Source organism: Cupressus sempervirens, chromosome 5 (genome assembly GCF_028749045.1).
Source record: "Cupressus sempervirens isolate cs-2001-9-10 chromosome 5, ASM2874904v1, whole genome shotgun sequence".
NCBI classification, from domain to species: Eukaryota; Viridiplantae; Streptophyta; class Pinopsida; order Cupressales; family Cupressaceae; genus Cupressus; species Cupressus sempervirens.
Window position 1 is genome coordinate 692,859,171 of NC_143122.1, and position 72,089 is coordinate 692,931,259.

At 34.5% G+C, this 72,089-nt stretch overlaps 1 protein-coding gene across 1 annotated transcript; it reads right to left on the reverse strand.

Annotated features, from left to right (window-relative positions):
• Positions 1 to 41,628: 41,628 nt before the first annotated feature.
• On the reverse strand, positions 41,629 to 43,116 carry LOC149557862 (xyloglucan endotransglucosylase protein 2-like). Its single transcript, XM_089832331.1, has 4 exons — positions 42,817 to 43,116; positions 42,619 to 42,719; positions 42,177 to 42,370; positions 41,629 to 42,058 (listed from the first exon to the last, which is right to left on the reverse strand). The coding sequence occupies exons 1-4, from the start codon at positions 42,992 to 42,994 to the stop codon at positions 41,710 to 41,712; spliced, it is 822 nt and encodes a 273-aa protein (XP_089688457.1). The 5' UTR covers positions 42,995 to 43,116; the 3' UTR covers positions 41,629 to 41,709.
• Between the last annotated feature and the right edge of the window lie 28,973 nt (positions 43,117 to 72,089).

Genomic DNA, 72,089 nt, shown 5'->3' on the forward strand with positions numbered 1-72,089 from the left:
AACTGGTATGCCTCTTCAACGCTAGTCATTCTTACCTAACTTAATTTGTCCTGGATGCTAGGTCACAACCCACTGATATAACGAGCAACCTTCTCCTTATTTGCTTCAGCATGCCTTGCTCTAATCAAGAGTCAATAAAATTCCTCTTTATATTCTTGGACTGATCTTCCTTCTTGCTTTAACCCATGCATCTTCTTAAACAAATCAAGCTCGTAGTCCATAGGAATGAACTGCTTCTTCAATTTGTCCACCATGCGATCCCATCTTGTGATCTTCTCCTTTCCTCTTCGATTTCTTTCCAATTGAACCTCTTGCCACCAGATTTTGGCATGGCCTTTCAGTTTGGCCTTTGCAAACTTAACCCTATCTAGGTCCCTGATATCCTCATACTCAAAGTATTCTTCCAGTTCATTGATCCAAACGATCAATTCATCTGGTTTCAGATTTCCTGAAAATACACCCACTTCAATTGTGGGTCTTTTCCCAAACTTAGTAATGGCCCTAAAAAGCCTTTCCTCTGCATGATTCAGAACTTCCCTGTCAAATTCCCCTTCTGGTCCCATTTCTTCTTCTTCATTGTCATCTTCACTGTCATCACCTACGGCAATAGTTGCTCCTCTATGGAGCTCCTCTTGCAATTCTTGTACCTGCCTTTGGAGGGCTCTAACCTCCTCAAGATTAATAGCTTTGGCCCTTCTGCCACACTCTCTTCATGGAGGCATCTTCTAACTCAAACCCACAACCACACAATCCTAGTGCAAACTGCCTCATAGTCGGCGCTCTGTCTACACACTCAGGAAAACCAGCTTTGATACCACTTGATGGGGAGACAACCCAAGAACAGAATGGACACAATAGAAAAAGGGAAATTGTATTAACTAAAAAATAAGGTAGTACATTTAGTACAGAGAAAATAAACTTCAAAACATGCCCTAAGGGCTTACAATAGCATAAATGTGGAGATAATTTCTCCTTTCAGTACCTCCTCTCAAACTCCACTCCGAACTGCCTTCTACAATGCTAGGAATCTCCTTAAATAGACCTCGAAGGCTTAAGGACTAGGAATACATTCTAGAAAGTGCTAGTAGGCATCCACTGACCAAATAGAAGGCTCTAGAAGCTGCGTTAGAAGTCGGCGCAAATCTAGAAGAATCTAGAAATGGTAACCGAACTTCTGAGAGGCATAACTTTTGAACCGTAGCTCCGATTGACGAACCATTTACATTTTTGGAAAGCTCTCAAAGTTCTCTATAGCCCTATGGACAAGCTTCACTCATTCCCCATTTTTTGGACCTTTTCAAGGTCATTTAATGCCCCTAACCTGACTTTGAAGCATTCTTAGGAGGTCTCCAAAACTCGAAAAACTATAATAACTTTCAAACCGTGGGGCCTTTTGACCTGATTCTTTTTCTAGAATGCTCTAAATCACAATTACATTCATCTGGCCAATTCACACCTTCTAGTTTACCAAAATGATGGCCCAATTACATACTCCTATTTTTTCAGGATTTACTAGCACATTGATAGTGGAATTGTGAGAGTTGGAACCTTTATTTGACCCAAATGGGTGTCCAAAAATGAAAACACATGAAACAAAAACTAAGTCTAAGTACATTTTTTTGGGTGACACAGGATTGCCCTTATACCTCTGGATGCTCCTGCATCATCTTTTTATTGTTTGATTATGCTTGACCATTTCCTTTTGCAAAATAATCTGAGGAATGAGAGAGAATGATCCCATATTGATAGCAAAGGCTGATATCTCTTGGGAGTAGAAGTTTGTAGCATTATCAATAAAAATATTGTTAGGAACACCAAACCTAACCAAAATATTTTTCTTGATGAAATTGCACACCACTTATGAAGTTGTTTGTCTGACTGGGATGGCCTCTACCCACTTGGTAAAATAATCAGTTGCCATTAAAATGTGAGTATGTCTGATAGTGGATGAAGGATGGATTGGATTGATGAAGTCTAAACCCCATTATTGAAAGGGTTCTTCGATCACTACTGGCTTCAAGGGTAGTGCTCCTAATTGGACTCTTCCCTTGAAATATTGGCAAGAGTCACACTTCTTGACCCTTTCTTCTCCATCTTTGAACATCTTGAGCCAGTAAAAACAATTTCTCATAACTTTTATAAGCTTTTATTGATGCTGAGTAATGATCTACACATGTTTCATTGTGAAACAATTGAAGCAACTCCATTCTTTGTTCAAAATCTACACATCTTAGGAAGGTACCATCTATTCCCTTCTTGTACAAAGTGTCACCCTAGATAACATAGTTCGTGGATTTCAATTTTGAGGTCCTCTTCTCCTTGGGTGACAAATGAACTAGGCATTCTCCATAAGTCAAAAAATAGGCAATACTAGAAAACCAATCATCAATATTACTAATGAATAAGACTAATGCAATTTCTTTTTCTACTTCTTCTTCAGTTAAGGAAGATCCTTCCATGATAGCTTTACACAAAACGTTTCCTCTAACAAGCTTTGTAGTCTTGATATTGAGATCATATTCTTGTACTTTAGCCATCTAGGAGGCCCTTTTGTTCACACCAATCTCATGTTGTGTTAGAATAGTCTTCATTGCCAAATTAGGAACAAACACCTTAGAGTGAGATTTCAAGATATAAAACCTGAATTGTTTCACTACTCTGACTAGAGCACATGCATTCTTCTTGATCAAAGAATATTTAAATTCATGTTTCTTAAGAGGGATACTAATGAATTCTATTGGGTCCTCTATATTTTCTTTGTCAAGTTGGGTAAGTATAGTAGATAAATTGTTCTTAGATGCATAACAATACAAATGAAAATCTTTTAAAAAGTCTAGATAAGAAAGGGTAGGGGCATTAGCAATTGCAGTCTTGATTTGTTCAAAAGAAGCCTTACCTTCTTTTGTCCATTTAAAATTTGAATTCCCTTTCATCATACTCATAACTAACTTTGTAATCTCAAAGAAGTCTAGTACAAACCTCCTTATGAAGTTTATCTACCCAAAGAAAGACCTAACCCCTAGTTTACTCATGGGAAGTGATAATTTTTGGATAGCTTTCACCCTTCCAGGGTCTATCTGAATACCTTCTTTGGAGACAATATGTCTGAGTAATTTTCCTTATGTCACTCCAAATATAGATTTTTACGATTCAGTAAGATGACATGGGTTTGACATCGATGCAAGATAGATTCCAAATGATGCACATGATCTCTTATATGTTTTGAAAACACTATAAGATCATCAAGGTACATGACAATGATCTTATTCTTGAGATTTGCAAATGAGTGATCCATTGCATGTTGAAAGGTAGCTCTAGCATTTATCAAACCAAAACACATATGATTGTAGGAAAATAAACCCCATGGAGTGGTAAAAGCTATTTTATATTGATCCTCCAGCACAACACTGATTTGATTATAATCAAAGAAACCATCTAGCATTGACATGAGCTCAGAACTAGATACCAACTATAAAATGTGATCCATGATAGGGAGCCCATAATTATCCTTAAGTGATGCTTGGTTCAAATTTTGGAAGTTGACACATATTCTTATCTCACCATTCTTTTTCCTAACTAGGACAATATTGGCTACCCATGTTGAATGGTGGATAGGATAGATAATCCTTGCTTTAAGCATTTTATCAACTTCATTGAATATGGCGTCAACTACCTTGGGATTGAATTGCCTTTGTTTTTGCTAGAAGGGGAGTTGAACCAGGTTTCAAAGGAATATGATGTTTAAATTTTCCATTCATGAATTCCTTCAAATCCTCATAGCCCCAAGCAGAACATCTTGGTAAGCTTTCAACAACTTCATGAATTCTTCTTTCTCTTATGATGATAAATATTTCCCTATTAGGACCATCTTTGGAAATCCTTCAAAACCAATATTTACTTTCTCATAACCCAAAGAATTAGAAGATTTAGTATCTTTGACTTTCTCTTTACTTTTATCTTCTTTATCAAAAAGACTCTCTAGGGTGACTAACCCTCTTGGAATAACATTACTTTGCAGTTGAATAATCTTAGGGTCATCTCCTAGTGTTCCATTATGATTATCTGATCCCTCAAAATTTAGGTCTAAAAATGGAGGTCTTCCCTCAAGAAATGTAATAATTTTCCCATCATCATCAAAAACTTGTTAGTGTCGATCATTATCAGGCACACTGGGCCTATGAATCATCTCTACTGTGTAAACATCTTTGTTGAACTCAGAGTGAGGAATAAGGAGAGAGGTAGAGACTGCAAGACAATCTACTTTGGAATTTTGTTCATGAGGAATGGAAAATAAAGAAAAAGAATTAAAATTCTCAATCTCATCCCACACTCTATTTCTATTTGCCTTCAGTTTTGCATTCTTTGTTTGATATTGTCTTCATACCTAGTTGACAACTAATTCTGCATCTCCCGATACCTTAAGTTGTTTGATTCCTTTTTTCTCTTGCATATTCGAGACCAAATAGAAGAGCTTCATATTCTGTGGTACATTAAATTAGTGGTTTCAAAAGCCAACTTATAAGATTTTGGGAATTTCTCTCCTTTCGGTGATATCAACACTATCCTAGCACCTGAACTAGAAGAAGAAGAACTTCCATCAAACTCCATTGACCATAATTCATTGGTTATATTAGGCATAAGAAGCTCAGTTACATCCTCTTTAGTAGATGTCATATATGTCCCATGTCTAGTATTAACATACAATATTTTAGCCCTTGGATCATCTAATTTCAAGACTGTATATTTAGCTTTAGGTTTAGGATTGATTTTAACCTTTTTATCTCCAATTGGGATAAGGGCATGAGACATGTCGATCTTGATTTCACCACGAAGATTTTGCAAAAAATTTTGCTCAATAGCATCCCATAACTAGCTAGAATATCAACAACCAATATATTCAATTTTAACTTCTTCTCAAGATGTGTTGCAAGTACTACTTGAGCATCTTTTAACTAGCCAACTAGGGGAACATGTTTTGCCTCCATAGAATACACCTTTCCCAATGGTTTTTTTAATGAGAGACCTAGGGCATAGGCCACCTTCGAAGGCATGACGTTATCAGATGCACTTGAATCAATGATGCAATTGCTTAACTTGCATCTAGCTATATGGAGGGAGACATAGAAGGGATCAGGTTTATCTAACAAAGAAGCTGCAATAAATGATTCTTTCTCAGTCATGAACCCTTGCAGATCTTCTTCCTCTACAAAACCTTTTACTCGTGGTTGATAGTGCCTTTACCAATGCATTGAATCAACCTTTCTAACTAATGTGGGTTGGCTTTTAGGTTGTCCAACTGAGAAATGTTTTCTTTGGTATTCTTACAATGATCAATAAATTCAAAAGAGTCTTCAACAATGGGAGAGGTTTTACCCTTATCTATCTCCTTTTCTTCTAAAGGCTCTTCTAGAATATGCTTACGAGATAGAGTTCGCTTAGCAGTCTCATTAGAAGCTTTCTCCTTTACTTCTTTACTCTACTTATCTTCTAACCTTTTTCTCCAATTTGGTGTAGCTACATTGCAAGAATGATTGTTAATATCTTCAACTTTCTCATCATCTGATTCATATTCTAGAAATTTTATGGAAGAGGTCCCAATAGTAGGTTCTGTTACATCTTCAAGAGCCACATATTCTTCTAGTTTCTCTACCGTCAAATGCATTTGCATGAATCTAGCCATCTCAGGACAACTTGCACCATCATGATCTATCATTAGGTGGAAATCACACATAGCAGTCTATTTACTAGATGATGCAAGATGGTTAGTGGTTAATTTTGGTGTTGGCTAGGGTAGCCATTTAGTTTGTCTATTTTTTTGATATGGCATATAATTCCTTCTTGGAATATCTTGATATAGAGGTGGAGGATTGTAGGGCAACTACTTTTTAATTTGTAACACATCATTAGCCAATTTTTGATATAAAGGGTTAGTTGTAGTGATAGGAGTTTGCTGACCTTTCCCCTTTTGTAGATCACAACTCCATTTTCCTAAACTAAGCAAGTCATCCTCCACCTCAATAGCCAAAGTTTACATGTCTGCTAGATTAGGAGGTCTCGCCCTTCATATTTGAAAGTTTACATCAAAAGGTTGATTGCTGATGAAGAAAGTCATTTGGTTTTCTTTAGTGGGTCTTTTATTGACAGGAATTTGATTTACCATCTGATTAAAATGAGCAATGAATTCTTGCATTGGCTCATGAATTTATCTCTTCATTTGACTCAACTGGGAAAGGAGAAAATGTTCATCTTTGATAGTTTTAAATCTCCTCTCCAATCTTGAATCAAGGTTTCCCATGAAGTCATTAATCCAACTAGCACCTGACCAAACCATTCAGCTATGGCTTCTGTGAGTGTTTCAACAAAAAGATGGCCTACTAATAGAATTAACCTTCTTCTTCTTCTTAGGAGTAATCAACTTGAAATCTAACTTCCAAAGGGCTTCAAAATCTGTCTAGTAGACCCTTTTGTCTATCCACTCAGGTATATAGTTTCTTAGCCAACTTATTAGTTTTTATTTATTTTCCCTTGAATATGACCAAGATTCTACCCATTTCTCCTTAGGATAACTACTATTCTTTCAGTGGCTACAACATTCTGACCAATAGGAGCTCTTCACAAGATCTCTCCAAATTATTCTTCTTCTTTAAGGACTTGATTTGATTGATGGTATTATTGTGCACTTCATCTACACTTCCAGGCTAGGGTGTTCAAGTCTGAAATAATATCCTCCAAGGTGTCTTGGAAGCCAAGATTTGGTTGGAGAATAGGAAAAATGTTATTAGATGGTAGCACCATTGTGCTTCATCATAGGTGACTATCAATCTTTCCTCATTCAGTCCCCCTAGTAGAGTCACCAAAAATATTTTGGTAAACAAATTTGTTACTAAAAAAATTGCCCAATAGAGTGTATATGGAAAACTGTTCACAAAAGTTGGATAAGCCCTTGGTTTGTAGCCTTCCTTTGCATTTAGAGGGGCAACTCCCTAGTATGATATAATTTTGAAATTTTCAAATAAAGAATCTAAAATTTTAAAGATCAAGAGAAAGCCATTTAGAATGAATGCACCACATGACCTCATAACTTTCTTGAGTTAGCATAGAATGATAACAAAGGTAATCAAGAACTATGCTTGAAAATGACCATTATTATCATGCTGATTCATGATTCATAAACATTTGCACAATACCATGAAAATTCTTACTAAAAAAGAATTAGTAGTTTATACTGCAACAATCTTGATTTTAGAACAAGAAACCAAAAGCGTATTTCATTTCATTTTCTTGCACCAAGAACATAATAAGATTTTCAATTTTAGAGACAAAAGTTGTACATACTTTCCAAAATTTGTCTCCTGATCAAAATTTTAGCATAGTGTTCCCTTATTCTAAAGTCCACAATTTCCCTTTACAAAGCCCAAAAGAGACCTTATATAGACATAGAGGTTAATAACTACCTCTTCATGGTTAATAACCACCTCCAAAATACGTAATTTTGGAGAGGTTAATTAACCTCAATAAAACTAACCTATACAAGGAAAACTTTCAAAAATAAAACTTTAGCTAGAATTTCTAAGGATGTATGCATATCCAATCACTAGTCTTGTAGCTATAAACTCTATCTATCTAGACATAATTGACTTATCTTGGAAATCCCTATAAGCATCAATGATAACCATCATTGAATAATAATTTAGAATGAAAACATTCTCCATCCTGAGTTTGGTTGTGAAGTATTTATCCTGGGTCTCTTCTGACTCTTGTTGATAGGCTGAAATGTTGCAATCTTCTAGAGTGACTATGACCAGACTGAGCTTCATCATAGTTTTAGCATCTGATACTCAATTCTCTATTTCTCAATGAATTTGGATATTAAAAGAATCAAGAAGAAATTGGCAATCAATATTTGAAGATCACTTACTACCACCCCACCTATGATAGTAGAGACTAATTCATCTATAACTTTTTTTTTTTGTTGCTCCTAGGAAGGTATTAGTTTTTCAAACTCAGTGATCACTTTGCTAATATTTATCATTTTCCAATTAATACTTTTACTCTAGATACATGTATGATTCTCACTTGGATTAGTAATAATTTTCTCAAGAACTTGGGTGCTTGTATCTAACTTGGCCATTTCTTGTAATTCATCAACTACTTTTTGCCAAGTGACTTTCTATTTCTTGCTGCTTTCTATCTCTTTAAAAATTTCTTGTATCTATTCGATGGCTTTTCCATATATTTCCTTCACTCTAGTTATGAGTTTTGAAGCATCTTTTATCATTCTATTTATCCAAGCTTCGATCATCATACGATGTGACTTTTGTTTGCTTACTCTTTCAACAACAACATGATCAAGAATACCATCATGGCTTGCTAAAACTAGAGAAGTAACTATTGCCTTCACATTAGAGGAATCACTAATCGAATTGATGTAAGACATCAGCATCTGAACTTGCTCCTTGAGTTGCTCCTTGGTTCTTTTCTCTTTCTTTGCTTGTTGTAACATTTGGGCAGCAATCACTTCAAAATTTTGAAAGTCTCTTTCTATTGTAGATGGACCAAGATCAACCTTAGCCATAATGAAATTTGACTTGGATGCTTCATCAACATTCTTTTCAATTATGGGCTTGCCTATTTCTATGCATAGATTGCCTAAAGTTTTATGGAGGTGGGATCATTTGAACAACTTTCTTCTTCTTCTTCAGACTAGTCTTCAACCATGAATGCATAGTATTTGAAACTTGCACATCACATGTTATATTTTTAGAAATTATCATTAAATCTTTTGAATTAGATAATTGATTATCCAACTTAGTGATGTCTATTGATGATATCTCAAGAGGAGAGAGGCTTGAATGAGGAATTACTACATCATGAGAGGATGTAATAGGAATGTGTAATTCAATAGTTTGAGGAGTTCTTTGATCCTTCTCTTTAAATTTATTTCCTTCCTGATTCACTCTAGTAAGTTTACCGTTCATTTTTGTCCTTCTTCTTTTGACTGTAAACCTAGCTGGCTGATTTAGATCTTCATCTCAATCTAGAGCACTCATATCTAGTTGTTTTATTTTCTCACCATAAGTTTCCTCTAATGCCATTTGAGATGATTCTCCTTGATTATCTCTCCTCTCTTTACTTTGAAATTCACCAGTCACTTTTTCTATTCTGATTTTACTGACCCAATCTCTTGTTCTTTTAAGGACATAGGTAGTTCTTTCTTTAAGGCTCTTTAACTCCTAAACTGACCAAACAATAGGAGGAAGATCTAGTAATTCAATTTTCTCATAGTAGAAGGGATCAACCAAGGAAACTTCATCATCATCTACATCTGTCACATAAATATCCACCTTGAAGTTTATTACTTGCCTTACTATAAACCCCATCGAATCTCTCTTCTTGACTTTGAAATCATTTTTACAATCCTCCCAAAAGTCCTCTAGAGCTAGAAAGTGACCGAGGGTAGGGTTTAGCTTTAACTCATTAACTACATAGCCTTTACTATCATAAGGGAAACACATAGTATAAGGATTCAAATTTATTATGGCAATGGATCTCTCTATATTCCTCGCATTTGATGCAGTATCATCATTATAATATCCAATGGCAATAGGAAAAGGTATTTCATATATCCTCTTGTTCTTGAAAAGTTTATTGATTTGACTAATTTGCATGCACATTTCAATCAAGACCAATTTATCATCAAAAAATTAGGTAGCATTAGGGGACACCCATCATAGGCAACTAACCTAATATAAGTGAACTTTGGGAATTGTATGAAAACAATTCCATATTTTTGTACATTCATCGCTGCTTCTGGTGAAATTCTAAGTCCCATGTTTCCCTGAATTTCTCTTATAGTAAGCATTATGAACACGTCAATCACTCTTTTAAAATGGTGCAAGCTATTGTCATACTATATCTAAGGAAGATGATTCTAAATAATAGTCATATCATCATATATACCTTATCGGTTAAGCCCTGGCCAACTTTTGGTACTTGTAATATCATAGAAAAGGTATGAAGTCATGTAAAAGCAATCATTTTCTTGAAGTACCATGAGTTGTCTATACAGTGAGTCACTGATAATTTCAACTCAATCAATGTGTTGCTTCCCTTCGCAGACCATGTTAATAAATAGGAAAATCCAACCTTTGAACTCATGTGAATCCCGAAGTCCAATTATCTTGCTTAATAGAGTTATCATGTTCGCTACATCTTCCTTTAACAATGATCTGTGGATGGATTTGGCTAGTTGAGATTTCCCCTTCCTTGGTTGCAAGAGCCATGACTTGGCAATACTGTTTAAACATTGAGTTTGATTCACCATATAGTACTCCTTAGCGGTTCTTAGATTGACATTGGCATATTGCACTCTAATAGGTAGTTGGAAGGCAATGGCAATAGAAACTGGATCCAAATAGACAATCACTTTATTATTTGATGAAATGACTTCATTGGTATTCAGATGATAGGCTTTCATGCATTTCAATACTAGATCAAGGCACTGTGCTGAAATGGGATGCCCTCCTGCTCGAGCTAGGCCGCTTTCCAATATATTTCCAGCTAAAGGGGTCCTCTCCTCATTCTCAAGAGATGACAAAAAATCTTGAAGGAAAACACTTCCTAAAATTGTATCACCAATGTCTAGAAGTGAACTTTTTAAAATGGGAGCATAATCTAGCCTTTGATATTTGTATTTCATGGTTCTATTATTGATCTTTTTCTCAATTACACCAAATGTCTTCTGCCTCTTTATTTCCAACTTCAAAGTGATAAACCAAACATTCTATCAAATAGATCTATCAACATTATTCTATAATATCTTGATTAATCCTTCACTATCATTTGATCAAACAATTTGATCACATTCTCTATGATTTCAAATGTTGCATATATGTAGCTTACCACTATGCATTTGACTGAGAATCACCATGTTTTGGAGCTCGTATTAGGCATTCACAAGGATATTGTTGATGATCATTTACTCACATCGGCAAATTGTAATGATTTGAATATTTTTGTGTGATTCTTCTAGTGTCACCTTGGTGTATCTGTTATCTTTATTGTTGAATGTTGTGATATTATAGCCTTGTGATTATTTTTTCATGTCCAACCTATCATTTCTCTAGGCTTTGAATAGTGTATGCAACACTCCATTCAATATGGTGGATTGTAAATTGCCAAGGAGGACTATTCGGTACAATGTGTTGAGAAGATAGACAGCTCACGTGTCTCTATTAGTGAAGCAATATCATCTACGGGCATAGAAATTTGTTAAACAGATTACATGCTATGTATATGGTCACCACCAAGTGTCACAAGTTAGGAGGAGAAGGCATAGCTATGCATAGAAATATGGGTACGGCTCACATGTATGGATGATGACATTTTTCATTCAAAACTTAAAACTTTTCTCACATAAGGCTTGGACTTATCTAGCTAAACTCAATTTGCAGGAAATGGCAAAGCTAAGCCATTAAATAAAACAACTTAAAGGCTTTGCCTTTGTTAATTATGTATACTACTATCTCTTGTGCAAATTAAGTGGATGAAGGCAATCCTAGCAGTGATGTGATAGAAATACTTACAAAGCATTTGGTTAAACACGTGTTGTGTTTTTGTGCATGAAGCTTGCACTTTCATTGAGTTGATGAAGATTCTTGATGAATCTATGTGCAAGGTTAATTGCAGGGCTGATGATGATTGTTTGTCAAGTGTTATTCCTAGAAGGAGTTGATATTCATTAGTTCATCATTTCCCTGATAGCCAATTAGGAGTGAATGAGTTATCAAGCATGGAGCTTCAAAAATGGTGCTAATTTATCACTGCCCAATAACATTAAAGGATTTTCCAGTTTCAAGTTCATGAATCACAACATTTAGGGAGCACACACCTTGTCTATGGTCACTGTCATGAAAAGGAAGCAAGTCGTGGCTGAGTTCTACTTGTTGCTTTTTGGGCAATTTGTAGACAATGCCAAACCAATGTTCCCAGACATATTCAAAACATTCCATCAACCTATCATAATGTGATTTCTTTTTAACTTTGGTAGAGACCTACAATTTTTAATGTTTCATGCTTTCATATCTTGGTATGTGTGAGAAGTGAGATGCTCAACTCTACACAAATAGCTTTTCATCTATAAATTCATGAGTTTCATTATGATTGATTATAAACCACACATATACCTAATCCTTCATCAAGAAATTCAAGAGGTTAATAACTGTCTAAAAAATGCTTATTTTGGACTCAAACATTAATCTCTCTTTAAGAGGTTAATGGTTAATGATTTGGTTCAAAATATGTGTTTTGACCCATGAACTTTAACCTTTTGAGAGATTAATGATGGGAGAGAGAATACGTAATTTTGGAGAGGTTAATTAACCACCTCCAAAATATGTAATTTGGAACTAAACCTTAACCTTTTGGGAGGTTAATGGTTAATGATAGAATTGAAAATGCGTATTTTTGGGTCTCTCCATTAACCTGCAATAACTTTGGACTCAGAAACTAGATTTTGAAAATTCAAAGTGCTAGGTGGAGCTAGGAATGAGCCAGAGATATTGAAGGGCAAAATTTCTCAAAATATTAGAGATGAAATAACCATTTCAATGGTTAAAACAAGGCATATTTCAAAAATAACCATAGGATTAACAAGATCAAAATTGAGATAGTTTTCATAATTGAATAACAAATCTCAAATATTTGTTTTAATTTAAAATATCCTTATGACTTATGGTTTGAGATAGATGAAAAACACTTTTATAAATCTGTAAAGTTAAATAGTTTAAATCTAGTTTTAGTAAATGTTAAAATATATTATTATTAAAAATGATAAAATTGATTGGTTGAAAGTCATGTGTTTAATCATTACTTAGCTTTTGGAAAACCCTAAAAACTAGTCTCCATTTTTTATTTTGAGTGCTTGTCCACGCTTTATTATCACCTAATAAAAATAAGAAATTCTCTGAAGAGGCTCAAATAGCTCTAGTAGAGGAAGGGTGTTCATATTCATTAGGCCTGGCAAAATTTGAAATGAGCACCTATGTAACTATTAACAACTAAAGTTAAATGATCGATGTACACAATCTTTTCCTAGATTATATGTTACAAAAGTTATCTATACAGCATCTCATTAAACCACATTGGTGTCTAGGCACTATTGATGTTTGGGTTGTCACCTGAATTTTTTTTCATTCTATTTATTCTTTTCAAAATTATTAATTCCTTTAATTGCATACATTATTTTAGATAAATGACAATATAGTCATTTATTTATTGATTGGAAAACTTATTAAACATTTTTCTCTGACCACTATAATCACCACAATTCTTAAATCAACTGAAATAACAAGAAGAAAAACACACCACTAAGGCAAAGCAGAGCATGGAAAGTGAAACAGTTTATTAATTTATATACAAAAACACTACTATTCCATAGCTCTAAACTATGCCACAAACAATTCATGGGTTTATTGTACACTCTAGGGGAGGGACTGGGTATCTTTGTTTATCATTGCAATAGTCATATATGATGTTGGAAAGAAAAAAGGTCATACCTTACCTTATCATAACTAATGTTATATCATGTACTTGATATTTTTGAGTACCTAATACTTCCATGTAGAAAATAAAATAAAAAACTTGATTGTCATTTTCATTATTTTCTTTTCTTTTTTAGGGACCCCATTTCATGTATCAAATCCAATATTGGGTATCAAATAATCCCCCACTTTCATTTGAAATTTTGATCAAAGGTAGGTTAAATTTTTGTTTTTGTTTTTATTGTTTTTATTGTTTTGCATTTAAAAATAGGGTTTTAGAAGAAATCTCATATTTGTTTCATTTTAATTATAAAATATGAACATAATGAGTAATTTTTGAATTCTTTTCAATGTAATAGCCATGGCTATCATGAAACAATGTTCCTCAAAACCCTCTGCTAAATGTTCCACAACCCCATTAAAATAATCAACCTTTACCAAATGATCCACTATCACCTAAAAACCCCCTTGAATTGAAGATTTGATACAAAATAATCTTACTAAACTAAGGGGTTTTCAAACCACATATAATAGTTTGCTTATGTTGGCTCCCATGTTATCCATGCTAAACACCATAGTGGATAATATTCAAACACTTACTGAACACCATGTTGGAAATGTTCAGGACTTTCTAGGTTACTGAGAGGGGAGGGGTGAATCAGTAACCTCAAAACCTTTTAACAAATTCAGAACTTAATTGCATTAATATTAATAAATATAATCTATTGTATCCATAAGAAAACATAAGACACCATGAACACAATATTTGTTGACCTAGAAACCTTCCAAATAAAAAGTAAAACTGGGGTGGGGTTGATACCCATAAAACTTCAACGTTGTAGCATAAAGTTGGCCGATTAAGTCTTACATTGATCACTTCTGATGATTTTCCCTGTTAGGAGCAATTAGGACTACTAGGTCCACCTTGTTAGAGGTTTTACAAACATACAATGAAGTATGCACTTGGTAAAGAGATTTAAGAAAAGATTGTTAAGTCTACCTTGTGAAAGAATTTGAAGCTGATTCACTGATTAGGATGAAATAGTAGATCTCTAACTTACAACTAAATTGTTGATTGAGATCCTTTGAAGTATTGATCACCTCTATGTGATAGATATAACTCAGTTGCTCCTAATATGGCCTTACAATACACTTTACTCTACTGCTAACTCACATTCGTGTGCTTACATTCCATTCACATTATCTCATATATGTCATCTAAGGAAATGATGTATTATATATATCAATCCAATTACAAGTCAACTATTACACAAGTTAACACCAATATTACAAGGTCGGCCCAAATGTAGATACTCATTTTTTGCAAACTAACTTGGTGAAGTTCTGATACACGACATCCACTGTCATTACTCAACATCATCATGCACTTGATAGAAGTAGAAGCTCAGTCCATACTAATCACTTCAATGTAGTTTCGAAATTGGTATTCACTAGTGACTCAGTAGATATTTTGTAACTCAGTATAAATTGCATTCCTTGTTTACCATGACTATACTTGATAGACACTATTCTCCATTCAACTTGGTTAACACTGGCTTCACTTGACTTAAGCTATTAACTCAGTAGAAACTGTAATGCTTGGCAACACTGCTTGGGTTGAATTGTAGTGTTTGGAAAACATTGTATACATAATCTAAATAAGTGTTGTCGCTAATAAAAAACTTGAATAAATGTCAATAATCTCCCCCTTTGGCATTAGTGACAAAAACACTTATCAGGGAAAACTTATGTACAACATAGTTTGATACTTAGCTTGGTATGGCATGCTGATTTTGAGATTTTTCAAAATTTGTCTTTGTAACTCTGTTATATATACTTTTTCTTTGTATAATTCTCCCCCATACAATGTACATATCATGTTAGGAATATTGACATACTAAGTGTATCTCCCAGTATGGTATTTTTCTCTCTTGATAGAAGGCAACAGGTCGACTTGCCGACTGATTTTTGAATGAACAATCCAATGTTCATTTTGGGATGAATCTGCAAATAAAGACCGTTTTGAAGTGTGTGTGTTAACATAGGCCGCATATTCACACATACATTTTTGGCGCCCACCGTGGGGTAGAGAAAATTAATTTTTCTGGGCTCTTTCTGCATTTTTTCTAATCATTTTTTTGTTCTCTATCCATGCTATTCCATACAGATTTGGGAATCTTCACGCGAGATTGTTTATTTTCACGCAAGGATCCAGAATCTTCGCGCAAAGATTCTTTCTATATCACGCGAGAAAGTTCCAAAGCATGGGAAACTTTGCACGACACCTATTTCTTCGTGCGAGCCATAATAGAATTTCGTACGAGTCATAAAATTTCTTCACGTGGACTATCAGGAATTTTGCATGAGACTCTGCTGACAGATGCTATTTTTTGCATTGATTTTTGTGTTTTCTAGTTTTTCTGCTAACTGCTCACTGTTTCTGGTTTTTCTGTATTTTTTGATTTTTGGAACAGTATAACAGCAATTTGCGAGACAATTGGAAAAGCATGATAAAGTTGCTAAAAATAGGTAAAACATCTACTAAGTGCATTGCGAGGATTACTAGGTAATTCTCTTTGACTGATAACTCTTCATTTGGACCTAAAATGAACATCTCTCGTGTCAAGCTTGTGTTTTTTTCCTTCCATGTTCTCATTTTACAACACATACGTAATTTGATACTAGGTTGTGATCTCTATGAGTTTTATCTAGCAAGCTTAGTTACTAGTGATAGATCTAATTAGCTATCTTGGGCTATTAGAATTGCTAATTTTTTGGCCCCTCGTTTCACCTTGTGGTTGCAAGATCACCACCACGTTAAAGGGGAGGGGTCTACAGGAAAGAAGCATTAAATGCCCCACTAGGCAACCCTTTTGTGCTTTCTAGAACTCACTAGTTTCTGAGTTGTGGACTCGTTTTGGCTTGTGCGAGCAGTTAAATGTTCCACATCTTTGGACTCACCTCGCATTAATTAAAGCGTTAAGTGTACCACCTTGTGCTCTTTGACTACTTTTAGATAGATTTGTTTTCAAGAATTAACATATGTACACACATAGTAATTAGGCCCCATGAACACTATTCGTGGATCTTGAGAGAGTGGGTTCCTAGTGAAACTCCTCTCTATGACGGATTCCTTGTAGGTGGGGAAGATACTTTGAGCATCTCATAGATAGATGAATCTTCAACTTGTTGATTGAGACATCCTTTCTTCAGAAAGGTTGATAGATCACTGGGAGTTGATATCATAGCTCTTTAAGAGATACTCTTAGTTTAGTGTGTCAGATTAATTTGTCTGCTTTGATTGGGCTAAAAGTGAAAAGGTGTCAAGACCTTGAATCTGGAAGCTAAGTCCCCTTGTGGTACACTATTGTGAGTCAGTCACCTTTAGAGAGGGTTAACCATAGCAGACAATCCCTCTACAGGGAAAATTGTGTTGACGGAACCTCGAGCGGTAATAGCTATTTTTGATGTGATAGTGACAACCGCTATATAAATGTCCTTGTGGAAGAAATCTCCATGGGTGTGGTTCATTGTGGGTTGTCAGATCTCCCCAGTAGCTCTTGAAGATTAAGTTCTTAGACTGTGTTGAAACCTCAGTGTGTCGAGATTGGAGGTCACCCCTGTGAGTCATAAAAGTTACAGAGTCAAAACATTACAAAAAACCTTAGAGAGGCCAACTTTTATTTTCTAGGGATGTATTCATGATTGCAAAACTTTTCAAAAACATACACAATTAGCTCTCTTAGGAATCAACACATACTAAGTCACTTGATTGTTCATGCGCAAGGTTTCTTTTGCCCTTGCTCATTGTTTTCAAACATGCTTGATATCACCTGCTTGCTATTCTACATGCTTGTTTATCTACTTGCTTACTAAAATGATCTAAAAAGTCCAGAAACCTTGTCAAAATCAGTAGTTGTAAAACTGGTCTACCTTCTCGCACGAAATCATTTGGGTCTCATGCAAAATCATTTGGTCCTCGCACGAAATCATTTTGTTCTCGCACGAAATTAAACCTCTATCATCAATCTTCGTGCGACCCTGTGAACTTCTTCACGTGAAATTAAAACACTATTATTGACTTTTGCGCGATTTAGGAAACTTCTTCACATAGCCTGTAAAGGGTTCTCACGCGAGAATTTGTGTCAACATTACCAATTTGGGTCTGTTTTAGCTGTCTACGGCCTACACGCTATCTTTTTCTGCATCCTTTTATCACTCTCTGTCTGCAAACAGTCCTAAAACAGTGACACTTCGCTTAGCTGAAGACTTGTGTCTTGTACTTTGACTATTCTTGTCTCATAAGTAATTTTTTTGGTCCTTGTCTTAATGCTTGTCATACTTTGTGTCGCATTGGTCATAATCTCTAGCTGTTCTAGCCTTTAAATTAGATCATGTGTGCCTTAGTGAACAACATTCTTACTATTATCTTGTCCTTTTTGAGACTCAATCTTAGTGTAGTCCTTGTCCAGGTTCTAGCTTTTTGTCCTTGTCTATGACTGTCACAACTAGAAGCAGCAACATGTTTTATCCCTATAACCTTAAATATGGTCATGCTAGGGGTCATAACCATGGCAGAGGTTGTTTACCTTTCATTATGCAATCTATATCTAGTTCGGCTAGTGAGGCATCTTCACGATCTCCCTCACCTGCCAGGTCATCTTGAGTTCAACAAACATTTTCCAAAAATTTGCAACAAATTAGGAATCTTTTTTACCAAGAGAATACTAAGATAGGTAGAGGTTCTACATTCCCAAACACAATGTATGATCCTTTCTCCAGAGACCCTTTTGAAACACAATATACGAAAACTAAACACATTCCTATAATGACTAATCGTGAACCTAAACATGGTAGTCATAGTCGATATCAAGAACCACCTAGGGATGACAAAGAGAAAGAGAAAGACTATGACACTGATGAGGAACAAGAAGAGGTGGAAATCCTCCCTAAACACATAGAAAAATGTCAAAGAGACAAAAACTTTCAGAAGGTCATGGGAATCCTAATCAATGAAGAGAAAGAAAAATACTTTCTCAAACTTGCCCAAGAGGGAGCAAAATTACCTTCTCATTTCAATGTAGAAACCATTGTCAAAACTGAAGAAGAAAATGAGACTCCAAAACTCCAAAAACATTTGAAAATTATGCAAGACCAATTGGCTCAGATGATGCATGAGAAAGAGAAACCCACAAAGACATACACATTGGATGCTCTTTGTTCATTTCCATTTGACAAAAGCATAAACATGCCGCCTTTCCCACGAGGCATAGAACTACCCAAATATGACAAGTACTTCAAGGTACTACTGATCCCCAAGATCACTTGTAGGAATTTGGTGCTCTGTCTATGGAGTTTATACATAATCAAATATACCTCATGCATTTATTCCCTAGAAGCCTAGGTGGTTAGGCTTTGGAGTGGTTCTCACATTTACTTCTTGGTATCAAGACGTTTGACGAAATTGCCAATTCATTTGTTCAGTAATATTCTCATAACATACAACACCCTATCAATATTTGAGATCTATTCAACCTTAAACAGAAGGTTGGTGAACCTTTCCTCACTTTCCTCCAATGGTGGAGACAACTATACACTAAGTATTCTTGCAAAATTCTGAAATTGGAGAAGCTTGACATTTTCACTGACAACCTCCTATCTGATTTCGGATAGAGAGTCCAACTTCAAGGTCCACATACCTTTGAAGACATGATTACAAAGGCTATCCGTATCAAGGAATTTATGGTTAAGAAAGGTGAACTCACTCTTTAGAGAGACACAAAAAAAGGTTCCACTTCCAATAGGGATAAAACCAAACATGTCAACAGGAACCGAGAAATTGTACATGATGGGTTTGTTGACAATGTCACACCCAAACCTGCTAAAATGGCATTTAATCTCATAGAGTACCTCAAAGCAGCCAAAAATGCTAAGAAGCCTCCCCCTAACAATAAGACGTCTGGGGACAAACCAAGAAACTCATGGACAACATAACCCAAGTGAGAGTATACATGTTTGGGAGAACCTTTGGCTGTGGTTTACAAAACATTGCTACAACACAAGCTTATCTCACCAATGGATAACCCTCGTCCCTATGATCCACAACCACATCCACCATGGTGGAATGAGACCTCATTTTGTGAGCATCACCAAAACAAGGGACACAAAACCAGCAACTGTATAAACTTGCGTCATAAAGTCCAGGACATGATTGATGCTAGTGATCTTTTGGTAGATGGACATAACAAAAACTCGGACCACAAGGCATTCAAAGAGCCTTTCCCAACTTATGAAAAAGGAGAGACTTCAAAACTAGAACCCTACAATAAGGTCAACTATACATATTCCAATGATGACGATGTTATTCACATGGTTGAACTTGTAGATTCTGAATACTACAACGTTATTACCATAAAGGGCAAGCAAGATAACGACAAACCCAAGACACCATTTGTCTTGAGAGGCCCTACTTCCAATAAGATGGATAATGCATCTTCGCAACACTGTGCTAATGTTGTTACTTGCTATCATGTGAAGTTGGTGCTCAAAGGCCCTGCACCTCCTACTTCAAATCTTGAACAACACAAAGGCAAAGCCCTTGCTGGTCCATTCGATAAAGGTGAAAAACACACAATGAACTTGACTACAACCAGTTATAGTGTTCTTGATTAGTTGAAATGAACTAATGCTTAGATTTCCATCTTTGAGTTGCTTAAAATCTCGTTTGCTCACAGGAAAATTTTGGACAAAACCCTCACTGAGGAAAAAATTCCTCAAGATCTTGATCTTGAGCGATTTCAATCCATGGTAGGTCACTTGACCTCACCTTATTTTATGACCTTCTCCGAGGAGGATGATAACTCACTGAATCATCCACACAATTAGCCTCTACACATTGAGGTTATGATCCACTAGACACTTGTTCGTCGCGTACTCATTGACAACGACATCGGCCTAAATATTGTCTCTGCTACTCTTCTTAGACAATTGGATTATTCTGAGGACTCTATTGATCCCCAAAAAAAGATCACTATTAAAGCATATGATGAAGTGGAATGAAAGTCACTAGTTCTTGTGGTTTTACCAATTCACGTCGGTCTTGTCGAAAGGGATGTCACCTATCAAGTGCTTGACATTCCCTTGGCCTACAACATTCTGTTGGGATGGCCATGGATACATGAGATGCGCGTTGTGCCATCCACATACCACCAGTGCATCAAATTCCCATTTCATGGCTTCGAAGTTACTATTCCTGCCACTACTAGCTACACCTTCAATATGTTCAAAGCTACTAAAACTTTTGTCCCTGCTAACCGTGAGTCTACTGATTGTCACAACAATAAGTTGAAACAAATTGAGCATTCATTCAAATTGAAAGAAACTAGTACGGGAGAGTACCACATTGAACTAGTGCTATCATTAATGTCTCTCCCAGAGTCCCCTCAACATTTTGGGAGACCCTCAGAGGCAAAGAAGCCATTCGTGCTGACACCTCAGACCAAGTATAATGGTGCTTTTGTTAAGGCTATAGTTCCCTTAGAAGATGAAAGTGAAAATAGAGCCATTGCTGCATGGCTTTACAGAGAAGAAGCTCTAGTGGACCTAACAGAACAAGCTCGAGAAATCACTCCTAAGAAATATGGACCTGGTCTTAGGCTTATGAAGCATTTTGGTTACAAGGGAATTGGCCCTATTGGGTGCAATAACAATGGCCTAATTGATCCTATCAAAGTAAAAGCTCGAAGAAACAGTGATACAACTGGCCTAGGGTTTAAGAAGGTCCCTTTCCATTTGGGATCAAATCAATTCATCCCCAAACCTGAAAGTTCATCTGAAAATGAGTCACAAGCTGAGTTAGATACTCAAGAGGAAGAATTGGATGATGAGGATTCCTACCCTCATCCTATTCCTTATGATCTCGCTAAATTCTTTGCTAAGCCAAATGACTTTGTACCACTTGTTAGCACTGTGGATGATACCAGTGATTCTTCTAAGGAAAATACTGAGAAACTCAAATATCATTAAGAAAAGGGAGAATCTAGTCAGTCATGTCGTATTGAGTATTTGTGTAAGAATCCAGAGGCTGAAGGAGAGTATGTCCCTATCACTATTGGGGAGTTCTATAGTCTCTCACCATGTAGCACCGATTCTCATGAATATGAGTTTGACTCTCTTTTAGAAGTGACTACTGATAAAGACATTGACCAAGTGCATGTCTATGAAAATCGAATCAAAGTGGGTGAAATGTCTAGGGTTAGGTTACAGGGTTTTGATTCAAATAGTGTCCTAGAGTCATCAATTCTTGATGTTAGTATTCCAAGGTGTTTGAATACACCTATGGATGAGGTCACTGTAGGTCTCAAATTGTTGGTCCATGCACTTAATGACTATATTGTGAATTCAATTGAACCAACCACTACTCTCTCACTCGCACATCCCAAGCTTACAGACTGGAACCCCAATGCATCTAACAAAGTCCCCATGTTCCAGAATGACTATGCTCTTGCCTGTTACCTAAACGCTATTGAACTTATAATGTGTTCTACCAATGAGTAGAGTATCAACATGACTGAGACCGACATCAAATATCTCAGTCACATAATTAAAAAGAAAAAATACAAGAGGTCCAATGGTGAAAACCACATTGTGGCAGTGTCGGATCCCAAAAAAGTAAAAACAAAAGACGTATCCAAGGGTGAAAATCTCTCTGAGGTGCCTACAAATGAGATATTTGATGTCCTTCCCAGTCACTTTCAAGAGAGATCATCAGTGTTAATAAAGCCGATGTAGCCAATTAACCTGGGCACAGAACAACATCCTCATGTGATACATCTAGTGCAGTCATTGTCATTTGAAGAGAAGGAACAATTCATTGCCTTTTTCAAGGAAAAGAAAATAAATTTTGCCTGCACATATTCTGACATACCAGGATTGGATCCTGATCTTATCATGCATCACTTGTCCATAGCACTAGGCATCAAACTGGTTAAACAGAAGCTTCGAAAAATGCACCCTCACATTGCATTGCTTGTCAAAACTGAATTGGAGAAACTTCTAAAGGCTGGTTTCATCCATACAATTGATTATGTTGAATGGATATCCAATATTTTTCCTGTTTCCAAGCACGATAAATCTATCAGAGTTTGTACAAACTTATGTGATCTTAACTTGGTGTGTCCTAAAGATGACTTTTTGCTCCCTAATATTGATATGATCGTAGACATGATGGTTGGATATGAGATGTACTCACTTATGGATGGTTTTTTTGGATACAATTAGATAAAAATTGAGCCAGAAGACCAAGAGAAAACAGATTTCACATGTGCATGGGGAACCTTTTGTTGGAATGTGATGCCATTTGGTTTAAAGAATGTTGGTGCTACATATCAACGTGCTGTAACTACAATTTTCCATGACATGATGCATAGAACCATGGAGGACTACATTGATGATACCTTGGTCAAAAGTGCTAAACGCAATACTCATCTACAAGATTTGGGTCCCATCTTAGATCATATGGAAAAATTTAGTCTTCGGCTCAATCCTAACAAATGCGCATTTGGTGTCACATCAGGAAAATTGTTGGGATATATTGTTTCTGCAAAAGGAATTGAAGTAGATCCAAAAAAAGTACAAGCAATAATGGACATGCCACGACCTCAAAATATCAGTCAGATGAGAGGACTATAGGGAAGGCTTCAATCTATTCATAGGTTTATTTCACAATTGGCAGATAGATCACAACCCTTCACAAAGACCTTACATAAGGGTGTGAAATTCAATTGGAGCCAGGATTGTGAGCAAAGCTTAACATAGATCAAACAATATCTTGTCAATCCACCAATCCTGATGCCTCCTATGCATGGGAAGCCTTTGCTTTTATACATTTTAGCCACTAAAACATCTTTGGAAATCCTGTTGGCTTAGGAAGACAATGACAACAAAGAAAGAGCTATTTATTACTTGAGCCAAACATTGGTCTCTTATGAGAAAAACTACAACATTATTGAGAAAGCTTGCTTGGCAGTTGTCTTTGCTTCCCAGAAGTTGAGACACTACATGCTTTCCCACAGTACATGACTTGTGGCTAAAATGGATCCATTAAAGTACTTGCTCAGTAAGGAAGCTCTCATAGGAAGATTGGCTAAATGGATCAAGATACTAAGTGAGTTTGAAATCCAATATGTTGAACGCAAAGCTATAAAGGGACAGGCAATTGCAGAGCAGCTGGCTGAGGCACCCATACAAATTCTTCTACCAATGAACATTGATTTCCCAGATGAGTCAATTCTGACACTCACACACCATACATGGGTTATGTTCTTCAATGGGTCCTTCACACAACAAGGATTAGGTGCTAGATTACTCTTCATTACACCATAGAGATACTCATTGCCCAAAGCGTACAAGATTATGTTTTCTTGTACAAATAACATTGCTGAATATGAAGCTTTGATCAATGGTATGAAAATTGCAGCTGAATGGAGAGTAGATCAGTTGGACATCTTCAGTGACTCTCAACTTGTTATCAACCAAGTAAATGATGTGTATCAAACAAAGGATGAGAAACTAATTCCTTACAACCACATGGTTGATGACTTGACAAAGTATTTTGCACACATCACCTTCCAACAAGTTCCACATGCAGATAATAAAGCAGCTGATGTCATGGCCACTCTGGCATCCCTACTCTAAATGCCAGAAAATGATCTCCGACATGAGTTCTTGGTGGAAGTGTTACACTACCCAGCCTATGACACACCTTATTCCAAGATGATCTATTCTATTATAGGACAAGAATCATCTCGCTACCATCATATTTATTCCTACCTTCATAATCAAACAATTTTGGAAGGTCTGACCCAAAATGAGAAACATTACCTAATCCGTAATGCTTCACATTATGTCATTATTGCTAACAATTTGTATAGGAGAGATCTCAACAGAACACTCCTTAGGTGTTTAGAACTCAACAAGTCCAAACGTGCACTAATTGATGTTCATGAAGGCATTTGTGGATCTCATTCCAATGGCCTGACACTAGCTTGCAAACTCCTTCGTGCTAGTTACTACTAGCCTAAAATGAAGCAAGAAGTTGTTAAGTATGCTAGGTCCTGCAAGCAGTGTCAGCTATATGGGAATCTCATTCATGCTCTAGCCAGAGAGCTGATTCCCTCTACTACAACATGGCCATTTCAACAATGGGCATTCAACTTGGTGAGGTAGATTCACCCAACCTCTTCCAATGGACATAAGTTCATTATCATGGCTACAGATTATTTCACGAAATGGGTAGAGGTAGTCCCTCTCACAGTTGCTAATGGCAAAATTGTAGCACTTTTCATCACAAACTACATCATCTGTAGATATGGTGTACCATCCTCAATCATTACTGACAATGGAGAACAGTTCAAGAATAAAGACCTCAAGGAACTGTGCAAGAAATTCAAGATCACACAACATTGGTCTTCCATTTATTATCCCTAGGGTAATGGCCAAGCTGAGGCATCCAATAAGGCGAACTTCAAAATTCTTCATCACACAGTCAGTAAAGCAGGGAGAGACTAGCATCTCTAGATCAACCCAGCCCTGTCGGCATATAGGAAAAGCATTAGAACTCCAACGAGCACGACTCCTTTTGCATTGGTGTATGGGGCAAATGTTGTGCTTCCAATAGATGTCAAGATTCCTACCTTGAGAATCTCTATGAAAGGCCTTATCACTGATGACCAATACATGATAGCTCAGTTTCAAGAGTTTGTGTTACTGGATGAACAACAACAAGTGGTATGTGATCAAATATGAGCATATCAACAAAGAATGACATGCAGCTACAATTGGAGGATCAGGCGACGTGACTTCCAGTTGGTTGACCTCGTCCTGAGAGAGAACCCTAAGAATCAACAACAACGAATGCAAAAGGGAAATTTTGAACCAAACTGGCTAGGTCCGTACATCATCACTGTAGTATATGGATCTGGCACTTATCAGCGTTCTACAACTGAAGGAGAAGTGCTTAAAGAGCTTGTCAACACTCTCCACTTGAAGCGGTTTTACAGTTGATTTAATCTCAGCAAGCTCTCTGTACATATCTATATGTCCTGAAAAAAATTTAAAAATTGCAAAAAGTCCTAAAAAAAATTGTTACCCTAGTGAAAACCTAGCAATAGGCACCATGGTAACACCAAAAAAATTGAAAAATCAAAAATACAAAAAAAAAAAAAAAAAAAAAAAGAGAAAAAGAGAAAAATACAAAAAAATTGAAAAATAGAAAAGTGTCATTGGTGACAACTTGGAAATAGGCATCATGGTAGCAAAAAAAGAAAAATCTTGCCAAGAAGGTGAAAACCTAGTAAACAGACGCCTCTTGTTTCCAATGCTTCATCTTGCAGTGCATCTTCTGGCTATTCTGTACAGTCACTTTCATGCTTTCACTTTCTTTCTTTTCTTGCTCATGTATCCATGGATTGAGTCTTGTCATAGCTCAAGGGCATTCCCCCTTTGTGTCACTATTTTTGAGATTCTCCTCATAGAATCTCCTTCGCAATAGTCACCAGTGGTTCTCACTACATCTGCCTACTGTCGCTAGTGTCACTATTTTTGAGATTCTCCTCATAGAATCTCCTTCATGATAGTCACCAGTGGTCCTCACTACGTCTACCTACTATTGCCAGTGTTACTCTCTTTTCAAGATTCTCCTCATAGAATCTCCTTCATGACAATCACCAGTGGTTCTCACTGTGTCTGCCTACTATCGCTAGTGTCACTATTTTTGAGATTCTCCTCATAGAATCTCCTTCGTGACAGTCACCAGTGGTCATCACTGCGTCTATCTACTGTCACCAGTGTCACTCTCTTTTCAAGATTCTCCTCATAGAATCTCTTTTGCAATAGTCACCAGTGGTCCTCACTGCGTCTGCCTACTGTCACAAGTGTCACTTTTTCGAGATTTTCCTCATAGAATCTCTTTCGCAATGGTCACCAGTTGTTTCAGTTGTGTTTGCCTACCGTTGCTCAGGTTATGTCTCCAAATTCCTTTATGAAAGATCTCTCTTGTGTCAGTCACCAGTCATCATGGCTGTGTTTGCCTACTATTGCTCAGTCCTTATTAGGTTCTTCATCATGAAGATTCCTCTTTAACCTCAATCACCAATCATTTTGACTGCGTCTGCCTACTGTTGTCACCCTACTGAAGAGATTTCTTTCAAACATGTTCAGGACACTGACACTTGACATCAATTCCAAAACATTGAACTCAAAAATGATATACTTGTTTGGATGTGCTGAGCATTTTCTTTGTTTGCTTTATTTTGCTTTATCATATCTCCTCGAACAACTCGATGATGTCATTTTTTACTAGAGAAGTGATGACTGGGGGCATGATCTTTTCTTTTCTTTCTGTATGTGGTTTAGTTCCAACAAGTTGATACATTCCTATAAAAGGGGTGTCCACTATAAGAGCCTCCATCTCGTATTGGATGGTAGTGTGTACCTCGACTCCTTTTATACAAATACGCCAATAACATCGGTTCTTCTCCTTGTTTGTTGGAGTAAAATCTTCATGCTATAGTAAAATATTGATACTCATCTTGCTATGTGAACGTACAGGTCACTGCGAGTATATCTAGCACACTTCTATCTCAGGTTACAAACGCAAGGGTCATTGCGGACATAATGAATACTGAATACTTAGCATAAGAGGGATCTCTCGTGTGTTTGGTGTGCCTATCATGCAAGCAACATTTAGGTTATCCTAGTGTTTATGCTCTGATGCTTATGTTAACTTGCTACATTAAAAGGGACAAATATTCTGGTCATTCTAGCTTCTTGTACCTCGAATGCTTACATTTAATCCTGACAAACCAATAACGTATGTTATATTCGTATTTCCATGATTGCAATGTAAGTGGAAATTGTATGACATATGAGCTTTATTTTATATCTAGTGATGATTAAATATCAAGGCTTGGTCACCAGACCTAGGGTTGCATTTAATAGTCTTGCATTACATACTTCATTTGCATAAGCACGCAATTTGATGGTCATTCTGTTCATACTCCACATGCATCAGACTCCTCCATGGCTATACAAGTGTTTGGTTTGTCGATTCACGCTCCTCAATGGAATACCTGTGACTGTCAAGCAAAAACACGCAACACTACATGAGATGCCAGTTCATACATATGCATTCTATCTAAGTACAACATACAACTCATGTACATCAAAGTAAAAAAAAAATAGACAATGACATGTACACATGAATACTTGGCTCAAGATCTCATATATATATATATATATATATATATATATATATCAAAAGAATGGGTCAGTACAAAAATGGGTGCTAATTGAGCGCAATCGATCAAAAATGATACATGTGGTGTTGGCACACCAATTGATACATAGCCAGGGATCAAAATCAAAGATCAGGCATAGAGCGTCTAACTCTGTCCTGAACCCTCGCCTCTAGGAGGAGCAAGGGCAGCAAGTGACAGAGGTGGCGGTGGCATATTTGGCTTGACAAGAGGTCGTGCACCCCCAGACTCTCATGCATACTGAGAAAATCATTACACCTGAAGTGTTTCATCAGGTACTACACTCGTATATGCTGCATAATAGTATGCTGCCCAAGCTAACTAGAAATGGATCTCATCCTGCGCCAGCTCTAATCTTTTCTTTGTAGTTTTGACGCACTCTCTCCAAAGATTAGTGTCCCGTTGTCACTCCACCAGCTGCACATCCCAGACTGCCACTACAATCTGTAACTCTCCCAACTTTCGGGAGGCCTGAAAAAATTGCTCTTGATACCACCGTACCATGTCCTACACCCCACCTGCTAGCTGATCTGGCATGTCCTCATCTACCATCTCTGGTACCTACTGTTGTGGAGGTGCCTGTGGCTGTGGTGGCACCTGCTGCTGTGGAGCCTCCTGCTGAGGGGCCTCCTCCTCTGTCCTCTACCTATGGTGCCGACTCTATCTAGTCCCACTGCCCTTGGTGCTTGGGTCTAATCCCATTTGATATGGGGGAATCTGCATCTGCTGAACCTGATGCCGAACTCATGACTGTTGTTGTGGCTAAAATGGCAACTCTGGTTGTGCCTGCTACTACTGAGGTGCATGTCTCTCTGCCTACCCTACCGTCCTCACTAGATTTGTAAAACATGGGAACAGATGGCTAATCAAAAATCCCTGATATGCAGGCATCATCTCAGCATCTTCTACCTCTGGTAGGTAGTCCCACTGAACTGCAGCTAAGTTGCAAATGTCTATCATGGATCGCCTTGGATCCATCCGTGTTGGCCAGCCCCGCTCAACATCCTTCTGCAACTTGGCATAGGCACAATACTTAGTAGAAATATCCTATGGTCGACCATACTGCCACCACACCTGTGATATCACAAATCTCTCAATAATTGATGTCGTCTTGCCCACCAGAGGTCAAGAACTGAACATCCACGACAACTCTCTGGGAGTATCATCCCAATCCTCTATCTCTCACCAAGGTCACCATACAACAGACACTAGGTCATCAAGATATATCCTCCACTGCTCTATCTTATGCAGGTGGGCCTAGGTAATATGCCCTCGATATCTACAAATATAGGGCTCCATGGGCTCTCTGGCATCCTCAAAAATTGACTTGCATACGGGAAGATGCTCCCAGGCCCAGATCTGCAATACATAAACTCCAGCTGGCATGGTCTTCTTCTCATCGAAGACGACCTCGTACATCTCATGGAAAAGGTGAGCCAGCATGCATTGACCCCGCCCAAAAATCTCAGGTACCTCTAGCATCCTACGAAGCATGGCACCCCACCCGCACTCCAAACCATGCTATCCTCTATCATGACATAGGAAGTAACTCAAAAATATAGCCAACACCGATGCTAGCCTGTGCATGGGTCCATATGTGTGCATCAGCTCATCCCAACTAATGGCCCTACCCCTCAGTAACACTCTCTCGAACACAATAGATAGTGCCTCTATCCCTGCTCGGGGCACTGTGTCATAGATTACTTGAGCACCGTGAAAGGGAATATGCAAGATCCTCTAGATGTCCTCTAGAGTGATGGTCATCTTGCCCATCAACAAATGGAATGTGTTCATCTCTGAATGGAAACGCTCTACCAAGGCAGTGAGAAGGCTGTGATTCACCATCATAGCTGGAATTTTGCACAAAGAAGACAAACCCAATTAGGCAATGTGTGCCCGATTAGCATCATCAAGACTCCACAATAACTGTCCATATGGAAGATAGTGTGATTTGAATGCGACGTCACCAAAGACCTCTTGCATGCACAACAATAAAAAACACAAGAACCAATCAGTATCAAGATGAAATGATGCATCAGAACAAATTAAAATGCAATTTTTGAGTGCGAAAATCAAATTTTAAAGCATGACTGTCATGGACTTTCACACGAAGTTTGTGAAATTTTGGGAGAAGTTAGTGAAATTTCACACGAAGTTCCCAAAGCCTCGCGTGAAGGAATCTAATCTCACACGAAGAATAGTCGAGCAAAAAAAGAGCTGCCCGCACAAGAAAAGAAATTCTTGCGCGAGAACCGAATCACCTTGCAGGAAGAATCTCATTCTTCGCATGAAACCTAATGTCTCCCGCGCAAAGATCCTCCCTATCGCGCGCGAACAAACAACGAGCCCTGTTTCTTCACGCGAAAGCCAATAGGTCTCGTGTGAAGAAAGATTTGACCCCCTAAAAACAAGCTAAAACGTGCAATAAATGACCTCAAAATGCATAAAAGTGAAAGTATGAAGGAGGAGAATCGATGGTCCATAGTCTATGGGGTGGCTGTGACGTCGAGAGTGCTCAAATCGATGATGTCTCATGCTAACTGCCATGTCTCTCTCAGAGCTCAAATCAATAGAAGACAAAAAGCACAAATGAATTGAAAATGACCCCTTAGACCCTTATATAGCTGTTGACCCAAATTTTTCAAAGTGCTCGGATTTGTGCAAAAATCACACCCGTAGCTAATTGGATCGTTCTGGATCCATTTTTGGGATTGAATACAAAATTTGACACACCTAAGAGCTTCAAAAATGTGTTTTAAAATTTTTGGGAACTGGCACGATCAAACGCTTGTGTAGCCCAAATCTTTCTGATACTTTGTGATTCTTGGCATCCTTTCATCTCTACATTCTTCATATTTTCAAAAATCATTTTTCAAAATAGTCAACTCAAGTCAACCGTGGCTAAATCTGATTAACTCTGGTCAAACTCGATCTTTGCGACTTCGCAAAAATTTCAAATCAACTCTTAACTTTTCTTCAAATCATTCTGATCTCTTCTACATTCTACTACAACTCGGATTTCTTCTGTATCTATTGCTATATTATTTCACATCTATTTTTTGTGTGTCATTTTTTGATTTCACTCCCGAGGGGGCAGGATGATTACATCATTGAATACTTATTGGGGCATCTCATTCCCATCTCATGTCCTCATCACTTGGGGCATCTCATCACTCGGGGCATCTTGTTCCCTTCTATATGGCATCTTTGCCATCTATCTTATATTTTCATCAATTGATCAACCTTATAACAACTCTTCTCAGAGTTCGATGGATAGGTATTTCGACAGTCTAAACCCCTTCTCTTGAGGATCAAGCCTCATTCTGGGGATGATTCTATGACTCATGATTGGACCTTGTTATCTTTTATCAATCTCGGGTATCTAGGTGTTCTACCTGGATCCTTAAAGGTTAAGCTCCGTTCTGGAGATAATCTTCTAAATGCTTTCAATCTCAGGTATCTAGGTGTTCTATCTAGATCCTTGAAGATTACGCTCTATTCTAGAGATAGTCTTCTAAATTCTATTACTCTCGGGTATCTAGGTGTTCTATCTAGATCCTTAAAGGTTAAACTTCGTTCTGAAGAAACCTTTTAAATGCTTATCAATTTCAGGTATCTAGACGTTTTGTTTGGATCCTTAAAGATTACGCTCTATTCTGGAGATAGTCTTTTGAATGCTACCAATCTTAGGTATCTAGATATTTTGCTTGGATTCCTTGGGATTAAGCTCTATTCTAGAGATAGTCCTTAAAAGCTCATCAATTGGTCTTTGTAGAATCAATTTCAAAACCAATATCTTTTTTTTTTTTTGATTTGCACATCATACTTTCTAATTTTCTTTGAATTGAACGTGTTGCTCGCACATTCATTCAAAGAGGGGAAAAATGTAATACCCCAAAAATTGGCTCATTGCCATGATACCAATTCTGGTCTATTTCTGACCAATCCTAATGTCCTATTCCATTAGGCAAATTCTTATTCGGCTACTCACTACTTGACTTAATTGTTAGATGCAGAAAACCCTAATCTGCATTCATCATGCTTATTATTTAATTCTTATAGTATTTACTCATATTAGTCACATTAAACCTATTGATTGATATTTAATTTAATTACTAAGTATTTATACTTTAATTAAATTAAATTATATCCTAAGGCTAATGTACTATGGAATTAAATTTAATTTAATAAATGCACCTATTTTAATTAATTGGATTACTTATTTCTAATTAATTTTAAAAAGTTATTTAATTAAATGGGAAGCCATTCCTAATTAATTAAATGAAGTTATTTAATTAAATAAGAAAAGTGTCTCTAATTAATTAAAGGTTTATTTAATTAAATAGAAAAGGTAATTATGAGAATATATCTCATTTTATTAAATTAAATATCTCACTAAAATCTCTCTTCAGTTCAAAAAGGGAAATTTTCAGTTCACTATTGATCAAAAAGGAATTAAATCAGTTAACTCCTTATTCTACTCAAATTAAATCAGTTAACTCCCTTTAATTTGGGAATCTTCCTTTATGATTGAATTTCATCTTCAATCCTGACCGTTGATTGAAATCAATCTCAATCGTTGATGGATTCCAGGAAAGTCTATTTAAGAGACCCTCATCTCTTCATTTTGGGAGAGGTTGAATGAGAATTTGCATCGAATTGCTGCTGGATTGTGCATTCATTTGAGCTCATTATTTTTATAAGATATTCATTTTCTAGTTTAATCTCATTTAGCATAATATGCATACATTTTAGCATAGCTTTCTTTTACATGTTCTTAGATTAAACGTGCATACTCCATTCTAGATTAATCTGCATTCTCATATAGATTAGTCATATTTTCTTTCAAATCCTTCATTCGTAGAGGGTCTAGTTGCTTAACACCTCAAATATGAGGATATCTAACAAGCAATTCCCTTTAGATAGAAGGCAACAGGTCGCCTTGCCGGCTGATTTTTGGATGAACAATCCAATGTTCATTCTGAGATGAATTTGCAAATAAAGACCATATTGAAGTGTGTGTGTTAGCATAGGCCGCATATTCACGCACACAATTGGAATACTTACAAAATTCAAAACTGATTTTTTTACCAAACTTCCTAAAACTAGAATATTCACAAGTGAAGTACTGACAAAAGTATTTACAATTAAAGCTCTTGCAGGAGTATGCACAACTAACGTACTCATAGAAGTATGCACAATTGAGGTACTTACAGGAGTATGCACAACTGAGGTTGCCAAAATTGTAGAATCCAAAATTTTTCTTACTGCTAAGGAGTTTAAAATTGTAGAACATTTTGTATCCATTGCTAATGCTAACTCGGTAACTGAAGGATGTTGTAGCTCACTGGATGAAGTGGTAAACACTTCTATCAGTGATTTTCTGAGCTAAGAGGTAGTAGGGAGTTATTGGACATTTGATGTATCAATGGTTGTCACAATCAAATCTGCTGAAGTTGTCTCCGAGCTTGATGTTGTTGCAAGTTTTGCTGGAGACTGAGGAAGTGAGGCTATGATAGTCGCAGCTATCTTGACTAGGTTGATCTCTTCTTCTTCTTGGTTGGCTTCTTTTGTAGCTTCTTCCTCTTTTTCCTCTTCATCATCCCTCATTAGCTCCTAATATTCATCTACATCAATTGTGACAAATTGAGTAGAGTCTTCATCATTGTCATCATCCTTGTCATTGTCGTCACCATCATCTTTGATTTCAATAGGATATTCACTCGGTTTGTGAAGATGGAATACATTTTTCCATAGGGTTGTAGCATTCTTCACAACATACTCTATATCTTTCATCAAAACTAGACAAGTGTTGAACTTTAAAGTCATTTTGTTCTCATTGTCTTTTAATGCCTTATTTACCTTTGCATCAGTCAAGTTGGGTACCAACTATTTTAATGTTTGTGCAAAAATTGTCTTTGACAGTCTGCTTGGTGTTGTCCCATCTAACCTTGATCTTATCTAACAAAACTACAGGGACCTATGATGCTAGCTAGTCTGGAGAGAATTTCCATCTGCCCATCTTGCCCATGACCAGATCTTCAACTTCTTTCTGCTTTGTTGGAGTCCTTGTCTCATACTTGAGTGCTTTAAAAAAATTTATTCCAACACCTTCTCTTAGTATCTCTAGCATTTCTTGAAATGTAAGAGGAGGTCGGTTGAAGATTACATCACTACTTTCTTTTCCTACTTTCTTCCTGAATCTCCTTGTAAATATTGCAGTGGATGGCTTTGGTGGCTTGGTGATGATCACCTTGCCTTTCTTCCTTACTAGCTCTTCTTCCTTTTCTAATTCCTCTTCATTCTCTTATTCTTCCACATCTTCTTCTTTACCTTTGGTTAACATAAGAGGGGTGCTTGTTGTTCTCAATTTTGTTACCATCCTCTTGCCTTTGTTTACCACCTGTAGAAGCTTGATTTCAAGTACAATTCTTGCTTTTGCCTCATCATAAGTTCTAAAGTAAGGTGCCTTTGGATCTACAGGCTCATTTAGCAAGGCTTCAATGATTTCCTTAGACTCATAATGTTAACCTCATATGGAAGAGGGTTTACCCACACAACTTTCGGCCTTACTGCTTGGATGTAGACTCTATCACTATCTACCATAAAGCAAACATCATCCTTATAATCCTCAACTAACTTCTTTGGTATCCTAATCTATTATTCATCTTTTCTTTGAAGGCTTCAAAATAGCTATCCATGATATTGTCAAAATTTTCACCCATTTTAGCGATATATTCATTAATCTGATATAAAATTGGCATATCTTTTCTCCATATAATTGTGCTTTTAGAAGGGAAAAAATTTTGAACATATAAAAAAAACATGTCAACAATGAACCAAATTTGCATGGGTTATTCTTTGAAGTTCTAATGCTTTCCATGTTTTTGTTCAACTACTTCAACAACAAATATGCTAAGTCATATGACAGATTCTTCTTCACGACCTTAAAAACTAAGTCAACTATTTTGCATGACACACTATTGAGTTGGCTCGAACTATAAATCTTGTGTGCTATCACATGGATGCAAAATTTTAGTTCTATATCAGTTGCATTACCAATTTTCATTCTTCTATTGTCCCATTTGGCTAGGGTTTTCTTTTGTAACTCATCTTGACCTAGGGTTTTAGTGGCTTTAGCTTTGATGAGCATGGGGAGACCAATAATACAATGTATCATTTTCTTGGTGATCAAAACTAGTTGCTCTAATCACAGTTGACTGTTATGAACTCGGCTTAGGATATACCTAATCCATATGATTTGAAAGTTCCAAGGCAAGTGAGGAATATGAGTTAAACCTTTCTCTTCCAAATTTTTGTACTCAGGTTTGAGAATTCCATTAACACAAAGTTCACTTAGGGCATTATCCATTTAAGGGTTCCTATCTCCTAAATTGCACATTTAAAATGAGTTCAAATATCATTTATGAAAAGTACCTTAGGTGGGATCTACGACTTGGCTACTAGCACAAGTTTGAAGTTAGGGGCTTTCCATTCAACACCTCACACCAACATTTCAAAACCTTTCTTTGCCTTGTTTCTGCTACTGTATGCCATGATAACCTAGTAAGTTGAGAATTTTTTTGAAAGAACTTTGTTGCAAATTCTACTCAAAGTTGCTTGGATGCGTTGCAAATCACTCTATTCATAATATTTTGAATTTTTGGTGAAAATGAAGTCAATTTCCTGCCTTTTTGATAAAACTTCCCATTAATGCTTGGTACAACGGGAGTGGTGATGACATCGTGTGTAACAGCCTATCATCCACTATTTGTATGGATTGCTTGGTGAAAGCTTATAACTCGGCAACCAAACATAACCATGTTACTCCCAACTTCACTTGATAGAGCCCATGACCCATCGTTGCTCGGTAAAGAAGTCAATTCGGTGATAACTATTACCGATCTTATTGATGATCCTTTTGTATCATGAATACCAATATGAACCTTTACTTCCTTTCAATTGAAACTATTTAAGATGTGACCTTGAAAACACAGTTCCAGTTCTTCCTTAAGAACTTAATTGGAAATGGTGGAGTCACCCACTTCTTGAGTGACATGACTATCATCACTTGAACAAGCTTGCTCGGTAGATTTAGGAATCCGTTGATGTCTAATTTGCTTCCTGATGCTATCTACTTTTTCTTTCTTTTCATCTTCAATTCTACTTGTATTCATGCAATTCTTAGCTATATCACCAAGTTTGGTACATGCACGTAACATCTTATGGTGGTATCATTTCTTCTCATGTGATGTTTAACACAATTTATGCCAATGTGTCCATATTCTCCACAATAATGACATCTACACCAAGTGTTGTAGTCCCAATAGAATATTACCTTTATACATTGTTTAGCTAGATTGAATTACTTAGATTTGCATTCAAATGCCTTGTGACCTTATTTCTTGCATTTGTGACACTTGCCCTCAAACTTTGGTTTTTCTTTGCATTCATTAGTTTTATGACCATGCTAACTACAATTGCAACATTTTCCATTGAATTTTGCTTTTCCATTACTCCAACATTTGTTTGATGTATGACCTATCTTACCATAGTGATTACAGGTAGGTTTTTTTTTTTTTTTTTTGTGCACCTTGTTTGGAGGACTCGCCTTCTTCTTTGTATCCAATTCCTACCTTACCCTTTTGCCTATAGAGATTCTGCTCATTTTGCTAATTCAATTGATCCATGTCTACTTGGGATTTCATTATTCTTTCATTTAATTGCTTTTCAAAATTTAGATCAATTTTCATCCTTTCATTGATTTGCCTTTCCGAGTTTAAGTCATTCCTTAACCTTTCATTGATTTTTCTTTTGGAGTTCAAATCGTTCCTTATTCTTTCATTTTCAAATCTCAGACTCATGATTTCTTCTTTGGCATTGGAGAGTTAATCAATAAGATTTTCTTGTTGAAGGGATTGAATTTGAATTTCATTGTTCCTTACATCCAAGTCTTCTTTTGCCTTATTCCTTTGTTCTGAGATTTCGCACAATCTTATTGACTGAATTTCTTGTTCTCTTTTCAATTTTCTTACTTCTTCTTGTAGGGAACCATTCTTTTCTAGGAGTTCTTTGACTGCATCATTTTCTTCATTTGAGCTTCTTGAAGGGAGAAAATCTTCAATCTTTTCTTCAACATACTAGTGGTCATTCATCTGATTTGCAATTTCCTTCCTTCTTTTTAGAGATTGGGAAAGATGCTCTTTTGCTTTCTTGAGTTGAGCTATGGCCATCTCTAGATCTAACTTTTCATTGTCAATAGCTTTGTCAAGTTTGAATATCTCCATTGTCCTTGACCTTTTCTCAAGCTATCAAACTTTATCCTGAGAACCACAAATCTCTGATACCAATTGTTGGAAATGTTCAAGACTAGCTAGGTTACTGAGAGGGGAGGGGTGAATTAGTAACTTCAAAACCTTTTAACAAATTCAGAACTTAACTGCATTAATATTGATAAATCTAATCTACTACATGCATAAGAAAACATAAGACACCATGAACACAATATTTGGTGACCCAAAAACCTTCCAAATAGAAAGTAAAACTGGGGTGGGGATGATACCCACAAAACTTAAATACTGCAACATAAAATTGGTCAGTTAAGGCTTACATTGATCACTTCTAATGATCTACCCTACTAGGAGCAATTAGGACTACTAGGTCCACCTTGTTAGAGGTTTCACAAACATACAATGAAGTATGCACTCGGTAAAGAGATTTAAGAAAAGATTGTTAAGTCTACCTTGTGAAAGGATTTGAAGTTGATTCACCTATTATGATGAAATAGTAGATCTCTGACTTACAACTGAACTGCTAGTTGAGATCCTTTGAAGTACTAATAACCTCTATGTGATAGATATAACTCTGTTGCTCCTAATATGGTCTTCCAATACACTTTACTTTGTTGCTGATTCACATTTGTGTGCTTACATTCCATTCACATTATCTCATATATGTCATCTAAGGAAATGATATATTATATATATATCAATCCAATTACAAAGTTAGCCATTACACAAGTTAACACCAATATTACAAGGTCTGCCCAAATGTAGATACTTGGGTTCTGAAAACTGACTTGGTGAAGTTCTGATACACGACATCCATTGTCATTACTTGGCATCATCATGCACTCGGTAGAAGTAGAAGCTCAGTCCATACTAATCACTTCAACATAGTTTCGAACTCGGTATTCACTGGTGACTCAGTAGATATTGTGTAACTCGGTATAAACTACATTCCCTATTTACCACGATTGTACTTGGTAGACACTATTCTCCATTCAACTCAGTTAGCATTGGCTTTGCTTGAATTAAGCTATTAACTCGATAGAAACTATAAAGCTTGGCAAACATTGAACGACTCAGGTTGAATTGTAGTGCTTGAAAAACATTGTATACAAAATCTGAATAAGTGTTGTCACTAATAACAAACTTGACTGAATATTAACACACCAAAATTTTTCTCTTCGCTAGCATGAGAAAATATATTCCCTATTTGATGATAGGTTAGACTATGATAAGGTTGCATCTCTAAACACCACCAATATGATATAGTTAACCTATTTGTGAATCTAAAAACTAGTAAAAGAATTGGATTGCACAAAACCCAAATTATCAATTAAATGGTGCACAAATGAGGCTATGCATGCAAACTTTGGGGGATCGTTGGTGGATCATTTTTTACAAACCACCACATAATAGTTTAGAGGTCCCATTTTAATTCATTAACAAAAAATATTATGAATTTATGTTGGGCCTCGAAGTGAATGACTGGAGCATGAGGCCGAACATGGGTGCAGGAGGAGGAACTCCCCAAGATAAACTATTTTCCTAATGGAAGAAAGTTGGTATTTATATCCCCCCCTAATGATGTCTTTCCCCTCCTCCAGTGATATCATTGTAGAGGATAGCTCTTAGATTATTAGAGCCATCCATAGATTGTGTAGCCTATTGATCTCCCAGACTAGGTCACTGTTGCCTCCCTATGTTGGTGATGCTGGTGCAAGTCCATCATTAGTAAGCACATCACACGTTTATGTGCCCCATACTTTCATAATGGACAAGAATTTATGTCTCGTACCAATTGGTGATCACTTTGAGTATCATCTTATATTTGGGGAGGAGGGTACAACATACATGACTATAAAGACTGTAGGCCTTGATGTGAGAAAGGAGGAGGGGCATGCAAAGCCATGGGTTCCTTCTGTGTCAATAAGTGCATACATTTTTGTTATAGCATAGTTGATTTAAGATTAATCTTTATAGTAGAACTGTTGATTGCTATAGGAGGTCGATGAGAGAGGTACACGAGGAAAGTTTGAAACTATAAATATTCATTAAAAATGATCATTATGCATTTGAGTAAATTAATGCCAAATATGTGAATATAAATTCAATAGTCTAACTTTGATTTTCCTTTATTGTAGAATCATATAGAATCAATAGTCTAACTGTAGGTTTTCCAAAGTCATATTTTCATTTAAATAAGATGTTAATAATTCAGAATTATCATAATACTTAATTAGTTCTCTCTAGATGATTTTTTAAAAATATATATATATTTAAGGTGAGGAAGATATTTCTCTTTAATGTTTTGTTTTTTGGGGCTTATTTTTTTGACTTATAATTCAATCTTAGAAAATGATGCATTCAACTACTATTCGATCATTTTGGAAGACAATATTTTCTACATTTTAAATTTTATCTATTGACCTGAGTACACGTTGCATCTGGGAAGTACAAATACATTAAATGTTTTGAAGTATTTTATTTGCCCACGTTGCATTTGGGTAAAGAGGAAATCCAAATTAATAATGGGCCGGGAAAGTTGGAGAGAATAGTAAGTAGGAAAATTGAGAGGATAAGCGATAATTAATTGTTTTTTAAGAGTACGACTTTTTTTGTCCTAATTCTTTTATTGTTGAAAAAGAAAATAAATCCTAATAAATTGACTGTCAAGTAATTCGAAAACGTGAATTATAAATTCAACTTTACAAACTTCGGATTAAATGAAAACATTAATTTTCTCCTAGAGACTAATAAATACTCAAATTGTACAACACTTCTAGAAAACAAAGTTGCAAAGCAACTAAGTTTTCCTCTAAAAGTTTATTTATGGAATTTGAAAGTTTATAATAATAAATATTAGAAATGTAACTTTAGCTTAAACAACTAACTAAACTATGTAAATTCTAAAAAATACATAATATATTATGTAACAAGATAAGTTTGATTTTAAATGTATTATAGTTAAAATTTTAATGTTTACAAATAAATGACTTTATTTTATTTTATAAATTACTACAATAATCATATAAATATATAATAAAGATGAATATTTAAAGAAAATTTGAATTTAGAATTTATTGAAAATAAAGTTTGTATCAAAGAAATAGTATTAACTAAACTATGTAAATTCTAAAAAATACATAATATATTATGTAACAAGATAAGTTTGATTTTAAATGTATTATAGTTAAAATTTTAATGTTTACAAATAAATGACTTTATTTTATTTTATAAATTACTACAATAATCATATAAATATATAATAAAGATGAATATTTAAAGAAAATTTGAATTTAGAATTTATTGAAAATAAAGTTTGTATCAAAGAAATAGTATAAACCATATTCTAAATGATCAAAATTAAAAATTAAAAAATATTAATATATTTAAAAAAAAAAAAAACTTAAAATTACAAATTACAATTTGAATAAAGTCGTGATGTGAATATCAGGATTTAACTGTGTGATTTTGAGTCAAACTCGATGACCCATGTTTCATGAGTAGTGATTCAACATGAATCCATCTCTCATGAGAATAAATGGAACACTTAGCACTCATTGGATCTAGGTGATGCTCACAAGGGTGAAGCACCGGGACTTCCCGGGAGGTCACCCATCAATTGAATAAAGTCATCAATATTTAATTTTAATGTATACTTCTTGACTTTAATTATCTTATTGAAATCTCAAATATTTGTTTTAAAATATCCTTATGACCTGTGGTTTGAGATGGATGAAAAACACTTTATAAATTTGTAAAGTTAAATAGTTTAAATTAGCTTTATTAAATGTTAAAATATATTATTGTAAAAAATGATAAAAAATGATAAGTTAAAAGTCATATGTTTAATCACCAATTAGTTTTTGGAAAACTGTAAAAACTAGTCTCCATTAGTTATTTTGAGTGCTTGTCCACGCTTTATTATCACTAAAAAAAATAAAAAATTCTATGAAGAGGCTCAAACATCACTAAAAGAAAATAAAAAATTGATAGGTTAAAAGTCATATGTTTAATCACTAGTTAGTTTTTGGAAAACCGTAAAAACTAGTCTCCATTTGTTACTTTGAGTGCTTGTCCATGCTTTATTATTACTAAAAAAAATAAAAAATTCAATGAAGAGGCTCAAACATCTCCAAAGGTTGTTTGGCAAAATTTGAAATGAGCACCTATGTAACTATTAACAGCTAAAGTTAAATGATCTATGTACACACTATTTTCCTAGATTAAATTTTTAAAAAGGTATCTATACAGCATCTCATTAAACCACATTGGTGTCTAGGCACTATTGATGTTTGGATTGTCACCTGAACTTTTTTTTTCATTCTATTTATTCTTTTCAAATTTATTAGATTCCTTTAATTGCATAAATTATTTTTTATTTATTGATTGAAAAATTTATCAAACATTTTTCTGACCACTATAATCACCACATTCCTCAAATCAACTGAAATAATAAGAAAAACACACCACTAGGGCAAAGCAGAGCATGGAAAGTGAAACAGTTTATTAATTTATATACACAAACACTGCTGTTTCATAGCTCTAAACTATGCCACAAACAATTCATGGGTTTATTGTACACTCTGGGGGAGGGACTGGATATCTTTGTTTATCATTGCAATAGTCATATATCATGTAATTTTTCTTCACCCACCACAATTTCTTCTTCTCATCAGGACTCAACATATCTGTCTGATATCTTCCATTGATTGAATTATGTGCTTGGAAATTGCGGTATGATGCAACAAAAGGAGCATGTGACCAGTCTATCTTAACAAGCCCCCCTTGTGTTGCCCAACTATCCCCATTCCATAAGCTTGAATACACTCCCATGGCTTGTCTATCTGGATATGCCACCCCAGCTGCCTTGTTATTCTTGAACACTCTTATTGGCACATCATCCACCATGAATCTGCAATCAATATAACCACAAAACCAGTCATCAAAATCAAATGGGTCTTGGAGATTTTAGCTGGAAACAATGTTACAAGACTTGATTTTGGAATATTGATTGAGAAAATTTAACATACAAGATGTGTTGAGGAGTCCAGAGTACACCATAGGAGTGAAAGTCTTTGGTGGGATCAAACCAGAGGTAAATTCTCTGCTCTCTATCACCTTTACCACTTGCATACACATTTGTCTGAACAACATAAGGCTCTCCTGATTTGTTTCCAAGAAACTCAAAATCCAGTTCATCATGGTTGGCTCCCTCTGATGACAACTGCAATAAGATTATTAGAAGTAAAAACATGAGCCCCTTCAAAATGTTAGCATGCACTCTGTTACACTACTTTTAAGAATAAAATGTTACAATCCGAATTTTTTCTTTTTGTTCTCTCTTATTCTGATGATAGATTACTGAATGTGATTCTAACGTTGATGAAAAAATCTCTACACAATCTATTTCAGAAGCGCAACTGAAAAATACTTCTAAAAGAGCAAACTTTATAGAAGAAACACTATCCATACATAATAAGCAGTTACAGTGCCTGCAGAGTCTCCTGGAACCAGTTTGATTTGCATGGAGATGTTCCCAAACAGGTACTTCTTCTTGGAAGTGAAGCCTGAGCCTGCAACCATTGAAATTGAACACAGACATCACTAAATAATACATGTTTCTTAGTTAGAATTCAGCATTAAAATGCTCAAAAGAAAAAAAAAGTGTACCAGAGTTTTGATCAAGCTTAAGCTGCAGCTCATGGCCACCTCTGAGGAAATTGACATGATCAGCAGCCCATGAGACAGAAAACTCATTTTGTAGACTTGTGGAGTAATGCCCAACACTGGCATTTGAGTGTGTGAGGAATAGCAAGAACAGAAATCCAAGGCATGTAATAAACCCCATACTGGCTGTATCTGATTGATTCGTCAAAGGAGAACAAGATGCTTTCTTCAATGTGTGTGGCTGTAGATAAACATGGGCTGTTCGATTTATATAGGCAGTCAGGCTGCAACTATTTTGCAATAAAAAAATGTGGATTAGGGAAGCAGTTGTTTTGGTGGGGTTGCATTCTTATAATATATCTCTACATTGGAAGCTTAGCTGTAAACATTTTTACTTCTTAGCTGGCAAATGCTGTATCTGATTCATCCCACATCATTATTTTTTTTCACCAACTTCATAGAGATTGGCCAAGAATTTTCTATATTACTTCGAGAAGCTAATAATTTTGTTGCTAAATAATAAAATATTTTGATTCCAATATGATTGTCACAAACACAGTCAGCACCATTGATGGGTGGGCGTTCTATGCTTTCCAACTCAGGATTTTAAATGAGGACTAATATAGAATTGCATTGAGGAAACAAAAATTAAAGACTATTTAGAGGTACATAATTGAGATTTCATGATGAAGTGGAAAAGGTTACAAAAAATGCTTTTACGAATGTTTTCTTTCGTTGTACTTTGATTTTGGGTATCAATTATTTTACAAAGTTTGCCACTACAATTCATATACATCGTTTTCTCCTGAGAGAGAGTTTTTGAATAAAGCTTTGGATAATTTTAATTGGCCTATATACAAATGACATTTATATTTATATTTTTAGTTGTTATTTAATCTATTTAAATAAGTGTGCTAAATCTAATTTTTTTTAATAGAAGGAAAATTAATTTTGGAACAATTTATAATATTGACTAGTTTAAAAATTGTTAAAATACAGATTATAAACCTCTCTTATATGGGTTATTCTTAAATAATAATGGAAACAATTATATTAAAGTACAATGAATGTGTCAAATAGTAACTGATGTATGGAATTACAATTTATTTCTCTTTTTAGAAATGTTAGGACTAGAGCTATGTTAAGAAATATAAATGAAATAATAATAAGGCTGAAGGTAAAGTGTTAATAAAGTATATGGATTCCTTGTCTAAGGGAATTGCCAATCTTATTGTAGAAATAGATTTTTATAAAGATTTTTGTCATTTTATCATAAAATATTTATTTTCTTATTTTTGTAGTATAAAATTCGAGTAATTGTAATTTTTCTATTCACTCAATATTATGACGGAGATATATTTATTTTAACAATGTTTAGTTTTATATAAATTTGGTGTGTGTGTGTGTGTGTGTGTGAACTATTAGATTTGATTTTGATTTATTTCTTAGTGTTATTTGTTGAAAAATAAGTTGGACTTAGTTTAAATTGACTATCTGCTATAGAAGTGTATGTGTTTGTATTATTTTGGAGGTAACAATTAGGAATTTAAGTGTATGTTATAGAGATCCAAATGACACAGAGCAAAAATCTTTTACAACAACAACAAATTAGTTGTAATAAATATAGTGCTGGTGTGTCCAAATATAAAAAGCATACCCAATTGCCAATACAATGACTAAGGTGATGTCACTATTGATATTTCAACCTCACATGCAATTATTTAAAAAAATAGAAAATATTTTTTTGCATCAAAATTGATGTTAAAAATTAACTGTAAATTAGATGAATAATATAATAAATTATTATATCCAAGGAGTGCTATAAATTTTACAAAATTAGTTAATAATTGGAGTTGCATTATTCTTTCTAAATTAGATTCTTTTTAATATATCAATTGAAACATTAAAATGTTATGATGCAATTTTATTTTTAGATATTCAATGATGAATGATTGCATTGAATTCTTTTAAATAGAAGAATATGTCAATAACTCAATACAATTGTACACATAATTTTGACACATGGATAAGGGAAATATATGAGAATATGCTAATATAGAAGTGATATCACGATGCTTCAATTCTAACATCTAACGAGATGTTGAGTGAATATGTCATGATGACAAATGCTAATGTAAAAAAAAATAAAAAAAATCTATAAGTATGTCATATAAAAATGAGATTAATTGTATAGATATGTGGATATAGACAAATACAATCTTAAGAGAATATATGTAGCTTTATATAATATTTTGTTACTAGTCATCACATATATATCATCTTAAAATCAACACAAACCCAAAAAAAGATTTGAATATACTTGCACTTAATAAATAATAATAATAATTAGTTACAACAAATAATAATTAATCTTGACTTTAACCTCTTAAACTATCAGAAAATAATAATAAACTTTTACAATTAAACTTTCACTTTCTTTCAAAATATATTTCTTTATGGTTAAACAAAAAGATGCACTTAACACCCAAAATCTAAATATAAGGTACTTAGAATTTACGTGTCCCACCTTTGTCTACCTGAAATTAAAAGATATTTCTTTATGGTTAAATAAAAAGATGCACTTAACACCCAAAATCTAAATATAAGGTACTTAGAATTTACGTGTCCCACCTTTCTCTCCCTGAAATTAAAAGATATTTCTTTATGGTTAAATAAAAAGATGCACTTAACACCCAAAATCTAAATATAAGGTACTTAGAATTTACGTGTCCCACCTTTCTCTACCTGAAATTAAAAGATATACCTTCAACGTACAATTTTATTTAGCAGCCATATTCAAATGTTGTCTAAAATTATTTTATTTGAAAGTGGACAAGTTGGCTACATAATTTTATTTTTTAGAAAAAAAATTCACGAGCATTCTATGTTGTTCCCCACTGAATCATATTATAAATGTAAACCGTCCTTTGTTTATATGATAAAGCCGTCATATTAATAAATAAACAATTATATTTAGTTTTGACATGACTAACCTAGAACGAATCAATGATAGCTTTTTAACAACTTTTTAAAACAAACCAGAGGCTCAAAGCAAATAGATGGTGCCATATTAACAACTCTACGAAACATATGTTTATTATGATAATGAAGGCAAAGTTAATTGAATTGTGCACTACATGTCCTATATTCTCACTATTGAATATGCAATATGCATTATTGTTTTTGAAAGAATGTTTGTCATTATACCGTGGGAATCCACAGAGATGGTTTAACAAACAAGCTAGTGGTAATGGGATGGGAACATTTGAATTCTATCAATAATACACATTTTAATAGTCATTCTTCCATCCATGGCTACACCCAATGATTTTGTTTAGCTTTTGTAAGGGGATATAGAATACTATGATTCTTTGATCACTTCAACAATTATAGCTATTTTATGGCTGGGTCCTGATATATTTTATCTGGAATCTCAATTTATTCCAATTCAAAATAAATTATAATTATTTAAGGAATTCATTTTGAAGTGGGTATTATATAACATATAGACACCTCTAGCATCTAGATCCTATTCTGATTACAGTCATGTATTTTATCTATAATTTACAATTTATTTCAATATAAAACTAAAGTATAATTATTGTTAAGAGTTTATTTGTAAAGTGGTTGTATATGATTTCTCTTTTTGACACAGGTATATTCTCCGTTGCCTCATTTAAATATTTCTTCAATTAGAATAATAATTCAATGAGAATTTTTAGAGAGTACCTTCAGTTTATGGGCGGTTTTCAATCATTCTTCACTTGGGAAGTGATGCAAGAAGTGACCTTGTTCTTGAATTTTGATAAATTTGATTCATTGTATAATAAAATAACAAAATGAAGATAATATCAAAGTTTCTCTCACATCATTAAAGTAAATTTAATATTTACAAACATCTAGAATCATTACATTTTATGTAAATCATCATATGAGGATCTTTTTATTGTAGAAAAGTTTTAGCTGGTGTCTCAATATTAATGTAAACTTAAATATTGCAAGAGCATCATGGAAATTTGATTAGATCTTGGTTGATTTATAATTAGGACAATTTTAGGTATCAATTTATTATTAAGTCTTTGTTTTCTTTAATAGTTTCTTATAATTGAATTTCAAGTCTTTTATTTTGTCTAGACATTATTTATTAAATTTTTATTTATAATAGTTCAATGAAAGTTATTAATAATGAATATGAGTTTATTTGTTTAAGAATGTATTCTCTAACAAATACAACAAGTTATTAAACTGTTTGGGATGACAAAATGATAAAAAACTGTTTTGGACTTAGAATTTCTAAGATAGTTGAAAATAGCATCCAACAAAGAAAATATAATAAAGAACATTGTAGATAGTGTCTCCCAAAGGAAAGATAGTTCAAACTTAACCTTGATGAGCTTGATGAAACATCAAGAGGTAACCTAGATATTTTAGGAGCACAATGTATCATTCACTCATGTTATGGTAAATTTATTACAAAATTGGCAAAACCTTAAGAGATTGACACCAATGATTTAGCTGAATTAAAATTTCTAATGGAGGGACTAGTGCTATGCTTAGATCTAGCTCTAAAATAGTTGATATATAGAAGATGATTTATCTATAATTATAAATGCCCTCAAAACAAGGAAGACTCCAAATTGGAGATTGCAATTGAGTATTTGGAAAAAGCTATGAAAGTGATTGAAATATTAGAAAGCGTCACAATGAACCATATTTATAGAAAAGGAAACACATTAGCATATGAATTAGCTATTGCAAGAGTAGATGAAAATGATTTCATGCAAGGCATATCATAGGATTTGGGTAAATGATGGTTCATAACTCGAAGAAGATTTAATAAGGCAAGCAATTAGAACAACTTTTTCCAAGGGGAGATTTTTGACATTTTGGAGATATTGAGGCAAAACCTTGTGGCAGAGTGTACACAAACACATATATGTCTATAAGTGTGTGTGTGTGTGTGTGTGTGTTGACTACAAGGAGGTAGGGGTAACTTACACTTTTAAAATTTTAAGACAAAGTTAGAGAAAAAGAATTGTACAAAATATTGTTTAAGGATAAATATTTACAAAGTCTTCACAATACCATCATGAACATTGATGAAAATCTCAAAATATCTCTCCCCATGGATTATGCATTGATTATGAAAGATAGGGGAAATTTTCTAGATATCAAAGGTCAAATTTGAAGAAGCTCCTATGATGGTCCTACCACAATTTTTTTGTGGTGCTTTAGTGGGAGTGAGACTTTAAGGAGTTGAGGCCGCGTGTTATGTGAAGGAATTAATTATTTTTGGAAATATTTCTTGGTATAAAATTGAGGTCTTGAAAGATTAAATTGAGAACAAAATAAATGAAGATTAAGAATGGGTTATCAAATACAAACATGATGAAAATTTGGATGGCCTTGGGAGAGAAGATTCAAATTAGATAAATCAATCGAAGAAGGAGAAGAACCTCAAGAGGAATAGGGACCAATAAATTACAAGAGAGATTAGAGATGGGGCATTATGATAAAAGCAAAACATTGCCATATCTAGTATGCCCTTGTCCAAATATTAAGACAAAACATCCTTGGTAATGGAGGTAGAGAGATAGGAATGAAATACTTTCAAGCTTTGGATGGATAAAGATTTGGATCTTTATCTCTTTTGATCATAATATTAATGCAAAACTTTATTAGTAACTTTTCATATTCACAACATTATTTTGGCTGCTTGAAGTTTATTGATTTTTTTTATTGACCCTTATACCTCTTAGTTTTTAATGGTTTTTTAGTGTAGAAATTTTAGTTGTGGTTATAGTTGTATATTTGGGTCATCCTAAATATAGTATGTTTCGGTTAGCTCTCAAAATTTACTTTCTAGTTTCTAGTAGCTCTAGAATCTTTTTTTTTCTTTTTTTCTTATGTAAATGAAACTTTCAACCTTGACCCCTTAATTATATTTAAATAAAGAGCTTATTTGTGGAATTTAAGTGATCATCCTTAATTTGAGCTCATTCAAAAATTAGTATTAAAGTTCATTTATTGCATAGAGATTGAAAAGTGGCTTGTTGACACATATCTTCATTGGTGACAACTATTTAAGGTTCTCACCTCTTTTCTTTGAAGATATTTTCTATTTGAAATTCTCTCAATTAAAGATGAAAATTGAGCTCTTCGACTAATGATTGGAAGCAATGGTTTGAAAACTATCACAAATCAAACCAAAATAGGTTCATTTTTGGTGTATTATACAAATTTTTATTGGAAACAACAAATTGATGTTTTCTCAATTCATAAGTGTATAATATATTCTTTGTATCCCTTTTACCATAAAAAATACCATTAAGAAACTCTCAAGTTTTCAAAGATGGATTAACATTCTTTTATCCTTTAACCCCTAATTCTTTCCTTATGCAAAATGGTAGGTGCTAAGGGTTCAATCATTTTTAATGCCATTGACATATTTTTAATGCAAAAACAATTTTTAAAAATTTGAAACACAAACAATTCTATACTCACTAACTTTTTATTTATTATTATCTATTTGTTAAAAAATAAAATGTCTCTTTGATATATATGTATGTATGTATGTATGTATTTATGCATGCATGCATGCATATGTGTATATATATGTGTATATGTATATATATGTATATCTATATGTATATATATTTATATATGTATATTTATTTATATCTATACATATATGTATGTATGTATATGTATATTTATATGTATATGTATATACATATATATGTATATATGTGTGTATATATATATATATATATATTGTTGGAATAATGATACATTTGTCATTAGTTACAACACTTATTCGAATATGAATGCTTACCGAGTTCATCACTCAGTTTACAGTTCATACCAAGCATTCGTTGGTTACCAAGTATGTTCAGTAGTGTTTACCAAGTTAGGAAGGTAAACAAAGGATTTAGTGTTTACCGAGTCAGGAAGGTAAACAAAGGATTTAGTGTTTACCGAGTCAGGAAGGTAAATGAAGGATTTAGTATTTATCGAGTCAGGAAGGTAAATGAAGGATCTAGTGTTTACCGAGTCAGGAAGGTAAATGAAGGTTTCAGTTATTACCAAGACAGAAAGGTAAAAGAAGTATTCAGTGCTTACCAAGTGAATCAAAGGAGTTAGTTTCTACCGAGTGACACAATGTTTACTGAGTCACCAGTGGTTACCAAGTTCCAAGCTACTCAGAGTGATTAGTATGGACCGAGTCCCTACCTCTACCGAGTGCATGACGATGCCGTGTAATATAGTGGATGCTGAGTGTCAGAAGGTCACCGAGTGAGTTTGAGGAACCTGAGTTTTCTACTATCTGGTCGACTCAGTAATGTTTTGTCCACTTGTGTTCAGCTGACCTTGTTGCTGTAAATATTGGAATGGTATATATGTAATGTATTGCGCCATTTGCAATATATAGAAAAGTAAGAATGTAATTGAGCGAATTGAAAGAGAATCAACAGTAGAGTATTCAGCAAGGTTATCAAGGAGCAGCAAAGATATATCCATCACATCAAGTGATCAGTACATAAGATCTAATCAGCAAACTAGTTACAAGAAGATCCACTGCTTCATCCTAACAGGTGAATCGGTTTGTAAATCCTTTAACAGGGTAGACTTAAAAGTCTTTTATAAATCTCCTAACAGAGTACATACTTCATTGTATGTTTGTAAATCCTCTAACAAGGTGGATCTAGCAGTCCTATTTGCTCCTAATAGGGCAGATCACCAGAAGTGATCATTGTAAGCCTTAACCGGCCAACTTTATACTGCAGTATTGAAGTTTCGTGGGCATCATCCCCACCCTAGTTTTACTTTCAAATTGAAAGGTTTCTGGGTCACCAAATCAGTGTGTTAATCTTTTCATGCATACAGTAAAGTAGATGAATGAATGGTGAATTTGTTATTATGCTAAATTGGTTTAAAAAATTTAAAGTTTATTGATTCACCCCTCCCCTCTCAGTAACCTTGTTAGTCCTGAATATTTCCAACAATTGGTATCAGAGCTTTGTGGTTCTTAGGATAAAGTTTAAACAACTTGAGCAAAGATCAAGGACAATGGAGATATTCAGACTTGACAAAACTATTGAGAATGAGAAGCTAGATTTGGAAATGGCCATGATACAACTCAAAAAAGCAAAAGAGCATCTTTCTCTATCCCTAAAAAGAAGGAAAGATCTTGCAAAAGAAATGAATGATCATCAGTATACTGAAACAAAAATTGAAGATCTCATCCCATCAAGTAGTTCAAATGAAGCTAATGAGGTAGACAAGGCAATCAAAGAACTTCTACAAAAGAATGGATCTTTGCAAGAAGAAGTAAGGATGCTAAGATTGGAACAAGAAACTCAATCAATAAGATTTTGTGAAATTATGGAGCAAAGAAACATGATGCAAGAAGAAATAGAAAGAAGGGAAAATGAAACTCAAAATCAATCCCTTGAACATGAAGATCTAGCAAATCAACTATCCAATGCAAATGAAGAAATCAGGATTCTCAAAGCACAAAGTGAAAGAATGAGAAATGAATTGAATATTGAAAGACAAATCAATGAAAGTCTAAGAAGAGACCTAAGATCTGAAAGGCAAATCAATGAAAGCTTGGAAAATGATCTAAATGTTGAAAAAAAAGTCAATGAAAGGATGATGAAATCTCAAGCAGACATGAATCAATTGAATCAGCAAAATGAGCAGAATTTTTATAAGCAAAAAGGTAAAGCTAGTCTTGGATACAAGGAAGAAGGTGAATCTTCTGAACAAGGTACCCAAAGGAATCAAAGACCTACTTGTAATGATTGTGGCAAGATAGGTCATACATCTAACAAATGTTGGAGTAATGGTAAAGGTAAATTCAATGGAAAATGTTTCAATTGCAATCAACATGGTCACAAAGCCAATGTATGCAAGGAGAAACCAAAGTTTGAAGGTGAATGTCACAAATGCAAGAAACAAGGACACAAGGCATCTGAATGTAGATCAAAATAATTCAATCCAATAGAAAAAATTGTCAAAGCAATATTTGGTTGGGATTACAATACTTGGTGCAGATGTCACTATTGTGGAGAATATGGACACATAGGAACAAACTGTAGAAGGCATCACCTAAGGAAGAAAGATACAACCACAAGATGCTATACTTGTACTGAACTTGATCATATAGCCAAGAATTGCATGAATATAGGAAAAGTTGAAGATGAAAAGAAAACTAGAGCTGATAATATTTGAAAGCAAATGAAACAACAGTGGATTCCTAAGTCTACCAAGCAAGAAAATTCAAATGATGGAAATGTCACTCTAGAAGTGGGTGACTCCACCATTCCTAATTAGACTTATCAAAAAGGATAAGGGACTGCATCTTCAAGCCATATCCTAAGCAGTTCCAGAAAGAAGGAGTGGAAATGATAAATCAGTATTGCAGATACAAGTCATAATTCACAGTGTTGCATCTACCGAGTAAGGTTGGTTTTCAGACTTTACCGAGCTTGGTCGGGAAAATAAGAAAGGTTTTGTGTGTTCACTAAGTTGCAAGGTTTACTGAGTAAGTCGGTGACTATTTGTAAAACCCTAATTCTCAGCTACCTTCGTACTCGAGCATTAATGACAGGATTTCGATCAAAAAGGCAGAATTTGATCTCATTTTTCACCGTGAATTCAGAGTTCACAGAGAAAATATATTTTCAAGTGCATCCAAGCGAGTTCAAGTGATTTGAAGCGATTTTCCAGTGAAGAATTTGTGTTACAAAATTGTTCTCTCATCGAGCAGCAATGGCATCCGCAAACACCAGTGGTAGCAAGGCGAAGAAAGGTTCTGAAATGCTTGTGAAGGGAGTTGACTAGAAGGTGCCCAATTTCAAAATCGTTCCTACCATCGCTGAATCACTCGACTCGCATGGAGCTCAATCGCAGATCCCTCCAAAGGTACTTCTTATCAATGATATTCGTACTCATTTCAAGTGTACTATGTAAGAAATAGGGACACTAGATATGGATAGTACCCTAGCCGAGTTATGCGTGGATGGAACCCTAAAACCTGAGTTTAAACATTTGGAAATCAAAGGTTTAACCCATATCCCACATCTTCCAAGGAGTTTCCAAGTGAAATGGGTAAGGTATATCTTAAGCCGTGTGCATGATGGACAATTGTGGTTAGAGCAACCCATCCTCATAACAAAGAAGATGATCCACAAGATCACGGGTTTACCAATGTTGATCAAAGCCAAAACCACCAAAACCCTAGGTCGAGATGAACTTCAGAAATTAACCCAAGCTATATGGGATGGCAGAGGTTTAAAGCTTAACAATGTTTTAGATATAGACCTAAAATTTGGTATTTGTGTTATTGCATACAAACTGTATAGTTCCAGTAGGCTGAATAGTGTACCCTGTGAGGCTGTAGATTTGGCATATAAGATTGTGAAGAAAAACATGGAGTTTGACCTAGCTGATGTGCTATTAAGACAATTGAATAAAAACATGGATAACATAAGGACTGCAAAGACAAACCCCTATAAATTTGGTTATTTGCTAGTTTGTTTATTTTTCTATGTACAAAAATTCTTTCCTTCTAAAGGTGCAAGTTGTATGGAGGAAAGATACTCCAATTTTGTATCAAATAAACAAGTTCATAGCAGAAATGGGTATCAATTTTGACAAGGTAATGGATAATTATTTTGAAGATTTCAAGGAAAGGATGAACAACAGGTTCAGGATACCTCTGAAACTTGTTGAAGATTATAAGGATGATGTCTGTTTCATGGTTGACTGTGACAGAGTCTACATCCAGGTAGTCAAACCCCGAGTGGCATGGGTAAAACCATTTCCCTATAAGCTAAATATATATGATGCTAGAGATATCATTGAGGCACTGGTAAATGAACCAGTGGATCCCAAGTTGCCTGCATTTGGAACCTATGAAGAGGCAAAGGTTAGAATAGAGCTTGAAATCAAGCTTCCTCAAGCAATCTCTAAAGGTAAGAGAAAGATAGAAAAACTGAAAGATGATATTGGATCTCTTATGCTTACCGAGGGCAACGGTGAGGATGAAGAAAAGGAAGAAGAAGAAGAGGAGCCAGGAAAGGAAGCAAAGCCAATAAAGAAAAAGGGTAGGGTAATCATTACCAAACCTCAGGCAGTGTTCACAAGGAGAACCAGGAGAGGCAAGAAAGAAGTTGAGTTCAGCAAACCACCTCTAACATTTGAAGAAAGGATGAAACAACTAAGGATTGGTGCAGGAATCAACAATTTCAAGGCATTGAAATATGAAACCAGAACTCCTGCTGGGAAAAAAGAAATTGAAGATTTGATAATGGAGAAGTTGGGAACCTAGAAATTCTCTCCAGACCAATTTGTTTCCCAAATTCTTGCTGAACTGTTTGATAAAATAAAGGTGAGATGGGAGAACACCGAGCAGACAGTTAAAGACATTTTTGAGCAAAGATTAAGAGAACTGGTCCCCAGCCTAACATATGCAGAAATCAAAAGGGAATTGAAGGATCATGAAGGCAGAATGAATATGAGATTTAATACATGTCTCATATTGCTAAAAAGCATTGAGCCAGTTGTTAAAAATGCAACTGATGTTTAGAGTGATTCATATAAACTGCATAAGACAACTGAGGAACCCACAGAGATCAAGGATGATGATGACAATGGTGATGATGAAGAGGATATGGATGGTGGCAACACCATTTCTATGGAAGTAATTGATGAATACCTTGAACAGGTAATGAAAAAGAAGGAAGAAGAAGAAAAGGAGGAAGAAAATGTTAAGGAAGAGGATGATGTAGTCAAAATTGCAGCAGCTGTCATTGCCTCCCTTCCTCGCTCTCCACCAAAGACTGTAAAATCTACTATGGAGATAGGATCTTCAAGAAAGATTGTGAGCACAATAGAGACATCCATTGCTCAATTTCCTCTAGTCTCCTCTTAGCTCCAGGTTTTTGCAATGCAAGTGCCAAGCTCTTCATCTACCGAGCTGGCAGTCACTTCTTCAATTACTGAGCTTGAAAGCACATCATCATCCATCGAGTCATCCACTACAGCAGTTACTTCACCGAGTATATCTCTTCCACCTGCAGCTTGTACAGTAAGTCTTCCAAGTTTCTTATCAATTTTGTCTTCCTCAGCCACATTGGCCCCAATTTTTGCTCTAGTCAGTTCTCCAATTGAAAATATACTAGTATGTACATCATTTTTGAGTAGTACATCATTTTTGGAAAGTATATCAAGATTTGATACAACCAGCACTTCTCTTAGTTTACCCTTAGTTGGTCCCATTCCAGTCTTGACTGCTAGTCCTGAATCATCAACCATTGTATCTACTTCAAAAGGAAAAGAGGTAAGTACTGCAAATAAACCAAAGACACCATTGAAACTACTGCTTACAGGCAAAGTATTAGATGGAGATATAGATTTGGATGAAGAAATTATCATTCCAAAGATAAATCTAGAAACTGCTACAGTTAATGAACTAAGATTGGTTAGTCAGCATCTAGAGCAAAAGGCACAACAAATGCAGCTAAGGAATGAAAGGGACAAAGAATTCAACATAATTGAGAGTGCTAAAAACATAATAACTGAGGCTATAAGTGTTGATGTGGATTCATCTCAACACATTTTGTTGCAACTAGAAGAAGCGGTGAATAAATTTAATGAGGATATCTCAGGACAAGAAAAGTTAATGGAGAAAGCAGAAAGGAAATTTGAAAATAAGGTGCTTGAGCACATTGCTCAGCACTTAGCAATAAAACAAGGTGAATTAACCTCAATTTTGTCTAACATTGAAAATTCTTTTAATAGCGTAACCTCACTTTTTGCAAAACTTTGTGATGTTACCGAGTATACAAAGGAAATAAGAGAAAAGTTAAATAAGATAGATAAGGATCTGAAGATAAGTGCCCAATCGCTGAAGCTTGACCCCAGCTCAAGCTCATCTCATCACCTCAAGATCAAATTTTTGGCAGAGAAGCAGGCAGAGCTACTCAAAGAGGAAGGAAGGATAAGGTCTACACTGCTGGAAATCTAGAACATGATCCTTCCCATCATGAACACAATGCAGAAACACATTGCATATTCAAAAACATTGATCCATGACAATAATTTCTCTGTTACAGACCATGTGATTGAACTTTCTGCAGAAGTTCAAGTAGCTCTCTCCACATGTAAAATCCTGCAAGACAATTGGTATAAAACTCTGCAACTAATTCTTCAGGTACATTCTGAGTTTATCACACATTTTGGTGTCTCCATGTAAATACATTCTTTATTCTTTGGCATTATTGTCAAAAAGGGGGAGAAAGTAATATATAGAGGAGAATCAGACACAAAAGAGGAGAAGGTAATAAAGTAATAAAGAAATAATGATAGTGGTGATAATATGAATAAAGACATATAACTCATGTAAAAATCTTGTGTATAATGTATGGGGGAGTTATATGTAAGGTAGCCCATGTATATTCAGCACAACAGAATCAAGTCAGTTTTGTCAGATCTTGTATATAAATTTTGGCTCATAAGTGTTTTTGTCACTAATGCCAAAGGGGGAGATTTTTGGAATAATGATACATTTGTCATTAGTTACAACACTTATTCGAATCTAAATTCTTACCGAGTTCATCACTCAATTTACAGTTCATACCAAGCATTCGTTGGTTACCAAGTATGTTCAGTAGTGTTTACCGAGTTAGGAAGGTAAACGAAGGATTTAGTGTTTACCGAGTCAGGAAGGTAAACGAAGGATTTAGTGTTTACCGAGTCAGGAAGGTAAACGAAGGATTTAGTATTTATCGAGTCAGGAAGGTAAACGAAGGATCTAGTGTTTACCGAGTCAGGAAGGTAAATGAAGGTTTTAGTGATTACCAAGATAGAAAGGTAAAAGAAGTATTCAGTGCTTACCAAGTGAATCGAAGGAGTTAGTTTCTACCGAGTGACACAATGTTTACCGAGTCACCAGTGGTTACCAAGTTCCAAGCTACTCAGAGTGATTAGTATGGACCGAGTCCCTACCTCTACCGAGTGCATGACGATGCCGTGTAATATAGTGGATGCCGAGCGTCAGAAGGTCACCGAGTGAGTTTGAGGAACCTTAGTTTTCTACTATCTGGCCGACTCAGTAATGTTTTTTCCACTTGTGTTCAACCGACCTTGTTGCTGTAAATATTGGAATGGTATATATGTAATGTATTGTGCCATTTGCAATATATAGAAAAGTAAGAATGTAATTGAGCAAATTGAAAGAGAATCAGCAGCAGAGTATTCAACAAGGTTATCAAGGAGCAGCAAAGATATATCCATTACATCAAGTGATCAGTACATAAGATCTAATTAGCAAACCAGTTACAAGCAGATCCACTGCTTCATCCTAATAGGTGAATCAGTTTGTAAATCCTTTAACAGGGTAGACTTAAAAGTCTTTTATAAATCTCCTAACATAGTACATACTTCATTGTATGTTTGTAAATCCTTTAACAAGGTGGATCTAGCAGTCCTATTTGCTCCTAACAGGGCAGATCACTAGAAGTGATCATTGTAAGCCTTAACTGGCCAACTTTATACTGCAGTATTGAAGCTTCGTGGGCATCATCCCCACCCCAGTTTTACTTTCAAATTGAAAGGTTTCTGGGTCACCAAATCAGTGTGTTAATCTTTTCATGCATACAGTAAAGTGGATGAATGAATGGTGAATTTGTTATTTTGCTGAATTGGTTTAAATTTTTTAAAGTTTACTGATTCACCCCTCCCCTCTCAGTAACCTTGTTAGTCCTGAATATTTCCAACATATATATGTGTGTATATGTACACACACACACACACACACACACACAAACACACACACACACACACACACACACACACACACACACACACACACACACACACACACACACACACACACACACACACACACACACACACACACACATCCATGCATACATACATAAATACATAATTTCTATTAGAGAAGTTTTATTCAAGTATAACAAATCTTCTATACATGGGTGCTTAAATAAGATCTTTCCTATTATCCTACATTAATTTTTTGTCTAATTGGTGATGCCATGATTATTAGGATCATTAGAGATCTCATAACCACTCTTCATTGAATATCAAATTATAGATGATCCTCCTTCTAGAAAATTGATAATGGTTTGGATAGTGTTGGGCTTAGTATGTGGTCACCACAATTTCCTATAAATTTCCTTAATTGGTAATAACCCTTTTACTAGCTCAAGTAGAATAATAATCTAAATAAAGGATAATGTTTCTATTATAGATAGAGTGGGGTAAAATATTTTTTTATAGTTGCTCTTGTTGGGGGTTGGGGAGATAATTTACATACCTCTACCATGTTTTATGGCTTGTGTATTCATGCAGATATATTTTGTATATTGGATACCTTTGTAGATATATGAAAGTAGGTCATTTTATGAATGTGATCTGCTCTTTTGTGGTTTGATGCTATCTATTGAATTTTCATCATGCTTATGAATTTGTTATTTCATGCATTACTAATAGGAAATACAAAATATTTAATATAAAAATTTCTTCATAAAACATTAGTAAGATGTTGAGAACATATGAACAACATAATTAACAAACTCAAGTAAAATCTATTTAAGATATATTTATTTCAAATTAAATTCCTCTTCACATTGACCAAATCTCTATACAATCATCCTACGTTATACTAGTTATTATGGAAATTTTAAACTACAATCCTCTTCTATACAATATCATGCAATTGGAACAAAAATTCTTCAAATAACTATTAAGATACTTACCTTCTTTTCCTATTATAAATTTTTAACAAGAATGTCTTGATTAGTTCTCAACGAATGGATACTATATTATTAATAATTCCAACACAATAATCTTCATAAAACATGATCATGTACACCTATACAAATCATCAATAAAGGCCAAGATACAACTATATTATAAAATAAATGGACAATTTTTATAATATGTAATTAGAGATGAACCAATTCATTTTATTGAATGACATGTCATTAAAAAAATTCTCAAAATTTGCTTGGCTATGGTTATTAATACATTGAATCCCTTACAAATATCGTTGGTTCATTAAATCTAGTGAAATATGAGTAATAATATTGAAACTAGAATGAACTAATAGAGATGATCTAAAATCTTTAATTGGAAGGGATAACTAGGTCCCTAATCCTGCATTGTTCTACAATCATATAGATTTTGTCACAACTTCAAAGCCAGGAGTGTCATCAAGAAGGTAAATTAAACTTTCATCAATAGATTGAGGATGGTTGAAGGGATACAACTAGATAAAGTGGCCTCTCTTGCACTTTAGGCTGAAATTAAACTTTTGAATGTGTTCTTAGAGGTATAATATTAACATGTTTTATTAGGGTATGTGAAGGATCACATTGTACCAAAATAAGCTATAAGTGGCAATGAAAATTCAAAAAAATTTAAAAATATGTAAGATGAGAATTTTTAGATAATTGAATGTATTTTCCAAGATACTAGCTCTTTTTTGGAATTTAAAAATTGAAGTCACAAAATTTCCACAATTCATTAGAAATGCATGATAGATTGTGTATAAATATTTTAACATAAACATTTTGGATTAGACGCAACGATCCATCATCATGATGAAAGAGTGCTAGAGACTAGAGAAAGCTAGCACTCTTTCATCTTGATGATGGATTACTATGTGTGATCTGAAACATTTAGTGCTAAAAAATTTACACAATCTAAATTATTGAAATTTTTCATGCATTTAAAAATTATTCTATATGGCGAAAACTTTAAATTTCAATGCAATAGTACAAAAATTAAGGAAAAATATAAGAAGTATATGTTTGACCATCTTAAACATAATCAAATGATAATTTTTTCTACAAGATTCTAAATTTTTGGTTAAGAGATTTGTCCCTATTTGAATTTTAGGGTAGAAGTAAGAAGTTGGGTCTCAAAACCACACAAATCCATGGATTGAGATCCTACTCCAATTATAAATGGGGACTCGTATTAGGCTTGAATGCCTGATGCAGATCTCAAAAAATGGGCACCCATTTTTATTTGAAAAAAAAAGGTTCTCGTTTAAAAAATAAATTAAAATATAAGTTTTTTCAAAATGGGCATCCATTTTTTTAAAGACCAAGTGCCGTTTTCAATTTTTTTTTGGATCTACAATGCATTTTTAAATGTCAATTTTACTTTTAAAAATGGGTACCCATTTTTTGAATTTCAAATAATGGGAACCCATTTCTCATAACATGGGGTGGGATTTATTTTCTCTTGCCTTGGTTTTTGGTTTGGGATAGGCTTGGTGGGACCAAGTCTATGCCTTGACCCTTCAGGATTTAGCTAAGGCATTGAATTGACAAATTTAGGCATTGTGATAATTTTTAGAGGGTCTTCTCAATCAAATTTTTTGATGAAACAAAAATCCATTAGAGTTCACAATAAGCTGATTTCAAAAATATAAATTTTAAATATAGTGCTATAATTTTATTTACTAGTTTTACATTATATTTTAATCAAAGGTGGTACCTAAATGTAAAATAGTGAGGTTCACTATTTAAAACTTTAATAAATTTTTTATGTTTTAATTTTTCTTAAATTAATTTATATGTCATCAATCTACATATAATTATTTTAAAATCTTAAAAAAAGTAAAAAAGTGAAAAAAGTGAATTTTATTATAAAGTAATGGTGTTTGTACACAATAGGTTTTAAAATTTAGTTTTGGAACCAATCAAAAATTCATAAAACTAAAAATTATTCAATTATAAATTAAGGAAAAATACTATCATCAATCTTTAGTGTGTTAGGTAACTTCTTTTAAAAGGAGTTACAAAAATATATATTTGTGTCAAATCGTGGTGTCTATACACGAGCGTGGTATGGTCTTGAAACAAACATTTGAAAAAGTGGTTTGCAAAGATCCATACAATTTTTTTTTCCATCATATATGTATACATATAAATCAAATATTCAAAAAGTAGACTCCAAGCACTACAATTTTTATTACTAATTTTTTTGATATTCAATCCCTAAATGCCTCAAATTTTGAGATCAATTGACAAGAAAATATAGGAAAAATGCTTCCACTTTTTGCCCAAAAGTGAGAATCAACTAATTGCACTCACCCTTTAATACGATTCACTCTATTACCCCTTTCAAACAAATCAAATTAAACATAACAACTTGAAGAACCATTCAGAGTTAACCCTCTAAGTGCAACTCTCATTTAATGTTCAATTAATTTATTTATAAAAATAAAATCATTGAAATATTTTTCACCAAAAAGTACTTAAACGCTTCTAACATCAACTTCATGAATATGACATGGACATGATTCAAATATAAATCAGAAGACAAATTTCATAGAATTTATGCCAATTCAAATATGATTAATGGAAATTGTTGAGATAATGGGTGTTACACACATTGCATAATATTGTTATATTGTATTATTTTATTTTATTATGTAATGTTGCACCTAGATGGACATGCAACATGTAAAGATTCCCATGGGATATACTTGATGAGTTGTATTGTAACATTATGATATTATTTCATGTAGTTATTTAATATTGTGTAAAACAATTAAATTTACAATATTAAATGTGGGGTTAATGGGTTAGGTAGCACATAGTTTTAGCACATGGTTTATGTAATACTACTTGGTGGTTTTGTGGGACTTGCTACTATATAAGCAACCACAAGGGTAGTTGTTGTGTGAGAAGATAGAAGGAAAAAGTGCAAGAGTCGAGCAAAACAAGGCTTGATAGGTTAACCAAAGGAGCATTTGTGAAAGTTGGAAGCATGGCATGAGATGTGTGGATTCATGCTTATTTATATAGATTGTTTGGTAGTGACTATGGCTTTGAAGACTTCCATGGTTGTATTGCAATGGTGTTTTTTCTCAATAATACATGGTGATGGATTCTTTTGGAGGTTGGGTTTTTCCCTCAGTGAGGGTTTCCCAAGGTATATATTGTACCATAATTTTTGTGGGTATGTTGTCCATTCTCTTTCATGTGGATAAATTAATTGCATATTTATTTCAGATCTATTATGGGTTATGTTGAAACGGTTATATTATTTGTTTCAAGTTTCCTTACAAGTGGTATCAGAGTTAGGTTGTGTTGTTGTAACCCTAGATTGAATCCATGAGAATGCATGAGAGGATAAAAGAAAGGGAAAGATATATGAGTTGTTTATTGAAGATATGAGGGTTTTGGATTTTTTGTTATGATGGGATATTGGTAGATTATGGACATATGAAATTGTTGGACAAAAAGGTTTTTCAAATGTTTCATTTAAATGAGTGTTTTAGGGGGAGCTTGTAGAAATTACCTTTTGGGTAAAAACAAACCTCACCATTAGATCCAAGTTGATGTTTCCATAAATTTTGATATATAATATGCCCTAGTTCAGCCATCTTCAGAGGAAATGAAAGAGTTTTTTAGTTTCAGCCTATGATGTCCGTGAAATTTAATCTTGTCGAAATTTTTGTCACAAAAAAAAAACCCAGTAAAAATGGTAAAAAAGATCATCTTAGTAAAATGGCCATAACTTTCTCTTAGGCTATTAGATTTTAGACTTCTTATAGGTGTTGGAAAGCTAATTCAGAGCACTACAACTTGGTGTAGGTTTGACTCTATGATTTTAAAATTTGGTTAGGTTTTAAAAGCTCAAAAGTCAAACATTTATTTTGAGCATAGATTATGGCATAACTTGGGCATACAGAGTCAGATTTTGGACTTCGAGTAATCAACAGAAAACTCTTGGAGAGCTCTACACATTGGTTTATACTTGGTGTAGGTTTGACATGGTTTATTTGTTGATATATTAATCTAAATATTTTATGATATATATATATTGACTATGGTAACATTGTGAGTTTATGACATTGTATGTTTGGAGATTTAAGGTTTGATGCCATTGTATACTTAGTTCATATTTTAGATTGGTCTCATGATGATATGGTTATCAATTTTTGGTTTGGATATGTATGATGACTTATTGGGTCTACAAGTTGTGTAGTGTTGTAAGTAGTCTATACTTACAAGTTGTATTTATAGCTTGGATATGGGTTGTGTTTGTCCATTAATATTTCATTATTGATACATATTTAGATTGGTGGCTTGGATTTGAGTTGTCTATGCCCTAAGTCACAAGATTTTCTAATTTTTTTTTTATGTAGAAGGGATGAGATGTTGTTACCAGGTACAATCACAATGGAGAATTGTGGTTGACTATTTTATGTTGACAAGTTGGGCACATTGAGAGTTAGATACTCAGTTCATGGATGTGATCATGGTGTCATGGATTTTGGCATAACATGATTGGATATATAGGTACATCCTTGATGTTCATTGGTTTGGATTCCTGATATGGTTATGGTGGTATGTTATCTGCTTGGTTGAGGATCATAGTTATTTAGTTTCTTTTGAGGAGCTCATGATGTGTACTTTGAGTTCTTTGATGGTTTGATGACTTGATTGATTCCCATGGTTAGAGGATAGTTTTTTTTATCATGATGTTATGGAGAGCTTGGATACATGGTTTAGTGGGAGGTTGTGATAGTGATGAGGTGACAATGCAGGATTAGTTCTTTGTTTGGTTTGTATCTTATGGGTTTGGAGATCCTAGTTTTCACTTGGTATCAACACTTTTGTTGTGAGTGTAAACCTAGAGGATCTTCATGTAGGAGATGGCTTTTATGATGCTATAGGTGACTCGATACCATAGTTGAGTGGGATTTTTTTGGCATTGATATATTTACTGAGTGTTTGCAGATGTTGGAGATTGTCTTAGATCTTATTGATGTAGAAGCATCTTTGACATTTGTATGGTGCACTTGTTATCTTCATGGTGCATGGAGATGGTTATTCATGATATGTGGAGATAGTTTTTATTCACGGTGTGTGGAGATGGTTGCATCTTGAGGACTAACAAGGTTCTTGGTAAAGGTGTGGTTTATGCTTTCATTTGACATGTTATCCTTGGTGTTAGGATGGTTTCCTTTTTATGTCATGCTATACTCTTGATACACATTTAAATTTTTTGACATGTTATAGCATATTCATGTCGAGCACGTTATCTCTTTGGTTGAGACGGTAAGATCATATTGTCATGTTTATGTTCCCAAGCCAATGGTTGGAACTTTGAAAATGATCTTGGTTTAGTTTCTTGGTGTTGAGTATATTGATCATAAGCTAGATACTTCATGATATTGCTATGTTGCATTTGGAGTTGTCATGGATTGATTGGTTACAAGTGCTCATGGATACTTAGAGATAGTGGCGATGCTGATTTCTCTTAGATTAGAGAAGTATTTGTTGGGACAGTTGATGGTTTCAACAGGAAGTCCAAGGGACAATCACCTGATATGGACTTAAGAGGAGATTTTTCTTAGATGAGTCAGAGACTTGGATATCTTGATGAGCATTCTCATTCCCCACTCTTGGTCTACTCGGCAATTTTTTACTTGAGAGGTATAGCCCATTGTTTCTCATAGGTACATTAATTTATGCTTGTCTTTCATGGATATGGATCTTGAGCTATGATACATGAATTAGTTTTGGAGGGTTCATTTGAGAGATGGTTTATCATTGGTTATCTTCATTTGCATTTATTGTTATGTTGGTTGAATTTAAGAGATAGTTTTATATTGGGCATATTCCTTGGATTGGGATTGGTTCATGAGTTTGATCTTCTTGTGAGAGGCTTACATCCATAATTAGTTATATGGTGTGGTTTGGGTGTTGTTGTAGCTTCTTGGCCGGGGTTTTATAGAGGAGATCATACTTGCATAGTTTATATCTAAATGTGTGTGTAGAAGGACATGATACATGTTATGATTTGCATGGTTTCTCTTTGGTCTTGGTTATCTTCTTAGATGTTTGGTTTTAATTACATTGGATTTGAGATTGGATGGATATTTTGATCACTGGTTTCTGCTCATGTATGTCATGTAAGAGATGACATGGTTATTCCTTTATCTCTTTCCCTTGTTGGTTGTGGAGAACTTGGGAGAGTGTTGGAGACTTGTTATGAGAATTGTTCTTGTAGGTTATTAGTTTATAGGTTGAGGATGTCCTTGAGAATACATGGATTCACTTCTTTAAGATGTTTTCAGTAGATTAGTTATAGATTTGACATTATCTTTTGTAGTCAGAGCTTTTTGGTAAAGAGCTCTTGAGGCTTGTAATTCTAGGTTACAGATTGGATATGTTGATGATGTGAGATTCACTTGGTATACCTTTAGAGGTATGGATAGTTGGATGGGTTTAGCACTTACTAAGGGTGCTATTTTAGCTATGGATATTTTGACAACTATGAATACAAGTGATTACCTTTGGAACAGGTTTTTTGTGCTTACCACTTTTAGTTGGTATAAGATTTTATAAGTTTTTAATGTGATTGGTTGGGTGGCTTTCTCTTTAGATGGCTTCTATGTATGTTTGGTAGTAGTGACATAATAGGAGGTGAGATCATTCATGTTTGAGATCCTAGATACTTTGATTTTGTTGTGGGTAACAGGATGGAGCACTTCGTGTACTTTGATCCATGATGGTGCATGTGTTGAGAGGGATTGTTCCCTTGTTCATTTATGTAGCTACAGATTGACCCTATGCTTGATGTATACAACAAGTAGGAGATTGTGAGATAATGGTTGTTGCACACATTGCATAATATTGTTATATTGTATTATTTTATTTTATTATGTAATGTTGCAACCTAGATAGATGTGCAACATGTAAAGATTCCCATGGGATATACTTGATGAGTTGTATTTTAACATTGTGATAATAGTTCATGTAATTATTTAATATTGGAGAAAAGAATTAAATTTCTAATATTAAATGTGGGGTCAATGGGTTAGGTAGCACATGGTTTATGTAATACTACTTGGTGGTTTTGTGGGAGTTATTACTATATAAACAACTACAAGGGTAGTTGTGTGAGAACATAGAAGGTAAAAAGGAAAGAGTTGAGCAGGAGAAGGCTTGACAAGTTAGCCAAGGGAGCATTTGTGAAAGTTGGAAGCATGGCATGGTATGTGTGGATTCATGCTTGTTCACATGGATTGCTTGGTAGTGGCTATGACTTTGAGGGCTTCCATGGTTGTATTGCAATGGTGGTTTTTTCTGAATAATACATGGTAAAGGATGATTTTGGAAGCTGGGTTTTTCCCTTAGTGAGGGTTTCTTAGGGTATATCTTGTGTCACAATTTTTTTTGGTATGTTGTCTATTCTCTTGCATGTGGATTTCAATTGCATATTTATTTCAGATCTATTATGGGTTATGTGGAAATGATTATATTGTTTGTTGTAGGTTTCCTTACAGAAATAACTTCACTATTAACTTTAGCTATGTACAAATAAACACACATGATCAAGCAAAGGAATCAATAAAAAACTACCACAATATATTTCATTTCCGATAAAAAAAAATTAATCATAAATCAAATCCATAGATCTGATAACAACAACATATATTTTTATGTCCATTCATGGATGAAAAAGTTTTCCTACCAAAACCATATGTGTGAAATTAAATACTATCAAGTTTATCTTCTACTATCCAAATTCTAGACCTTAATAAATTCTGCATAAAACATATATATAGTCTCTAAGCTTATAGTCTTTTAAAACATAATAAAGATAACTTGACCCTCAAGTTTAAATTAATGGTTTCATACCTAACTTCTAAAACCAAAGGAAATGAGAAGGAAATTAAAATTGAAACACGTGCAATATCTCTGCAACATGGGTAGGGTTGAGGTCCAATAGAGTCATCAATTGATTGGTTTTGAGATGACACAATGCCACATGTCTTCCTCCACTCTAGGTGAGTGCTCAATAAATTGAGGATGATCTGGTGATGTGGTAGCCCAATATGAATGAATCTTTGTTTCCACACCTCCTTTTCTTTCATCACTTGTGTGACCTTATCCTCATGAACTTCTATATGATTTAAGTACACAATTAGCATTTCTTTAACCTTAAAAAGTTGTGAAAAATATTTAACAGTTAGAGCCTGTATTCATGCAATTGATTCTACCTTTTCCTCAAAATACTTAATCAATTTCATTATTTCTTGAAATATTTTCCCACCTTCTTTGAGGAACTATATATTCATATATTTTAGATCCCTTTGTGTAATATCTATAAGCTCTACTAACTCCTTCAATAATTTTATTGCTTCTTGATATCCTTATTTAACTATTGAATTGTGGCATTCAATGTTCTCCTTGGAAACATGTAATATGTGAACATCTAAGTTTTACATGGGTTTTTCAGTGAGGAACCTCATGATCATTTACCTCTATACATCATTCATCTAAATGATAACTTGTTCCCACTTGATCCTTTCCTTTTCCCAAGTAGCTTCATCTTCTAATTCTCTCACCACCATTGTTTCTTCATCATGGATCCTTGCTAGGTTGATAATGTAATTAGCCCCATAATTCATAATGACTCCGAGCCACTCATAGAATGCTTTTACAATTATATTGTTCCTTTGAATTTTATCTAATTGTTTTTGGATTTCAAGGGATTTTGGATTTAAGGATTGAGGTGATTGTGTGAGAGGCAATAGGCTAGGATCATGCATAGCACTTATATACCTAGACATGTGTCTCAATGCCTATTTAAAATCTATCTTATCTTATTCAATCTTCCTAGTCCTTTAGATCATTAATTTGATAGAAGAGTCCAAATGTTTTACATCAGGATATTGTGGAGAAACCCCCATTTCCACCTTATCAACTTTGATGTCTTTGGAAGAAGCTTCTATTGATATCTAATTGGAAAGATCATTGATTAGAAAGATTGTTGAAGAAGACTATGTGTTTCAATCATTGTTTTGTCACTAATGTTAAACCTTCCATTTACTGGTAAAAAAATTGCTTATATATTCCAAGTACTATCATTTAGTTGGTTGATGAGGAGGTTTTGATCAACAAGATGTAAAAAAAGTATCTAGAGGAAAGGTTGAGTTATGATTATGTAATGAAGTACAAGGATTAGTTAAGACAATGATAACATAATGTATTGTTAATCTACTTGAGGCTACAAAATGGTTGGCTAAACTTAGAAAGTTTAGAAAAATAAAGTTAAAATGTTTTCCAAGCTTGACCAAGTGGATAGTAGGTGCTGAGAAAAGTTAGTTCAAGCCCAGCAAAAAGACAGTTGGAGCTGAGTGAAAGTAAATTCTAGTGGATGTCAAGCAAGTTAGTAGATGCTGAGTAATTTTTAATTGATGTTGAGTGATTTTATAATTGATGTCGAGTGACACAGTATGTGCTAAGCGTCAGAAGATTGATAATGTTGATCTACTGCCTTATAAAAAAGATTGAAGATTCACCAAATAAAAGCTAACAAGTTTTTTTCTTGGAGCTTGTGAATCAGGAGGAAGATAAGATTGATGAGTTGGTGGCATAGAATCTTATGTAAACCATTTTGGAGGAAAATTCAAATAGATTCTAAGAAAAGTTTCTAGAGAAGATAAGATATGGGGTGGATACATTGTATCCTACCTAATCCATCTAAAACCCTAATTTAGACGATGGATAATGAGCTAGAAAATGTTCTAATTTCCTATATATAGAAATGTTTGGTCATGAAGCAAAATATTTAGAGAGTTTGAGGAGAGAATCTGATAAGGAGAAGGAGAAAGGGGTTTTGCTTCATCAAGTGACCCAGGAGAAGAGTCTGCAATAACACAATAAGCAAGAATCCTTAAGAGGATGAATGCTTGAAGGGTGAACAAGCCATCAGAGCTGCAAAGAATGGAAGCCTAGTAGAGTTGAGGACATAATAGAGATTTTTAATATGCAAGTAAGGTTATAAGTTGTATCAAATCAAAGTTCCACTATTACTTTCTTACAATTGTATCAATCTAGGGTAAAGCCTTTGGAGTAAGGTTGACTTAATAGTCATTGAAAAATCCTTTAATAGGATAGCATTCCAAGTGAATGGCCTAAAGTCCTCTAACAAGACTCACTTTTAGTAGGGTGACTGAAATCCCTTAACCGAGTCACATTTAACAATGTGTATTGTAATCTTTAATAGGGTTGGACTTTAATAGTGCATCACTTTAGAAGAGTGAAAAAGGAGTAGCATGTTCCTGGTGGTTTTTCCCAAATTGGGTTTTCATGTTAAATCATTGTGTCAAATTTGTTGATGGATGTGTTGTGTTTCATGTTTTACATTTCTGCAAGTTGATTTGACAGTAACATATAAGTTTTACTTGATACATAATGAATGCAAGCATGGGTAAGAATGTTTTATGGGTTCACTAAATTGTGAAAAAGTTTTATTTGTACATGTGCACCTTGAATAACTGATTCACTCGCTCTCTCAGTTATTCTAAAAATAATTCTAACAATTGGTATCAGAGACATCTGCTTAAGAGGATTAGATTCAAGGTACTAGAAGCACAAAGATCAAGATGTCAAAAAGAGAAGTACCTAAGCTCAATAGAGATTACTTTCCTCCATGAAATTTTTTTATGAAGCTACACCTTGGAAGACTTGGAGATCATGCAAAATCTTACATTTTAGTAGAGCATGTTGATCCAGTAGGAGCCCTTACTGCCAAAGATATGAAGAAATAGAAAGAACACAATCAGGTGATGTTGGAGATTGCCTCCTCCCTAAGGTATGCTGAATTTGATGATATCAAAGGCATTGACAGTGCAAAGAAGATGTGGGATGCCCTGGCCACCATCTATGGAGGAGACAAAAATGTTCAAATAGCCAAGTCAAAGAGTCTCATAGGTAAGTTTGATGACATGAGAATGGAAGAAGGTGAGAATATTGCTTAATATGTTGCTAGGATAAAAGAAGTTGTTAGTGAAATAAAAGGTGCTACTAGTAAAATAGATGATGATACTATGTTAAGCAAAGTCTTGAGGACATTATATCCTATGTATGCCATTAGAGTTTCTACAATTCAAGAGTTAAGATGTATACGAGGAAATGATCTAACCCTTGAAGGTCTAGTAGGTAGACTCACTACTTTTGAGCTATCTAATTTTGACAACTACAAACTAGAGAATATTGAATCAACTTTCAAAGAAAAATTGTTATTGAAGGATTCTAAGGAGGTAAAGCTTCAGAAGAAGAAGAAAATAAAGATAAACTATGCATCCAATGATAGCAACATAGATGAGGAAGACATTGAAAAATTGGAAGCATTGTTGGCAAGAAGATTTCATAGAGGGAAAGGAAAGTTCAAAGGTAAGTTACCCATCATTTGTTTAAATTCCAATGAAGTTGGTCATATTGTTGCAAGATGTACATAGAAGAAGAACTATGGAGAAGGAAACAAGTACAAAAATAGAAGAGAAGATGATGGAAGAGACTATAGAGACAAAGGCAAGAAGTTATGCTACATTGCTAATTAACATGACTTTGATGAACATGATGATGAAGTGGTATATGTTGCAGTGAAGGACAAATCTAATGAGGATGAGGCAACTGCACTTGTGACTTGTGTGAAGAAGAGTGATAAATAGATTATTTATAGTGGATGCTCACATCACATGACTGGAGAAATAAGTAAGTTCATTACCTTAAATTTTCATGATGGAAATAATGTAAGGTTTGGTAATGACACACCATGTTTGATAAAAGGAAAAGGGTTTGTCAAACTCACAAACAAGATTTCATGTGACAATGCATACTATGTTGAAGGATTGAACTATAACTTGCTAAGTGTGTCACAATTGAATAATTTGGGATGCAAAGTTGAGTTCAAAAATAAAACTACCAAGATATATATTACAAATAAAAACTCAATTAGAAAATGTGATCAAACTAGAAGTAATCTATTCTATCTGGATATAGAAGATCCTACTTGTCTTATTGCAAAATTTGGTGATATATGGCTTTGGCACAAGAGATTATATCATGTTAATTTTGATAATCTGATTAGTATCAATCACATGAAAAGAGTTAGAGGTCTACCTAAGTTGAAGAAACTAGATAATATAGCATGCAAACAATGTCAGCTAGGCAAAATGACAAAGTCAAGCTTTAAAAGTAAAGTTTACACCTCTAAAGAAATACTTGAAATTTTTCATACTAACTTGTGTGGACTTATTGAAGTGTAAAGCTACAAAGGAGATAAGTACATAGGATCATGAAAGTCATGTTTCTAAAACAAAAATCTGATGCTTTTCAAATGTTTAAGTGGTATTTGGCAAGAGTTGAAAAAGAAACAGGTGAAATTCTGAAATGCTTGAGATCAGATAGAGGAGGAGAATTCACTTCAAATGAGTTTGAGATGTGTTGCAATAATAAAGGAATCAAAAGATAGATGTCTGCACCTAGGACCCCTCCACAAAATGAAATCGCTGAAAAAAGAAATAGGTCTATAATGGATTATGCTAGAATAGTCATGATAGAGAAGAATGTTGCTCTAAAATATTAGAGAGAAGTTGTAAATATTGTTTTATATACCTTGAATCATGTGCAAGTTAGTAAAGGTACTCATTAACACCTTTTGAACTATGGTATGGATATCCACCTCATATAAAATACTTTAAGGTATTTGGAAGCAAATGTTATATTCTGAAAGATGTTACGAGTGGAAAGTTTTATACAAAAAGTGAAGAAGGTATATTCCTTGGTTACTCCACAAGAAGTAAAGCTTACAAGTGTTTAAATAATAACATTAACAAAATTGTGGAAAGTGCAAATGTGAATTTTGATGAGTTTACAGAAGTGCACGAGGCTGAACATACAAAGAAACCAGAAGAATATAAATCTTTTGTATATCTCAATGAAGGAATGCCTACTGAAGAAGATGCTACAAATCAAATTCCAAACCAACATCGAGTCTCAATAACTATCGAATCACAACTTGTGAATGTTGAGTTGCATTTAGGAATTGAGCTCCAATCAGATGGCAATTTATAAAATTAAAAAAATGCACATTCTGATTCTGAGATCAGCACACATGAAAGAGATGTTGAAACACCTGATAGAGATGTACACAGTGACACTAAAGCTGAGAGACAAAATGTAATTACAACAAAGAAGCCAAGATTGTCCAAATATGTCAAAAGACATCATCTTGTAGATCAAATCATTAGAGACAAAGATGCAAGGCTAATGACAAGAAATAGATTGAGAAATGAATCATGTTTGTTAAGCATGAAGGAACCTAAGATAGTGAAATATGCATTAGAAGATGATAACTAGTACAAGGCTATGGAAGAAAAATTGAGAAGATAGAGAAGAACAAAACATGGAGTCTAG

Excerpts from the sequence above, each read along its gene's own strand:
- LOC149557862 (XM_089832331.1), bottom strand. The coding sequence starts at position 42,994 with ATGGGGTTTATTACATGCCTTGGATTTCTGTTCTTGCTATTCCTCACA. Across the intron at positions 42,720-42,816 it reads TAAGCTTGATCAAAACTCTG|GCTCAGGCTTCACTTCCAAG; the intron begins GTACACTTTTTT and ends CAATGGTTGCAG. Across the intron at positions 42,059-42,176 it reads TGGACTCCTCAACACATCTT|ATTCATGGTGGATGATGTGC; the intron begins GTATGTTAAATT and ends TATTGATTGCAG.